This window comes from Vanessa tameamea, chromosome 5 (assembly GCF_037043105.1).
Source record: "Vanessa tameamea isolate UH-Manoa-2023 chromosome 5, ilVanTame1 primary haplotype, whole genome shotgun sequence".
In the NCBI taxonomy this organism is placed as follows: domain Eukaryota; kingdom Metazoa; phylum Arthropoda; class Insecta; order Lepidoptera; family Nymphalidae; genus Vanessa; species Vanessa tameamea.
The window spans coordinates 321,143-393,231 of record NC_087313.1 but is presented as its reverse complement, the minus strand read 5'-3'; the positions used below and the strand labels follow the sequence as shown (position 1 = coordinate 393,231).

General features: G+C 33.2%; 1 protein-coding gene across 1 annotated transcript; it reads right to left on the bottom strand.

Annotated features, from left to right (window-relative positions):
- Positions 1-12,282: 12,282 nt before the first annotated feature.
- Positions 12,283-71,593, bottom strand: LOC113392758 (uncharacterized). Its single transcript, XM_026629319.2, has 2 exons — positions 70,423-71,593; positions 12,283-14,175 (listed from the first exon to the last, which is right to left on the bottom strand). Exons 1-2 carry the CDS (start codon positions 71,162-71,164, stop codon positions 12,740-12,742), a joined length of 2,178 nt encoding a protein of 725 aa, XP_026485104.2. The 5' UTR covers positions 71,165-71,593; the 3' UTR covers positions 12,283-12,739.
- Between the last annotated feature and the right edge of the window lie 496 nt (positions 71,594-72,089).

The window sequence follows — 72,089 nt, the reverse complement described above, 5'->3', positions numbered from 1 at the left end:
ATATAAAGAATGTAAATGTGTTTATTTTGAATAAATGTCATTCATATGCTTCCTCGTATTCGTAGCGGAACAACGTGTAAGTTGAATGACCTTTTGGTTCAAAGGAAATCTGAAATTCAAATTCAAACCAATTTGACGATTCATTCCCAAGACGAACTAACTGATAGTTTTTTGTAATCAAACGTGTCAGTATATTTATTTTTTAAATCCATTACATTGATGATGATGCTGTCCTGACCCATTTCGGTCACGGCGGCTAATCTGAAGGAAGAACAGCCGACTACGCAGGACATATTATAGTGCAGAAGTGTCTGTGCAAACACAGGTGCACTCTCTATTCCCTCACTCACAATTCGACACAACCGGAAAGAGATCCGATACCACAGACTCCGGCCTGAGCAACTTTCATTAGAAAAAACCCAATATTTTTTTATCGGCCCGAAATGGGCTTTGAACCCATACCAACCACTCGAGATCTGCGGTTTTAGTCACTAGACCAACGAGGCAGTCAGTCCATTACACTATTATTATAGCTAAACTCTACAAAATGTCCTTAGTTCATATACTCGTATATAGAGTAAGCATTTATAATTATAAACTTACAGTAAATAGTGAAGAAAATTTATCTCAACTTCTTAATGGAAAAGTGCCCTTTTCATATGTTTTTATTAGCTTGATCTGTATGAATCGTTATAAAAGATTCATTAATTTTAAATTTTGATTTAACCATCTTCAAGAAAACTGACGAACTTTAAACGTAATAATGATCAAAGGCAATATTATAATTTAATAATTTATATATATATAATATAATTAAAAACAGGACAACAAGTATATAAAAAATACTGGTATTACAGGTACTTAAGTGTATTCTTTCGCGTGTTTTTTAAACCATCATAATATTTTTATTTTATTTTGATGAAACAAGTCTAAAAGGTTATTATTCATACTGGAAATCCCATTTAGCCACTTACCACAGAAAATCGAGGTAATAAAATTTAGTCCCCTCGGTACAGTTCTCAAGATGACAAGTCGTTTTAAAAATTAAACGTAATTATTATTTAGAGATGGGCTAGCATTGAGAGCACGTGCATTTTTAAAAAAACAACAGCTGCTAAGTTACATTAAATTTATATTATTATTTTACAAAATAGGCAGGCTGACATAAGTGGTCACTGCCGCATATAGAAATTGGCGACGGAAAATTTTAACCAACCAACTAACTAATCCTGGGAATTGATTTGATTTACTTCGCTTCACTTGGTGATAGGGCTTTTTACAAACCCGTCTGGGTAGGTACCACCCACTCATCAGATATTCTACCGTCAAGCAGCAAAACTTGGTATTGTTGTGTTCCGGATATAACATCTTAGTTCCCAAGGTTGGTTAAGTAAAGGATGGATAATATTTCTAACAGCGCCAATGGCTATGGGTAGTGATGGCCACTTAATATCAGGTGGCCCATTTGCCGGTCCATCTACATATTATATAAAACACTTACACATCACTTACTTGAAGTCGGAACACAAGTACTGTATTGTTGGTTGTAGAAAATGTGATGAGACCCACTCAGACGATCTTGCACGAAAACCTACCAACACAATTAGACTGTGATCTTTTCTTATGTTACAGTCTCGCACGGATGCTAATGTAAGCAATAACTTACTTTACTCAAAATTTCGATTCAACGGGGAAATGCAAACAAGATAAGGTAAAGTTACAGGACCAAGTTTCTGACTGCAATGTAAATTCATCCTTCATTCCAAAATACAATACTATACATAACTGACGGATTACTGTGACTCGTTTCGTATTAATATATCTGTCTTTTAATAAGCGATATCAGACCTTCATTTTCAATTTTATAACGATCATTTTAGTCGTTTACATATGACGAAGTAACAGACAGATAACAACATACATATAGTCTCATTGGAATTTTTATGAAACCAATGTAACAGTTTGATGAAAAACGTGGAGTTATTATTTATCGGTTTTCGTTTAGGATATAATATATGGTATGAATATATAATATGTCTTAGTTTAAAAATATTTAATAATAATAATTAAATGGGCAATTCGACCACATAGTAAATGGTCATAGTTTGGCGCTGCAAGAAATGTTTAGCCGTTCATTACAGGAGGTACCAATGCGGTATCAATCTTGGGTGCTAAGATGTTATGAATCTGAATCTGAAAATCTAGTGAAAAGTTATTTTCTTGTGACCGATATATTGTTGTCCTTTCATAGTATAATCTCAAGGGAGACCAGCCGACTCCGCAGGACATATTATCCAATGGGACGGAAAATCCGACACGACCGGAAAGAATTTAGGCGCAGGACCAAAAACCTTATGTGAATTGCGAGGCATAGCACTGTTACTGACAATCTTACTATAGAAAAACTCACCCAGGACACCAGGAATCTAGGACTTTGGGATCTGTTGACTTCCAGGCAGGAGACATAACATACATATATATTCGTATTTAACTAACATGACTGTATTTTTAGATGTTGAAAAAGAGTAAATACTGTGTTTCTTGCTGGTTCTTCTCGGTGTAATCTACATTCCGAACCGGTGGTAGCTTAACTTTAAATAGTTTGTTAAATGAAGATTCAAAATTCCTTGTAAAAGCCTATTTGAATAAAGTATAATTTGATTTTGATTTTGCGGCCTTATATCAGCCATTTTGAGGTGCACGACCAGCAGTCAGTCAGTTTTACTAGCCACTAGGCCAACGAGGCAGGCGTTTTCAGAATAAAAGCAAAACACACAAGTTCGATATAAAGATTCAACCTCATTTCAGAGTTAGCTCACACCGATATCGCAGATAACTTTTTATACGAACTTTTCTATGCTTTAAAATGAAACTTATTCGTTCGAATCCGAAGCTCGTCGAAGTTTCTCGTCGAAGTGCAAATAAATCCTTTCGAAATAAGTAATATGAGAACATTTCTATGGAATCGTTTAAGTTTTCCCTTCACGATTTACAATTTACATTTTATGTAGTGAATAGCTTGGTGTACCCAAGTTGAATGTATTGATGGCGATGTCAAAGTCAAAGTCAAAGTCAAAAATCTTTATTCAATATAGAAGTGTTTACACTTGCTTATTGATTGTCAAAAATCTACCACCGGTTCGGAATTTAGCACCTCGGACCTGAGAAGAACCGGCGAAAGAAACTCAGCGGGTTATTTTTTTTTTTTGAAGAACAACACCTCAGATATCGACCACTGCAGTAATTGTCAAAGTGGAATCGCAAAGTTCGCAAGAGACATTATTGTAAACAAATGCGTGGAAACTTAGCTGCAGTCTTCATTTTCTCTCATAATTAGACTGTACACTATGGTCACATTAAATCCAATTATTTTATCGGCAATTACATATTGAATTATACAAGGAAATCTTCGCATTAATCACAAAGCCGCCGTCTATCACCTAATTAATCAGTTTGGATTAAACTTTGTTCTGAACAGATCTGTGACACTTTTCTCTCCAAACAAAAGACACAGAGGGTGTGAGATTTGCACGAGGGACTTTTACTGGTGACGCTCAATCGAACAAGGTCAAGTATCTCTTAAGAGGGATATACGTCGCATCCTGGCGACAGAGGGGCTGCAACGCGATTTGCGCGTATGGACTATTTAAAAAAAAATCAATAAAGAATATTATAAAAGCCATTCGGCAAAAATAATCTGAAGATTCCCTTATTATTGAATTAAGAAATTCAGAGAGTACTTGCATATTTAATTGTTTTATTATTTTTTCTGAAGAAAATGAAGTTATGTTTATGATTAACATATATTTCAACAGACCGAGAACCGAAACAAACGAAATCAATGTAACTCAAATAAAGCCATTTCACATGTATCGCCTTACAGCGTTTACTGAATAACTAACACTACACTGAAACGTAGATATAATTAAAATATATTATTATATAAAACTTTAACGTCGGATATACTACAGTTACTTTCTTTAACGTTTTTTTATAAACAAAATTATAAATAGAATTGTATACAAAAAAAATAATGACATTAAAGAATCTCAAGATTTCGTCTCAAGTCGGTAGTAAGCTGTAATAAAAGTCATATCGCTGTTTAATTTATCATTCTGAGCTCATTACTCCGCAAGTATAGCTATTATTCCGTCAGGACCAAGGATGAAGGTAATTTAACGTCGATTTCTCAAAAATTGCATCGGAAATTGAATGCCAATTATGTTTTAACTGATATTTAATCGTTCGTTTAAATTATAATAACCTTACGGCCGTTGACCCCACGGACCTTTGTTAATTCTGACAAGGTTCAATTATGCATGTGGATAAGCTTCCCGCAGAGGAGTCCGAAATGTCATTTCATTATAAATAATTGAACTCCTTGCAAAGTTCACATCCGACGTAAAAATCTGTTCTCCTCACAAAAGGTGAGCGCTTCATTATTTATGAATATTCATTTTTTTGAAAATTAGCAGATTTTTTTTTACATAAAGTAATCTGAGTAACTCTTCGGTTTGTGATGATGTCGTATCAATGTCGGTAACATCATTCTCAACGGACACAAAACAACCGAGTGGGAGATATTGAGTATTGTGCTCAAGTGTGTGCAACAACACAGATGCATCCACTTTCATAGTCGGATGAGATGAAAATGACAATCGTGAGGACATTTCGATTTATGGAGGGTTTAAATTTAGACGGAACTTGAAATATTCTAGCTGTTCGATTCTCTCTAACTGATTAAGACAGGTGAAATAAATAAAAATTCTGCTTACTAGATAGTCCGAGAATACTGTCTAAGATTCGATTTTGACTTATTGGATGATATTGTCATATTGAGCTCCGTAATATTGTTTCGATTATATTATTTACGTAGAAAAAGCTAAAGAAATTATATTGGCACCGCACTGTGACGCTCGGTTCTTCTCTCTCACTGATGTAAGAAATTGTAACATTACAGATTGCTCACTGTATTGCTCAGTTCTTCTCACTTACCCACTTGCGTAATACTCGAACCTGAACTGTTTCAATACAGATACGCGCCCGGTGAGGGACCGCCCTAATAGCTTTAAACAGCTTCCAGTTGATAAGAAACACAACTCGCAACAAAAACACAACTATTAATACGTCGGCGGTTTTTCCGAACCAATACGACTTGGGAACCTTCAAGAAAAGAGCGTACTCCTTCCTGAAAGGCCGGCCACGCACCTGCAAGCCCCCCGGTGTTGCAGATGTCCATGGGCGGTGGTAGTCACTTTCCATCAGATGAGCCTCCTGCTCATTTGCCACCTATAACATAAAAAAATAAACGTAAATTCGAAAATATCTTTTGAAACTGGATGTTTCCAACTCGTATTCATCGAAATTGATTTTCGAGGACGGGTTTTTAAAATTGCAAACGAGTTTTATTTTGGTACTAAACTTAGTGTTTTGATTATCGACGCTTTATACTTCAGGTTTTTTATTTTATATTCGTATAACATTTTTATTTTTGTAGACAACTGTCTAGATAGTCTAACGGCTAGATTGTAAAGGATCATGACATCAAACGTTTAATTCCCTGGTCTGGCTCATAGAAGCGACTGAGTTTTTCTATCAAGACAATGTTGTAGCATCCCAAAGTTAATCCCATGTCGCAGGAAGTACGTAATGTCAGAGCTCTCTCTGATTTCGAAATTTAAGCTTCATCGGAGTATGAGAAGGAATTGAGGTGTGCATTTGTGATAAACAAAGATGAGGTCGTTTTTTGTACTTGGATGACTCTTTATTCTATTAAAGTAGGTTAGCAGGTGGTGTTTCTCATGTTTAAAAAACACATATTTTGCAGACTTCGTTACAAGTTGTTTTAAGTATTATAAAATTTAAAAGCGGTCACGCAGGCGCGCGTCTGCAGCACTCACCCGAAACAAGTGACAGATGTCATTTCGGTTATAAACATTAAAGCATATCATTGTCAGAATTAACCTGCTAGTTAATGTACTCGAAATTACTCGTGTACCAACGTGATAATAGGCAAGAGATATAACTTCTTAATTCTATATTAAATCTAAGATAAAAAAATCCATTAAAACATGGTAACATTTTAAACAACACCACACTCAGAACAGCATGGTGAAGGTGTCTTGCCCATTAAAAATTAAAAATTGTAAAATAAATGAATTTTATTTATGATAGAAAAGCTTACGTGTTCTAAGGTCTGATTTAGCAACGTTTCCATATGTAACGTCTGGGGAACGCGTTGGTTTTTTAATGTAAACATTTTCGCAATCACAGTATTCTTGTTAATATTCCTTACTGATCAAGTACATACGTTTAGGTGTAACGCTAATGTCCCTATCCCCTAGATTTTTTACCAGAAAACATAAATCTTAATCACATTAAAATAAAAAAAAAATCTAAAACACATATTGTTTTATAAGAAAATGTTAAAAGTATACAATAATTAAATACTCAAATGTATCGGATTGAATTATAGCTGTAATTATTTACAAACCCGTGCACCGTATCGAAGACTTCACGCAGATTTTGCACAGATTATTTCAGACAAAGTAAACTCAGCACGATACATTGTGTTTTTCAATAATTTATAATAAAAATGATTATGAATGAATTATAGAAACGATGCACTCAAATTCGATTTACTGGATCTAATTTAAGTATTCGTTAAACTACCACGATATTAACGGGTTTTTATTTTAAAAAAAAATGAAAAATTATGAATCCTAAAAATCATAAAATAGATTTTGGCTTATATTATTAAATTTTATTAACATTAATAGCCTGTAAATTTCTCACTACTGGGCTAAGGCCACCTCTCCGTTTTGAGGAGAAGGTTTGGAGCATATTTCATCACGCTGTTCCAATGCGGTTTGGTGGAATACACATGTGGCAGAATTTCGTTGAAATTAGACACATGCAGGTCTCCTGACGATGTTTTCCTTCACCGCCGAGCACGAGATGAATTATCAATACAAATAAAGCACATGAAAATTCAGTGGTCCTTGCCTGGGTTTGAACTCGCAATCATCGGTTAAGATGCACGCATTCTAACCAAAGGGCCATCTCGGCTCAACTTTACAATTGATTTTTAATCAATTTAATAGTGAGTTTTCACACTGAAGTCACCAGAATACGTGGCGTGCAGTGTTACCTGTGGTTATACATACATACATTATATTATTACAAATGCTACACGAATCGTTGGATCTAATCAAAGCAAATATTACTTAATTTTCACTGGCTTAATGTGTGTTTATATCAACTTAGGCTCAAAGGTGAAGGGTTTCCCTTCATCGTAAGAGATTCCTGTGTCAGTAAAGTATGAATAAATGCTGCTCATTAACCCACAGTGAAGCAACATCTGATGATACTGTACTAATATCATAAATGCGAAAGTACCTCTGTCTGTCTGTTTGTTGCTCTTTCGTCAAACCACTTGACCTGAATTTGATGAAATTTGGTATAAAGCAAGTTTGAACTCCAAGGAAGGACACAGACTTTTTATACCTAATACCAGACGACCAACCCTTAAAACGAGAGCAAATATGCGAGCGTCATCTAGTTAGTAATATTTATGCATACTTTTTTTACCTTTGCCTAGATGCGGGCATTTATAGGTTGCAAATACTGACGAATATCTAATAAACAAAAACACTCAAACACACTGAACGTTTTATAAATTTGCTTCTTGACTGCGACCACATCTCATCAGAAATCAATTTACATTTTAGAAAAAAAATATGTTCTAAACTGAACTAACCAATATAATAATTCTGTTTTCAGAATTATTATATTGGTTAGTATTTATTTATTATAATTCTGTTTTCAGAATTATTATATTGGTTAGTTCAGTTTAGAACATATTTTTTTTCTAAAATGTAAATTGATTTCTGATGAGATGTGGTCGCAGTCAAGAAGCAAATTTATAAAACGTTTAGTGTGTTTGAGTGTTTTTGTTTATTAGATATTCGTCAGTATTTGCAACCTATAAATGCCCGCATTTAGACAAAAGGAAAAAAAATATGCATAAATATTACTAACTAGATGACGCTCGCATATTCGCTCTCGTTTTAAGGGTTGGTCGTCTGGTATTAGGTATAAAAAGTCTGTGTCCTTCCTTGGAGTTCCAACTTGCTTTATACCAAATTTCATCAAATTCAGGTTAAGTGGTTTGGCGAAAGAGCAACAAACAGACAGACAGAGGTACTTTCGCATTTATGATATTAGTACAGTATCATCAGATGTTGCTTCACTGTGGGTTAATGAGCAGCATTTATTCATACTTTACTGACACAGGAATCTCTTACGATGAAGGGAAACCCTTCACCTTTGAGCCTAAGTTGATATAAACACACATTAAGCCAGTGAAAATTAAGTAATATTTGCTTTGATTAGATCCAACGATTCTTGTTTAAGATCAAGATTTTCTGTGCAGTGTGTGTGTTTTGAAAAGATAAAACTTCCTAGAATAAAAAATTTCAACAGCGCTTCAATCTGAAACCTATGATTGTCATTAACTTTTATTAATCTAATTAAGTTTAATTAAAACAGAGTTGTATAATGAATCAAATACTAATTAAATCCCTAATCTTTTGTTTGAATTCAGAATAGAGGCTACGGGTACCAATGAACTGCTGAAGACCGAAGAATATAATGTTACAAATTTCAACTTGACATCATTATATTAACACTTCGTAAACGGAAACCATTATCGATCAGAAAATGGAATTAATTGAAATTCTTTCGTTTTCCGCAATAAATGTACCATTATTATGGGAAAAAGAATGTTCCTGCATGACACATTGAGTACTTGAGAATATCATTTTTAATTACATTTAAGGCAAGCCCTGAATTGAAAATAAACCACGTTTTATAACTGTCTGAGCTATCGGGACATTAATGTATACTCCTATTATTGACTTAGTAATATTATTATAACATCCTCGCGGTCCGTCACAGCCTCTTTGTCAGAATCAACTGTTTGTCCTAAGCATAGTTGCAAACATTGCAGTTCTTGTATGTAGATGTTTATCATTTTATTTCGTTGTATTCGTGTTTTATGTTTTTTTTTTAGTACAGATTATGCAAAATCTAATTTTTGCATCTGCAAATACCTCTGCTGTAAATAATCATGTTCTTAATCTTACTGAATATTTACAATCCCTAATCATTTGCTTGACTGGCAGAGTTCATGTTCAAATAAATTAAATATTAGCTTGTTTTGGATGGGTTAAAATATTTATTATTCGTACATTCAATATGATCAGACTTTTTAAGATGTGGTATGGTCCCAGTTGACCAAACTGTGACACGTTTAAATAATCGGGCAGATGGGAAAATATGCCACCTGATGGTAGATCACCACTTCAAATAGACATTGGTGTTGTAAGAAATATTTACAATTGCGTTACGAATCTTGGGAATTAAAACTTATGTCCAATGTGCTAGTCGGTAAACTTTTCTAGCAGTGTTTCACCTGGAAAGATGGAAGTATTAAAATTGGTGCCCAAATACTGGAGACATAATATAATAATATAAAAAGAAGAAAAAAATCCGAATCGTGAAGTTCCTTTTAGAAGTGTCTATTAAAACAAGTGTTACAGGAGCCTGAACTAACGTCGTCCATAAGTCCATAGTATAGTGGACTCAAGTAATTGACAAGTTATATCATGTTTGGGTTTGCAGTTAGCGAGTCGTGTGTTCGTGTTATTTGCACAGCGTAGATGTATTTGATTATAGGATAGGTATCTTAAAGCAATCGTGATGTTTATGATTTGATTAATAGACTTTATATAACTGTATACATAATGAGATCCTGGACTTAACTCCGTGGTAGAACGATTAAATTTTATTGGGTTTTTCTGTCGAGATTTACTCAGAACTTGATATTGCTGACAATGTCCTTATAGAAAACATGTAAAGCCGTTGGTCATGCACCTAGATAAGTTGGATCTTCTTCTGGATTTGTACACTGTAACATATCTTGCAAAGTTTGCTCTGTCTCAGTTGAGAAACACCTTCGTGGTCGAAATCGGCCAGAAGGCAAGGTTTTATCATCATAGATAGTAGGTTAGTTTTAAAGGCCGGCAACGCATCTGCTAGCGCCCCGGTGTTGCAGATGTCCATGGGCAGTGGTAGTCACTTTCCATCAGGTGAGCCTCCTGCTCGTTTGCCACCTAGCACATAAAAAAAGATATTCGTAAATAATTGATTGATGTAGAATTCGTATAAAAGTGTAAGTAATCAGTTCCTCGTCGGTTATTTCGGTAGAATAATTGATACTTACGTATTAACGTCACCGCAGCAAAAATAAGGGGTTGAGTCTAGAAATCCGCCGCATGATCTTGGGGAAACAAAGTGTTATATTTGGAAGAGGTTTTGTCCCTGATTATAATAATATCTTTGTAGTGATTTTTTTGAGCATTTTCCTAGGATTAGATTTATACATTTAATTGCGCGAAATTGACACGAAATTGACTCTCTTAACTTTGGTCTTATCCCCGGACTGTTTTTTAATAAACCGAAGGCGCGAAGAGGGTGCTGCCGATCCCGCGGCGTCGAAGGCCAATTAGTTTTGAAATTGTTGATAAACAATTTAATATTAAGCTTAGAATTACAATATTTACTTTTGCCAATATTTCAGGAAGCAAACGGAAACAGCTTCAATATCAGTGGTGACCACTTCCCATCGGATGGTCTATTTAACAAAACAAACGCCACTCATAACAACATAACATAATCAGCCTGTAAATTTCCCACTGCTGGGCTAAGGCCTCCTCTCCCTTTTGAGGAGAAAGTTTGGAGCATATTCCACCACGCTGCTCCAATGCGGGTTGGTGGAATACACATGTGGCAGAATTTCCTTGAAATTAGATACATGCAGGTTTCCTCACGATGTTTTCCTTCACCGCCGAGCACGAGATGAATTATAAATACAAATTAAGCATATGAAAATTCAGTGGTGCCTGTCTGGGTTTGAACTCGAAATCATCGGTTAAGATGCACGCGTTCTAACCACTGGGCCATCTCGGCTCTCACGCCACTCATTTAACTAAAATTTTCATCAATAGTCGAGTGAGAAATATCAAACTTGTCCAAACTTCTGTCTTCCTATACACATACTATTCGAACGAAACCTGTTCCGTCTGAATATTAATGCGTCAAATGTATTAGGTATTCTGAATAGTGTCGGTTGTTGTCTGATAAGGCGTAGATATTGGACAAAACAGTCGTAACAAAAAAATTGAGTCGTACAGCCATTTACGATTGAATTATTAATATGTTTATTCAATATTTGTTTATTTAAAGCTGTCGTGTAATTCACTCATGATATTTATTTATGTAAATGCTTTATTTTAATTCTATAAAGCTAAAATTTTGTTGATGTAATTTATGACGTGGTAGGACTTTGTGCAAGCTCCTCTGGGTTGGTACCACCCACTCACCCATATTCTACCGCTAAACAGGAGTATTGTTGTGTTCCACTTTGAAGGGTGAGTGAGCCAGTGTAACTATAGGCACAAGGGACATAATACCTCAGTTCCCAAGGTTGGTGGCGCATTGGTGATTATATGAATGCATTCAATTATTCATCATACTTATATTTTCTTATGATCTATGCTGTTTAAGTCATTGTAATTTTCATTAGCAATGACAAGGTACCATTGAAATTCAGTGACACACCTGACTCATATTGAGTGGTTCAACATTTGGGTCAAGCCATTGTTGCAGACGGTAAATTGAATGTGTTAACGCTTTTTTCGCTAAATAAATTTTTGATGCGCATAATTTATTAATACGAAAATCAGTTGTATAGTGTCTGCACTTTAATTAAATGCTATTAATAAATAAATATTCATTAATTTTTTATTTCATACTCTATGTATCTGGCTGTTGAGGATTAATAAATAATCTTTCCATAGTGACGTGCTTCGTCTTCGCAGGAGTGCAATTTATCGATTAAGAAAATTATATGATATAAGTATTATCTAGCTCATTTAGGAATAATGAGGTTTTTATCAGAGAAACATACATATTATATCTCTTTATAATATTGATACAGCTACATGTCAAATATATATTATAGTTATAAAAATCGTATCTACTTGGAGCTGTTACAACAGGTTCACATGATCTTTACAACTGCACATTAATTGAAAACTAAATCCTACATCTTATATTCAGATTTACCAAAATAAGCGATTTAGTGATCGTTAAATTATGATAGGAAATACCTGACAATATAACTTGTATAACCTGATGCTTATAAGGAAAATTAAACAATTTTTTTTTTTTTATATTTATTATGTTTTAATATTTTCTGCACTACAGACGAATGAATGACCCGAGTAATAAATGGGAAGTGTATAACAATGGAATGTGTAAGTACCTAATGATCTTTTAAATATACAAAACAACTACGTACATTGTAAATTTTATCTTAATTTAACGACATGCTACAAATGCGTATTTGAAGAAAAAGATATAATGGTCATCCAAGATAAATATAAAGACATATTAATACATAAAACTCCGATATTTTAATATCCTTAAAATAAAGTTTTATATTCTATATTACAATATATACAAATATCTAAATCAATAACATATCAACTAGATAAAGTACATTCAGTACCCTGTTATTTACAAATACAAAGTAGTGTATGCTAGATCTTAGTATAAAATTAGTATAACCGTGCATTAATGTTGCTATAAGTGCTGAAACGTTCATCCGCGATGCTTAGACCATGATCGTGTTACCGATAATACTCTCTTTGCCATCAAGAAGCTCAGAATAGCCAGATTCATCGCTGCAGGCGCTGTCGTTGTCGCCGGTGTTTTTAAAAACCTCTGTCTCCGTGCTCGAGTTCAAACTATCAACATCAGTCAAATTGTCGATGAGAGTATCAAATTTGCCTTCGAAGCTATCGAGTATACCGGAGTCAGCTCTCAGGGGCGGATACGTAGATCGTCGACGGAAAGCGTTCTTCTCACCGATCGGCACATGACTTACTTCATCTGAAGTAACCGTGCTCGTTGAATCACTACCCTCGTTAATAGCATGAATGGAGTTCGTGTAGCTCATGTGGTTTCTCATCGATGCACTTTCGAAATTGCGTATTCTCTCAAACACCGGTACTCTTTCTTCGTCACTATCAGTTTCCTTGTGCTCTTCCTGTGAGAAATGTGAAGGAAGCGATGACGGCTCTGCGTCAGATGAGGTGACCGTGCTCGCCGTCTCGCACCCTGAAGAAACCGAACCATCGTCGCTATCAGTGACGAGGTAGTTACTTTGAGCTACAATTAATTTCTTCCTCCCCTGAAACATAGCAGCATCGTTTAATTCGATCGTCTCTTCGATCGACTCCAGTGTTATTAATCTCGATTCCTCTTTTTCGTTATTTTCTTGACTAGTTTCACTATGAGATTCCGACTCCTTATTTAATTTACTTTCATGAACAAGTAAGTCAATCAATTTATCGGTCGATTCCTCCTTGCTTTCTTCCGAGTCTAATCGCATTCTATCCATTACGCCTTCGGGGCATGACAGCTTACGTGGAGATTTGATCTCTTGTCGTCGTCTATCTAAAGATTGTGACGTGGTAAGACCCATTGTGAATTGACATTCCTTCTTTGAATTCATTTCTGCTTCTTCTTCATCTTCCTCAGAACAGAGTTCTTCGATGGCACCAAGCTTAGGAGCAGACTTTGATCTTTCAAGAGGGGGTCTGTAGTTCATGGCGCCTACACTGAGTAGTATCTTCCTACGTGGCATACTGGGATTATCGTAGACACTGTTAGCGAGGCTCAGCCTTGCATTCTGTTTTGAGATTCTATCCTTTTTAAACTCGACTAAGGCCTGTTTGAGTTTTATTTGAAGTTCCTCGGTTATTTTCTTTGATACGGTTTCTTTGGTGCAAAGAACAGCGTGACAACGGAGTTCATGTTTTAGTTTCTTCCCCTCGTGGCGGTACACCCAGCAGAATAATTTAGGGTAGTGTGGCGGACTGGCGCAGTATGTGATACGGTGGGACCAGTATTCGGTGAGCCCGTGTTCTTTGGTGAAACCTTTGAGGCCGGAGTTTGTGACGGATAGTTTCATCACGACGTCGGGCTTCGTGGACTGTTGGTAATTTCGCCATAATGTAGCAAGTGGCTTCTCAATGCAACTCTCACCTGCAAGCAAGAAAAGGAAAAATTTGAATACAAAACATATTACATTTGCCACTCGTCCTAACATTAGTATTGCAATTAAGTATTAATGTTTAAATTTGTTTATGAAATATTTAGGCCAAGTATCCGCGTGGGTGATGCCAACGCCTACATGATATATATCATCAGTCACTATCAAACTGATCTTAAATCAATCTACACAATTGTGTTTGTGTTATGTTCGAGGCTCGAGGCAAACATCTCGTGACATTAACCGATTGGTATCATGTTGTGGGGCGGCTGGTTGGCCGACACCCTTTGATTTCAAAACGTGCACAAATATTTGACTATATTATCATACATTATAGAGCACGTATGTCTATTTTTTCAACTATCTATGTACGTGTAAGTGTAAAGCTGTGTGGGATCAGTGAAAAGCAAAAGCAAGAAAGCCTTAACCGTGGATTTCATTAACTAAAATGTTTGTAAATATTGTCAGGAAAATCTGGTTACAATTTTTGTTTTATGACCTTAGCTGCTACATAAGTGCAACCCGGTAATGTCTTTTTTGGGCATGAGTTAGCCTATAAGTATAAAAAGTATTTTAATGTCGCATTGCTACAGTAACGCCTTCTCTCAATTTGAGGAAAAGGTTTGGACTTTATTCAACCACGCTGCTACAAGAGACCCTATCCTTCACGAGAGAGAGAGAGAGAGAGAGAGAGAGAGATTAATAACAAACAAACCTATAACAACGATTTATAATTTTAAGCTTTTGATGTACTTCAGTATTAGTAGCAATGAATGTTTGCTGTTAGCAAACATTCATAATAAATTAACTTTGTATATTTTTTCCTAACGTGAGAAGTAGACCTTGCTCATACATCGATCATTAAGGAGCGAGTAGCGTACTTACTATGATTAAGATAACAAAGGAAACCTAAGAACAACACGGCTGACAAACAAAATACATGACGTACTACGCATTCATTTATATAGTCTTCCATTTTGTTAAATGTTCATTAACAGTCTATTATTAATTCAGTAAACGTGCCGTGTTTATATAAAAGCTTTATAAACAAAAACAAAGTTATTTTTCGGATCTCGATCTCTGTTTTTTTACAACCAAATCGTTTATTTAAATGCCTTTGATTATGGAACTAATATGTTTTCGTGGAATGACCTTAAATCAAGCTGTCGTTTTGAGGTCGTTGCTACGAAACTCATTCCTGACTAACGTACCGTGGCGGAGGGTGCGATTTAAATCCGTATAATAAATCGTTAGGTACCTCATCTCACGTACACTTTTTTTTAAATATAAGATTTAGCATTTAAAAAATATGCTAAATATTTTGAAGACCTTACTAAATTAATATACAACAATTTATACCAGAAGACGCAGCGCGTTTTGAAGAAGAGTTTTATATAGTAATACAATGTTGTTATATATGAAGCTGCACTTCGTAGAAAAAAAAATTAAAACGATTACTAGAAAAAACAATAAGACTGTAAACAAAAGAAGCAAAAAAATTGTCCTTCCGAAAGACGTGGTCACTAATAACCTGGTACATGCACATGGCTTTGCTGAATCACATGTACTCACATGTAAAGTGCGCTATCTAGCATGAGAAAAATATGGGTATGTCTCTCCTACATAGTCTTACGTTGTTTGTATAATATCTATAGCCTATTTCGATCACAGAAGAAAAAGACAAACATACAACTTTGACATTGAATTGACGTAATATCATTGACGAGATCTTATATTATCTGTACACTTAATTATGGATTTGTGAAAAAATGGCGTTTTTAATTAGAGCGAAGTTGTTATCGGAAGTTAAATTAAAGGAGATGTTAGTCGTTATGTGTAATAGTGTTGTATTATAAATAAAGATGTATTATTCAAAGCATAATATGGCAAAGTTTTAGCATATAGCATTGAATGCTTTATCTTTTATACAACTTTCATTGGCTTGGCTATAGGCTATAGTATGTTAGTGGTGACTGGTCATACAAATATAATTAGTTTAAGACTGCCAGTGATTTGGTTAATCAATTCGTTCACGATAAATACCCGGAAAAAAAACAGGCATTTCCGTCACACACATGGCCTTATTATGTATTGCATAAAGAAATTACAGGCATACACATGTATGCTAGGGTGACCATACCATAGCAATTATTGTAATATTTTATTATACTTTACTTTAAATACGAAAATCGTTAAGAATTATCCTTTTCCAGAATTAAATTTTAGAATTATTTTTTTATAAAAAAAGAATTCAACTCAATAGTTATCGATTTATAATATGCAAAATGCAATATAAATCACATAATTTTATCAATATATATTCTGTTTTTCAATTTAGATTAGGTAGTTACCGTGTTAGAAATTTTTAATTTGTAATTATTTTTATATGTGGCACATTCATTAATTTTGGATACATACAATACAATGCTAAAAACACCGCCTGCAACTAAAATATGTGACAAATAAGATACTTTTTTTAACTTTACTCAGACGTCACAAATAGATCGTTGCACTCAAATGTAACCTTGAAGTTTCCTCCCACTGCAACCAGAGGTTACACTGTAAAACTTATTTTGTTCACCCGTGACGTGTACGTTACGAACGATAAACTACAAGTACAATACATACGTAATACATACAATACATACACAAGAAAAGATTTCGGTATTCTTACTAACTAAGTCTAATTTAGTGTAAGTAAGTATGGTCACCCTTTTGAAGTTTATGAAGTACGTTACATCACGTGATGACGCTTGTGTAGTCGTTTTCTCTCAATTTATATCTTACATACCTGAAAAGAACTTGTATAATAGTTATAGATATTTATCACAGTTAATGTTTCACCCTTTTTTGCGATCGGAGCATTGAAACTAGACGGAAGAATTTAGCAGATTTATATACCAGGCGGCCTACCTGATGCCATCTTTGGGAACGGTAAATAAATAAATCTGATACGTCAAAATATTACCAATTGTAAGAGGGATGTGTTAAAGTCAGATCGTTAGGAATATCGGAATTTGAAATCTTTCGACTTATACTTGAACTTTTACGCTTTTACGGTGTAAGAATTTTTTATCTGTGACGGAAATTGACAATGAAAATAATTTATTATAAACTATATTCATATTATAAATGCGAAGGTTAATCTGTCTGGTATCTTCACGCTTCAACTGCTTAACCGATTTAGATGAAATTTAGTACGGAGATAATTTGAGTTGGCTGCAAGGACATAGGCTACTTTTTTTAATTCACCCCCGATGGGGTACAATGGAGGACTTGTAGGATAGAGGTGAAGTTTTATAAACGGGCGGGTAAAGCCGTAAGTTCAGCTATTAATTAATATACATCATGACTTTATATACGGGTAATGTCATTGTATACATTATAAGTTGTACCTTTTTTTGCGAAGAGGTTAGATATTATTTATTTACATAAGGTACCTATGGCTGACAAAAGTGTTACATGTTTACATTAACGTAGAGATAGAGAAGGCTTGGAGCGTATACCACGCTGGTCCAATGCGGGTTGGTGGAATACACATGTGGCAGAATTTCGTTGAAATTAGACATATTCGGGTTTCCTCACGATGTTTTCCTTCACCGCCGAGCACTAGATGAATTATAAACACAAATTAAGCACATGTAAATTCAGTGGTGCTTGCCTGGGTTTGAACCCGAAATCATCGGTTAAGATGCACGCGTTCTAATCACTGGGCCATCTCGGCTCTTAAAACGTGACAAAAGTGTGGAAAAACGTAATTACGGTCATAGAATATAAGAAATTAAGTTCGTGAATACGGAACTAAAACAAAGGTCACCTTGACATATTTGATTAACATTGCATCGCATTAATTAAAATGACACTTAAATGATGTCGCTAAGACTATGTTCTCTAAATGTATCTTATATTTAGAAGCGAATGGTATGGAGTATGCACCTGGTATATGATCCACTTTAACCATAGAGTACGTAGATTTCGAGTATGTCGCTCATACACCATTGACAAGGTTCTAATGTGTGCTGGTAGAATAACTGATGAGTACGTAGTACTCGCCCGGGAGCATAAGACATTACCTCTAGTCAAAACAAATGTTCCATTTGAAGTTAGTGCGGCCGTTAGTTATAATTTTTTGACTAAGAGACAAGACATAATGGAATAAATTACGGAATATACGTACATAGGGTTTCCATCGCGTTTCATCCTCAAATCTATTCCATTCAGTGGTTTTCACGTCACGTTTCCATAAATATGAATTATTCTACTTTTTTTTGACCCAATTTCAAATATATTTTCCACGTTCGGCGCTAATCCGCTATAAAGCCGTGATAAAAATACAAATTTATATAATACGTTATAAACTTTGAAGACTATATAAGTGTCCGGGATTGTATAGAAATCATAAAACAGTTGTTCAAGCGATATATATTTTAGATATTAACTTGGGCGGCAACTTCTCCGAATACGTACAAAACCGGTTTGACATTAACCTTGCCTTTCCAGTTTTTGGGAACAGATACGAGGAAAGTGTTCCCTTATTCGTATAACTTTATACAACATTTCTAAATCACGCTTACGAAGTTTCGATTCTTTTCAAGTATAACGACCGCAGTACGAAGGAGTCGGCTATATATTAGGTAATTACGAGAACAACAATGGTCAGACGTTTGCGCTTTCACTTTCATTGCTAAGTGTATTTTGACGCAGTTCAACGACCTCTTGACCGCGACTCTCAGATTTCAAAGTTTACTAATAAAACTTGTTCTCGATTTGTTTTTTAGTTTATAATATCCATGTTTGGAAAAAATAATCTTCACAACATTTTGCGACTTCAGTCTTTAGATTTTACTTGGTGGTGGCTTTGGGCAAGCTCGTCTGGGTACCGCCTACTGATCAGATATTGTACCGAGAAACATCAAAACTTAGCGTTGTTATGTTCCGGTTTGAAGATTGAGTGAGCCAGTGTAACTACAAGCCCAAGAGACATTCAATCTTAGATCAAAAGTTGTCGGCGCTTTGGCGATATATGCCTATGGACGATCGTGATCACTTTTTATTGCTTACATTTTAATTTGGATATTAACAAATAAAAAAATATATACGAATTTGTATTAGTCTTGGAGGTTTTATTACAGAATACATTAGTTTTTTGCAAGTTATAAGAAAATATGTGTTTATCATAAGCAATATTGATCACAGAAACATATAATCCATTATTATATAAAAATCATTTTAATTTGATTTAATAAATGCTTATATCCAGAATCAAATATTCTTATCTGTGTCAGTGACTCGAGTCCGGTGTATGAATAAGCTTGTTAGATAGATAGGTAGGTAGGTAATAACAAAAAAGGCCCAGGAAGTAGTTCGCTGAACTACTTTAAAATCAATAAGGCTTATGGTAATTTCTGGTGTCCAACAAGTTGATAATTGGGTCGGGCTTAGAGCTCTTAGTCCCTGCAAAATATAGCCCAACATAGCTCGACATATTGAGATTAGTGGAAAATGATTAAAAATAATAATGTTAAAAATAGATAAATATTTACTATCGTGCACGAAAAAAAAACTTAAAATATTAAAAAATATAAAGCTTTCTTATAAATAAAATATAATTGAATAGAGTATATGATACATTTGTAATGTTATGTTTTTGTTGCGATTATGTAGTTTTATAATGAGTGAGAATAATGTTAAGAAGTAACAGAGACAATTTGTACTTTTTATTTCTAGATATATTTAACCACGAAGGCGCGCCCCTCCGCGTTCAATTAGTTGTTTTTTAATAAAGAAAACTAAAAAACTACTGCAAAACTTACTAACGGGATTTTTCAGCCGTCATTACACATTTATTAATATATATTATGAAGTATCTAATTTAATATTAAAATTTATCTTGTCGATTGAAAGCTTTTAAAAGTCTTGAATGGAGTATTTAGTTTCAGATTTTTTGATTTCTATGGATTAATAACCTAATTAAATTAATATTGATTCAAACTGATCAGTCTCGTAATTCTCCATATCGCGCTATGTCATGCGATATATTTATGAACGATCAGCTTAAAGCAAAGGGCTGCTGGACCGGCTCGTACGCACGAGTGTAAGTGGGTGAAGCGCTTTCACCGTACCGATCTGTAGATACACACATTCACGCAAAAAATAATTCATAATCGACTATAGTAAAAATATTATTGTTAAATTTACTTCAATTAGTATTTTCTTTTATTGTATTTTTTTTTATTAGGAGTTATAAAAATCTATATAAGATTCTGTGACGCCATAACACGTCAATTTTTATATAATATATTGTGTTTTTTTTTTCTTTTCTAATATCAAAGCCTACCTAAACAACTACAACAAATTACAGACAGTGCTATAAATATATATTTGTGTAAGTTTTGTATGAGTGCACCACTTGACATTATCAGAAATCAGCTTGAATTCTCGTTACTTAAAAGGAGGAGTTTTATAACAAGTTATTTAATCAGGTCAAGAACATCAGCAGTTGTATGTACTTATAGATATGAAAAATTGTTACAACAAAAGAGGCGTGCGGTATGGATACAGAATAATAATACTAAGGTTCACAACGCTCATTGTTCTTTGAAAACGTACTTAATTTTCTTAAACAGAAACAGTTAGTAGGAGAAAAAATGTAAATGTAAACTTAATATGGAGCAGACTTCATTTTGTTTGTTTATATTCAATTGTTTTCATTGCTTGGTCCTGGTGGACTTTGTACGTTTTTACGTATCCTTATTTAATTATCCTTTCGAAATAGGAATCCTTATATTTCCTAACATAAGAAGTATTATATAAATTAACTCGTGATATTTTTAATTCAATTCAGAATGCAAAGCTATCCCAGACACTCATTTATTGTTTATATTGGATCAAAATATATATTTATTTTATAGCTAGAGATGCTGGCAATTGGACTACCTGATGGTAAGTACCAGCGCCTACAGATAAGTACGTACTGTAAGAAATATTAACCTTCCCTTATGTGGCCATTAGCTACCAACCTTAGTTTTTTTTAATGTTATAGGTGGCAAACGAGCAGGTAGCTCACCTGATGGAAAGTGTTTGCCATCGCCCATATACATCTGCAAAACCAGGGCGCTTGCAGGTGCGTTGCCGGCCTTTAAGAAATGAGTACGCTCTTTTATTAAAAGTTCCCAAGTCCTATCGGTTCGGAAAAACCACCGGCGAAAGCTGGTTTCACAGAGTTGTTGTGCGAGACAAAAAATGACTTCAAAATCGCGCTGTTGGGATGGCCATCATGGTAAATACTACTAGGCTAGGTAGGTACCTTCGAAACGAAACATAACAAGACTAAGTATTACTGTTTAACTATATAATATGTTTTGAGTGGGATCATTAGTTCCGGAGGACCCTTACATAAAAACAAACAAATTTGACTTCTTCATAATATTAATATAGATGTTCAGTAGGATATGACCTCACTGTGGTTAGCGAATATTATTTATAATCACATAGCAGATATTTGTCAATAGCTTATGTAACAGTATGCATATAATGTAAGTACATAAGTATATTTACATATTCGTTACAAATTAAATAAAATTTATACTTGCATAATAATGTTTAATAATAATAACATGTTATTCAAATTTACATATTCAGGTATATTCAGTAAATAGCACGCTTTACTACGTCATATTTAATTTATATACTAAAATTAGAGAGATGGTGTTAATTATATAACAAACATATTAAATATAATATGTAAATGGTAACACATACTTTAATTCAGAATTATGACAAAACATTTCAACCTAAAATCTTACAAGTTATGCTAATAAACAATTTATCTCATCTGAACGTTTCTACAAATTAGTTTGATAGTTCACAACAATGTTCGTAAACATTGTTGTGAACAACAACAACAACAACAAAAAAAAATATATTTTCTTTTTTTTAATAGATTTTTTAAATATGCATGCGTATCTCCATATTAATTACTATACATTTATTTATTCTAAAGATATTAAATTTATTTATATATTATGTTTATCTATGCTAAGAGGTCTTCTTATTTTACTTCTGTCACTTTCGTCTCCCTAACAGTTGCCTGGAGAAGATCCCTGTTTTAGCGACAAGCCCCTTCTTCCATGTGACTTATGCATGTGTTTATTGATGTACAATAAAGAGTAATTTGATTTGATTTCGTGTTACATGTTATACGAATTATTTATGTTAATAAACTGGCACACAAAACCACTAAACATTTCAATTGGAACATAACAATAAAGTGGTGTTTGACGATACAATAACTAAGGAGCTATAACACCAATAGGGTTCCGTATATTCGTATTTATTTTTGGTAAATATTAGCAAGTTATACACGAACGACTATAATATAGAACGTTCGATCATTTTTATTGCAAGATAGAGTGTTGCACTACAAAAGAACTAAAACAAACGAGCCGACTTTATTGCGTTGGTGTGCGTGACATTACGCTTCCAGTGAGTACACTAGTGTCCGTGTCTTCAGAGGCCAACAGTTGGCCGCTAATTTTTCAACGCGTTCTCAGTTTTGAATATCTATCTAGGCTTATAAATAATCAAAGTATAATATTTATTCAGACATATATTATTTTTTTTTAATGAGATTGTAAAAATAATTTTAAACTGTTTTTTATTATTTCATTTATATGTATGTATGTATGTATGTATGTATTACATAACGGTCATCTCGTTTTGCTGTTGTTGTTGTTGTTTTTATATATCGACTTCCAATTTCGATCGATAAAATATTTAAGTAAATATATTTAAAAACACATTTATAAATGATTATGAACAATATACATTTTTACAATATACATCAAAATTTATATAAATTTTTAACGTGTTTTAATAAAGTGTGAGTAAACGTCAAATTTTAAACGACTCCAAACCACGACAATATTTTTTTTTCGGAGTTTTGTTCGATTATGTAGAAACTTTTTCGTCGCCTACCACGTATATTATGTTAATAAACTCGTATACATTACTTAATTTATACGAGCATATAATTAAATATATATAATAAATACCAAACCTGGATATGCCTATGATTTTTTAAAATTGTACTAAATAACTCTATGACATTTCACTATCGTTTTCTGTAGTAAGTTTGCAGTTAGGTCTTATACAATATCCGTAGAGCTGACATGTTTCAGCAGAAAGATACATTGAATGATTGAACGTTGAGAAATCTTGACAATTTACTGAATTTGTAATTCCAGCAACGTCTGAGGTAAATGATTTTTATTATGACATGTTTGGAGTGAACTGTATATGTATAAAACAGCGTATCAGAATAAGTTAGTTGACACGCTTGACAACGCTAATTGCGATGCGAATTGGTAGATAACAGAAGTGGACACGAGATGAATTATAAACCCAAATTAAACACATGAAAATACAATGGTGTTTGCCCGGGTTTGCGTTCCAGGTACTCTAACCTCTGGGCCATTGCGGCTCACTTTCATATGTTTGTATATTTTAAATTCTAAATTAAAAAAATATACTACTTCTGAACAACGTGATAGCTTATTGATAAACTGTAAGTCGCGAGATTAAATCTGACGTAAGCAAGTTAAGTTTGTTGAATTGTGTTCATACTTAAGTGTAAAGTCAAATCCAGTCGTGAAAACCTGCGTGTATTAAGCTTTATCCCAGCCGAGGGTTCATGAAATCTGAGAAAAAGATGAACTTTATGAATAAATATGAATATTTTGTAATAATTTCACAATAATTTATTTAGCTTCATATGTTTATACGTATTTGTTAACTCTTGCAACGGAATCGAGATACAGTATCATCCATCCAGTTCAGCTAAAAATGTACATATATATTTTATTAAGTGAACTGTTTTACTATTTAAACAATAACAAATAGCCCCGGAATTAGCAGAAGTCATAGAGCAGTCACAAACTATCCAACAAATCAAAGCAAAAACAGTTTGTTATCCGTTTGATGTATGCACAAAATTCCTAAAAACATTTAGGTCCTATATATTTTTATTTAAAAACACTGAGCAATAGACTTGGGGTGTTCCGTTACGTTGGGCATTGTTAAAGTCGCTGTCATGTGCAAAACATGATCGTTATATTAATGCACAACGTACTACATTACGCGTTCACGGTTAGTCGAGCCAATATTATAATTTGACATTGTTCAGTAAAACCTATTGAATATTATATATATATAAATTCCCAATGTCTTTTGTCATTATATTTATTTAGATAATTGAATGGCTAATTAAGGCTAGTTGCCTGTGACATACATATCGAATTCGAAAACGAATTGTAAAACAATTACAATGATAATTGCTGTATCAAGTTGTTACTTTTTAATTTAATATTAACTACAAAAAAAATCTAATTATTACAAATAACAATACAGCCTCATTCCGATGGTGAGTGGCGCGTTGATCTAGGTATATGTGCGGTGGTGACCGTTTTCTTTGTCACGCATGAAATTAACTTAGGTGTGTTCCCCTATTATAAGTTAATAAGCGTGTGCTAATTTAAAGTTGCATTTGAACTTGAATCTAAAGTGCACTTTGTGTTTAAATACATGTCATATGACAAGGAAAATTAGTGTTTCCTTGTATTTTATTACACAAATATACGTAATATATACATATATTGGATGAATAAAACGCTTCCTTATGATATGAACTTTCAAAATAAAATACCTAATTAAACAAATATTTATAATTATTTCCTTCTTGTCTTTACTCGATAAAAGACCTTCAAAATATAATTCCCAGCATACTTTTTGATAATATCCTTTAAAGCCAACAGATCATGTATAAAAAAATGTGCAGAAAGGGTTGACACATTTGTTATATAATTCATTAAATAACAATGTACTTTCAACAATTATGAGCTGACTTAGTTCTGCATATTTATATTATTTAAACGAGTATATATTTACTCGTCATATTATATTCAGTATCGTTGTGATTGAGTTTGAAGGATGATTAGGTCAGTGTTAATAAAGGCTCTAAGGATATTACATCTTAAAGTTGTGGCGCTTGTGTATATGTAAGGAATGCTTAATATTTCTTAAAATACCGATGTCTATGGGCGGTGGTAAGCCCTTACTATCAGTTGACTCATTTGCCCGACCACTTATATTGTAAAAAATATACATATGTATATATATCTCTTTATTAATAACAAACATCCTTATGACCATTAATTAAGCATTATATACAATAAATATGTCAACAATTACTTCTGTTATGGACACAATTACATACAGTTTAATGGAAAAAGTGCAAATATTTTTTCATAAATAAGTAGTCAGTTAAATAAAAAAGATATTAAACAGATACGCACGTGCAATTACGAATGTTTGTGTGCGTGGATGTACGCATACATGGATGTGGATAACAAGTGATATTTTATAGTCGATTGCTATTTATTTTAATCTAACACACTCTTTACGTATGTGTAGTAAAGAATTTCAAAGCATGCCGTATCCTGCGGATTATGACATGGAATTGTCATGCCCATTGAATTGGCATACATCAACTGGCTCACTGACCATTCTAATGGGAACATAGTGGTCGTACAAGATGGTATATGTACTTTTTATGTCATTGGTAGGCGGTATATTGTTCACCTGATGTTAAGTGGTCACCAATGACCGTAGACAATGGTACTGTAAGAAAAAATAATCTTTTATCAGAACATCAATGCGCACCTCCACATAATATGTTACGCTTTCTCTGGATTGCTTGGCGGTAGATATATGATGAGTGGAACCTACGAAGAGGGCCTTGAACAGAGCCCTACTACCAAGTAAAAAATCTTTATTCAAAGAGGCGGTAATTAATGCTAAGAGAGCGATCTCTGTCAGTGGACTTTATGCGGAAGCGGAAAGAAAAAAAGCATACATTATTATTTGGCGGTATAATTAGTAGATGCTTACTTCACAGTTTCATATGAACTTGTTCGTGAGCGGTCGACGATACTTATGCGACAAAACACCCACACAAATATCATTCCGTCTCGCTCACTCGCTCGGTTGATAAATTATTTTTAAAAAAATCAGGTAAAAGTTTGTTAACGTCAACTGTTTGCTTACGCAAGCGACCGCGTCTTACACAATCGTGTAAAGCATATTATTCGGGTATCGTGCATTGTTCTTTTTTGCGGAATTTCTTCGCATTGTTTTCATTTTCATAAATGTAAGTTACTATTTAATTAAATACTGGGACAAAGTTTTTACACCGCAGTTTAAAATTATAATCCTAGGGGATTACTTGTACCCCTTGCATATTCTACCGCCAAATAGTCATACTTCACATATTGTGTTCTGATTTGAAAGCTGAGTAACCTGTGTTACTCATTAACAGGGGCATAACGTCTTTATTCCCACGTTTACTTTAGCATTAGCAAAGTCAGATGGTTTCTATGATATTTCTTAGTGGTAAGGTTGTAGAGAGCCTACCAATTTGCTTAAAAAAAAACCACGTATAACATTTTAGTCGAAATGCTATCAACGAATAATTGCCAACTAAAACATTTTCAATCCTAAATGAAATCACTAATTATTGTAAAGTCTAAAAATAGATCAACAGTCTGCACTTCTTATAATGTTTTTAGGTCAGATAGAGAGCTATTGTTCTAATAAAGCTGCTCTTTTCATAGTTGCAGATAATAATGATAGGAAACGGGGCTTGAGTGTATTTCAGTCTTCACAAACATGACCTACTTTAATAAAAACTAGAATTCAAATCAATCCCATGAACGTTATATCGATTTGAAAAGTAACGTTCAAAAATATGTTAAGGAAAGTGTGTTTACTATATTTATTTTCATTTAAAATGATATTTTTTAATGAAAGCACGCCTTTGGATGCAGCGATTACCAGTTCGTTTCATTTATTAGATTTATCATTTCATTATTGGTAACAAAAACTTAATTTTCATCATCAATCATCTGAGGGTTTTCGTTCCAAACTATTGCAAATTTTTGACAATCAACATGCAACTATAGAGCTTCTATATTGAATATAGATCCATCATAATCCATTAAATAAAAGAAATTGATGATGAGAATGAAAATAACCCGATGGGAAGTCCGTTAAAGTAAATGTACATAACAAATAAACTCTATACTTTTATGTCGTACTCATTGACAATATTTATTTTATTGAATTACATTTGGAATTATAATATTAAAATATATATATTGGTTTGTGAATAAAAACAGCTAACCAACACCAAAAAAATTACACCTACTGCTTGATATTTACATGATAAGTGTCTATAAACTAAAAACTACCCACGGCCTTTAATGTAAACGAAAAAATAACTGAAACAAAATATATCTTTTATTCGTATTTAAGTTATTATAAGGAACTCACACGTGGGAAAGTATACGGTTCCAACAGACGTATCTTTGATCTTTAGTTTTGTAAATATTTTTACAATATCGAGATAAAGATGTGTATGTATTTTAAGAAATAGTTATCCAGAACTCTCATAACAATATGTGATAAATATGATACGTGATACGTTGTGTTTTTCATTTTTCTGTCTCCTTTTCGAAGAGTACGTAAAGCAGCACTTTCTGAAACTCATCGTTCGTGCTGGATTCTTTCATTATATAAATGACTAGATAGATAGAAAAAAATTGGGAAGTCAAAACGGAGAATGCTTCGAAAAAAATAGTGTCCAGCTGTTGGCCAATAAGTACTCGTAGTTAGTAAAGTTGGCCTGTTTGTTTTAGTTCTTTTGTATTGGAGTATCGATATCTAAAGATGGATTATCATCTTATATGAGAGTGCACCTTCCAATTAAGGCCTCTGTTAAAAATGATAACCTTAGCTGAATTAGGACAATATAATCATTTTCTATCATCACCATCAGTTTAACAGTTTTAATTTGATGTTAATATTGTACTAAGTTCCTTTTCTCTGTGTTATATAGCTATTAATATTTATTTTTTTTGTTTCCCTAGAGTGTTGTGTAGTTTTAATTTGAAAACTGATTTGTAAGTAATACTGATGTTTAATACGTACGCTTTATCATTGTGGTATGTTATATGTAACTATTATTATTAAGTTATTAAGTTTTAATTAAAATAAAATATCATATAATTATATGGTCTTAAATTATAGTTTATATATAAATATTTACACTTATACGAAGATTTGCTTTCAGGGTAAATGTTGCGATAGTGTCAACACACGTCAATACATTAAAGGGAACGATGATGGATTTTTGTATATAGAGTTAAATCCGTTCATACGATATCCATTAAAGCCAGGCAGAAGGCGAGGCTATGTAACGTTTGTTGCCTTTATTTAGTTTTAGTAAACTTCTTTAGGCCTAATGAGAGTCAAATTCAAATTTCACAAATGATTGCACAATTCTATACGGAACGTTTCTACCCTTTTGCTCCTTATTGTAATGTCAACCATTTTATTAAAATACGCCAACGTAAAAAAGACTAAAGTATATATAGAAACTTGAGGAGTTTTTTGACAGAGCATTTTGTAGACATATATATATCAATATTTGATACTTCAACGGCTATACGGACCTATTAAAATTGACAACAAAGTCGCATTTGCAACGGAACACGAGTAGTACATAGATAAAGTACTTGAATAGTTATAGATAAAAAGACGAACTAGATTTAGTACAAGATGAGAGACGCTAGCCAAAAGCAGATGTTACTTTTATAGCTAAACATTTGTTTAAGTTTACAATCTGTTTGTGAACAAACCTAGCACCTAATTCACAAAAACATTATAGAACTCGGAAATTTCATACGGTAACGGGTACGATGACCTCTGTCATCTACATGTCGCGTTAGAACAAATTTGTGTTCTAAACTTGATAAAAGTGACACTCGAAGCGTTTTCAATCCTATACTAATACGATTAAGTGTCATTTTAATTCTAATGTGTAAGTTTTTATAGTATAGGTCGCGTTCAAGTGTTAAGCGTGACTGGACTTCGATATAAAACAATATTATGCAAACGATTTTATTGTGTATAAGATTTAACACTGTCGTTTAGTAAAAAATGTAATCGCCCCAATATTAAAAGATAATAAAAAGATTTTATAATTTCTAAAATGACTTGATTCTTTCGATGACTTTCCAACTCTGACTGGCAATGAGAAGTTCTTAGCATAAATAAATATTAATTACTCAACGCGGGATTTGAACCTAGGACCTCGGAACCGACCAGTTAAAGTAAATTATGTAAATAAATTACATAAGCCTAATCCTTAGTATATTTACGGACTGCCGAATGCAAAAAGGGATAACGAAACGTTAATCTACTTATAATTGACATAAGAAATTATAATCATCATATTTCCATATTCAGTTTCCTACTGGGTATTAATATAAATTGTAGCAATATTTGCCGCAAAACCACAACCGTGACTCACTTGATTTATAGAAAATCTAATTTTCCTGTTGGAGACTTGGTCCGGGCTTGCGTAGGTACGATTCGTATCTATTCTATTTTCAAACTATAATACTTCGTTTTGGCTTAAAAATTGAGTTAGTCAGTGTAAATACAGGCATAAGGAATATTTCAAGGATGTAAGCTACTTTTACTTAACGGTAGGGCTTTGTGCATGCCCGTATGTATAAGTACCACACACTCACATTCTCCCAATCAGCAATATTTAGTATCGTTGTGTTTTGAAGTTTGAAGGGTGACTGAGCCAATGTAACTTCAGGGACATGGGACACAACATCTTAGTTCCCGTGGTTGGTGGTGTATTGGTGATGTTAGGAATAGTTAACATTTCAATGGAAGGAAATGTGTATAGGCGGTGGTGATCATTACCACCAGGTGGCTCATCTGTCCGTCCGCCTGCGATAACATAAAAAATTACATTGTTAATGTAAGGAATGTTGTAAAGAAAAGATAAATTCGTTAATCTTCTTCTATATTGTTATAATCACGAGGTTATCATGGTATCCACACACGTAACTCTTTAATAGAGAATTCAAATAAAAATCAAAGCTTAATTTAACGACAATCAATGTCGCTATAAAATCTCTGTAATTGAACGTCTTGCGCGGGCGTCTCGTGTCAACGACACGCCTCGTGAATTGATCTCGTCAGAGTCTAACAACTTTATTACTGCCCTTTGTTCCCGCAACGATTCTTTATTTGATTAAATGAAACTCAGTTAGAAAGTATTATTTTTATATGCATGGTTAAATTGTGAATTGTCACCAAAGTTTGCAGGTCCATATGAAGGGTAGTTAAACTTGGATTTCACGTTTTCATCGTGGGTTGTTTATAAAATATACATCATCAATGTCCCACCAACCTTAGGAACTAAGATGTTATGTCCCTTGTAGTTTTACTGGCTTTTGTCTACATTAAAGCCGGAACAGCAATACTAAGTACTGCTGTTTTGCGATACAAAATTTGAAGGATGGGTGATACCTACCCAGGTGAGTTTACTTATCACCAAGGTTTACAATTAATCGATTGCGTGCTCGGCGGTGAAAAAAATTCTGAGTAAACCTGCGTATATCGACTAAAATTATGTCACGCTATCTGTACCAACTCTATAGACTTTTGTTTAGGATTCTATTTGTTTAGTATACTTATCTTTAGTAAAGAACTTACATAAACATACAGTTTGAATGAAGATAGTTCGCATACTCATTAAGATAAATAATATATTAAACACCTGTGGTCATAATAAAACCACACAACATCGTCCATAAAACAGAGCCATTTGATACAAACTACAAACTACAAAAGTAGTTATAATTAAATAAATCATATAATAACAACACTCACCGAATAGCGATACATTGGAACGCCGTTTAAACTAGAATACCGCAGTTGGAATTTATACACGTGAATGGACAATGGTGCTTATGGACAATAGGCACTGCTCCATACCGACTCGACAGGTGAACCTAATATGGCATACAAGCTTGCAGATCCTAAGTTTTAAGATTCAATTATATATCTTATGGGAATAATAATTGAGTTTAATTTGATTTGCGAATATTATTTATTTCATTCGTAGTGCTAATATTTTTTTTGCAATGCTATGGTCACACCTGCGCTGCATGAAGTGCTGTAATATACGCTCTCGCTTTATAACACCAGTGTTACCGACCGTTTATTTCAGTAAAGTGAATTAGCTATGCTATTTATCTCTTACACGTACATACGTAGATATGAAATGATTTTATAACACATATGAAGCTGGCAGAGTCATATATGAATATGTGTCTGTGTCTGTGTTTGTGTGCTACACCTGGAAGTATGATTGTATTTTTCATTTTATTTTCGTAAAATTAAATTAATTCTTAATATTTATATATCCTCTAAAAACTTATTACATGAGCGAGTCGTGTACGCATGATATATATATGGGTTTTCTGTTGTACAGTTTGGGTTGTCGGCAAGAGATGGCTGATTAGCCATAAGCCCGCCCATTGTAGAACACTTAAAATATTTTTTTACATTTCTGTTTTGAGCATTATTTTTATTTATTTATTTTTTTGTGTTTAATCCTAATATTTCTAAATTTTTGCTTGTGGTGTACAATAAAGTATATTAACAAATATGCAAATAGAATAATATTACGTTGAATGTTGTTTTCGCAATATTGTCCTAATATTCAATATATTGTGCTCATTGGAAGGGTACTTTATACAACAAGACAGGACAACGGCTAACGAATACTTACAAAGTAGTTGCTTGCTCGAGTAACCCAAGGACAACAATATTTACCTGAAAACAAAATAGAAATAAATTAGAAATTGCATCGAAGTGGAATTATGCACATGAACGTTTGAAGCGGACGAGCGAATTATGCAACGATATACGTCGCAATTAAATTATAAAGTTGCGAAATAATTTATACGATAATCGAACAATGTGAATTGGCTTGAACTTGAATTATTATTTTGATTTACTTATGTATGTTTACGTTTGTTATTTAACGTGTGTTCGGGCATGTAAGTTTATTGTTTGGGAATCGAGACACGTCTCGAAATCATTCGGTTTGCTCATTGTTAAGTTTTGATTTGAAACGTATGTTCAGGAAAGTCCTATGATCAAAGAATAACTTATTTCAATGTCTTTGTTTTGTAGCTTACTAGATTTCTTATATTAATAATAAGTAATTAATTACAGAAATACCTCCACTTCTTCGAATTCTATAATATTTAATGGTCATGAGAAGTATGTCGAATTATTAATGAGTGGGTAGTACCAACGCAGACGACAGCCCTACCACGTGAATTTTAAGTGTTATTAAATTCTATTTAGCAATATATTCAAACGGTATTCTTAAATATCATATGTTGGAGCTAAATTAGAAAAATTGGGGAAATGTAATGTACAACATAAGATCGCACAATTAGTTCGCTTCTTTTTAACCTTATGAATTTTTTAACTAAAAAAAAATACAATAAGTCTGGGACATTAAAATTTTACATAAGTCGTTAGAAATACAAGATCGCTCAGTGGATATATGTAGATCTTAACCAAAAGTCAAAAGTTCAAAACCGGGTAAGCACTATTGATTTTTTTAATCTGTGGAACACCTCGAGAAAACCTCCATGTGTTGGATAAAAACGGAATACAGCAAACACGAAAAAGTAAGTCAAACCTTCATAAGACAGGCTTTTGCACAGCAGATTTATTTACAAGTTAACTTTACACTTTAAGTAGAAAATATTTTATGGCAAAGCTATTGTAATAAAATGTAAAAATACCGTATACTCTAAACAAATAAACATAACAAGCAGATGTAAGATATTACGATCCTCTACCATCTTGAACGATACGATTGCTTTAACATTCGAATAGCAGATACTGCCTACATTCATAAAATAGCTGTATATTTTATAAGCTCGCTTCTCACGAACGTTCTTGCGTGTAACTTCTTACCGTACAGGTCCGATGGGGATGATTTGAGTGCGTTGGCTTTGGGCGTAATTTCGGTTGTGATCGAACCCGTGGCGGGCAATCGACCGAATCAAAGATGTTTGAACAGAGCAAGGAACTTTTGTAAACTGGTTTTTCACACATAAATCGCGTACAAATTGTTAGTTTTTGATTCGTCTTCCATATTTGGTGAATACATTTGGCCAATAATTGTTGTGCCAGTGCTTTTGTTTGATCAAATGTTCGTTATCGATAAAAACGTTTAATTTGTATCTCGTGTATAAACCGTATGAGTAGAACTGGCGAGTGGCGTATGTTTTATCGTGACACTAAAACATTTACAGCCCAGTAACAGTTCCAACGCCTGGATTGATTTTATGAAGATTCTCTTAACGAGTTATAAACGTCGCGCGACTAAGTAAACATATTTAAGTTAGGGATTTTATTGGCAATGGCGTAAGTAGACTTATACGAGCCCGTACGAGTACAGGGCGAATGTAATTGTCATAAACACAAATAGATAAAGTGGGATTTTATTTATAAGTTTTATTTAGGTTGCATGTAAGATTGTTATCGCTTTATATATAGCTGTTTTTTCACACCCCAACTACTAAACTGAATTTGATGTAATTTGATAAGACGCGAGCTTGAGCCGCAAGAAACGACATCGGCTCTTTTATGCCCAACATCAAACGAACTAACTAAAATGCGTGCTAAGTCACGGGCGATACCTAGTTTTAGATGTTTCTTCTCCATTCAGGCTAGTGTTAGAAGTAAGGACTAATACAGTCAAATTGACTAGAATCGATCTAGACAGCCTATATAAAATAGAGCTAGTGACGTGAGAAGGTAAAATTTTCACAAGTAATATACCATAACATAAATATAGAATATAAATATATATTCATTTGAATGTTGAGAATCCGAAAAAGTTCGAAAAAGACGATAAACAATACTTACAAAGTAATATCCAAAATCATTTTCAATCTCTTCCACATTACAAAACGAAGTTACAGGTATCTATTGTTTTCAGATATTTAGATATCCAGTAGGTGCAGATATTTATTTATAATTTATTTTTCAACGCAGTGATGATTGGTTTCTATTTTTAATCTGTAATTATTCAAATTATATAAATCATAATTTTATCGTCGAACAAGTCATCATTTAACATATCCTTGAAATAATTTCACTAAACTAAAATCCATTTTAATTATACTTTTAATCATATGTTTTTTATAGAATATTTTATTTAAAAACTAATATTATAATTTATATTTTATGAATATTCATAAAAATATCGAATCGAATATAGTTTCAATTTAAATAATAAGTATAAAATAAAATACAACACACGCAAAAGTGAACTGATTCTTAGCACACTTTTGCCGGACTACCAGGTCAATAACCCGACACCGTGCCTTTCAAAATCTTCGTGACATCTCATATTTGGCAACTCGATGTAATGTCGATCGATAGTAAGCCGAGACTCATATAAATTAACTGTCCCACACTTCATACAATATTAAAATCTTTCTACTCATTATCTGCGACTTAATTAATTCGATTCGAGCTTAGGAGTAGTTAATTTATTGACACGTATAGACGATTTATACATATATGTCAAGATTAGGCGGTCAGACAAATGGGCCACCTGATGGTAGTCACCACTGCCCTTAGACATTACCACTGAAAGAAATATGGACCATTCCTTAAGTTATCAATGCGCCACCAACCTTGGGAGCTAAGGAGTTTTATTAGTATTTTCATTGTGCTTGTAGTTGCACCGGTTTACTCACCGTCCAAAGCATAGCACAACAATACTAAGTATTGCCGTTTCGGGTGATAATATGTGAATAGTGGGGGATACCTACCAAGACTGGCACAAAGCCAGTACAAAGCCAGGAATTTGATACAAATAAATATTGTGGCTTTTATATGATTTATATTTCACTCGTTATCCCTCAATTACTTAAAATCTACTCCCTAAAAATGCGAAAGTACGCACTTGTTTTTTGGTTTCGAAATACATATAAATTATTTAGTGGCTGTTTACGAGTGGTAGGGCTATGTGCCAGGTGTGCTACGACCATATTATTCTAGAACCAAACAGCAATACGTTTTATTGTTGTGTTCCGGTTTAAAAGAGGAGCGAGCGCAATTACAGTCACTAGGGACATTAACTCATACCTAATGATTGGCGGCGCATTGTCGGTGTAATAAAAGGTTAACAGTTTTTAAAGTGGCCCAGCTCACTTACCATAGTGGTTCAAGATCTTCTCTATTTTCTAAAAAATATTGTACCGCAGAAAAAAGCACTCGATCAATATAGAACCAAGAATTGTTATAGGCCGTCATCTTAACGACTCTATTATCCACCCAATAGATGGATTCGTAACATTAACTACAATTCTACTTTATTCGATCCAACGCAAAAAACAGTCCAAAATCGTAATTATAATTTTGTTAACCGGTTAAACTGGTTTATTAAATAAAAAACAATTATGTCAAAAGATATTGTAGTAATAAATAAAAAAAAAGATTAGTCGTAATGATCCCATTAAGTTCTTAAAATAATCAAATCGAATGAGAGACTTGATTTTGAGCGATCTGGTTTATTTCCGGCTAAGGTTCGCGTATTATGTTTACTCCTATATTATTTAAGATAAATTAATTATTTAAGAGAAATACTTAATTAAAAAATCATCCATACGAAACATTTTTTGCTGGTTACACATATTTGGCTAGTCAATAAAGCCCGTGAAGGTCAAATAATTAGTATCATTATGATTTTTTGATATATGGTTTGGGACGTTAAAATAATAACAAATTAAAATTTTCAACCCTCTGGGGTGAACGCTAGGGGGTTGAGAGGGTGAAAAGCGTTTTTGTTTATAACTTTGTGAAAAAAATTGTTAGATGGTTGAACATTAGACAGAAGGTATAAATAATTATAACTTACATTGTATTAAAATTTCAACCTTTTTTGTTTAGTGCAAAATTAGTTATTAACAAAAAATAATGTTTGTCAAAGACAAAGTAATGTAATCTAACCACTACGCTGTATCGACTTTTAATAATCCCTAAAAAATATCATATTTCTCGCGAGGAATTTAATTCTAAATTTTAACCAATCATCAGGCCCTCACGACAGTCAAATACTCAGTAAGATTATATTTCCGAAAAGTTTATTGGTCATATCAGTAACAATGCAAAACATACGTCACGTTTGTAAACGGCCCCATTACAGTTTTGTTTCCACATGTAACAACAAAGAATATAATAGACACTCGTATAGAGAACAAACATTTACCCGAATTCCAATTACTCATAAGGTTACAGTCATTGGACAGCGTACGTTGAATTGTCTAATTAAATTGTGTACTATTTAGTAGTTCGAGAAGACCGTTTCAACTGTAAAATATACTTTAAATTAAAAGTTGTCGATCTATCAGTAACCGTTGCATAAATCTATGAATTTTGTTGATAAGTAACTGTTGCATACCTCTATCATATTACTAATAATGAAACCGCAAGAACTCGCGCTAATATATATTAATTAGAACCCATTTGCACGATTTGTTTTTTCAAAACATCTTTTGGAAGAATGAAGATGTATCGAGTAACTTAAACTAAACATCTCCGTAACGGCCAGTTCGACTTATTGAGAAAGTGAACCGGGTCAGTGGCGACGCTGCCTTATTGGGCGTTTTGCTCATTACCTAATAGTTATGTAACTCGGATTGAATAACAATTTATAGACGAATGTAAAAATGAAAAAACTTGTTTTATAAAATGACTTACGAGGTTTTTATTAAGGTATTAGAACATCCATATTAGTTATATTGTAATCATTAGGAAATATTTTAGAATTAAACACTGTTTAAATTTTGAAATATGGATCCGTTATCCCCTCAAGGCGCGAAAATGGATGTTCACATCAAAAATCTTACGAATGTTTGAGCGAAGATATAATGTCTTTGAAAGTTAAATATTAATTCAGATTAGGTACATACGGTATGATATGTGACTAGAATTTAATTTCATTGAAGACATCTGTATCACTTTCAATGCAAAATATTGCAACTATCAATTCCAATACTCTCCAGCCAGCTTTGTTAAAGTTGTTACTTATATATCAAAGTATTTTGCTTCAATAAAAGCTAACAAAAAGAACGAGACATTCCCTCGTCCAAAGGTCCATTCGAGATAACCTACGGATGCATCAATTGGACCTCATCATACAATATATCCTTCGTGTCTCGAAAGACATGAATCATAATCATTTATGCACTTGCGTTAATTACACTAAATTGTCCAACCAAGGTTGAGTTCAGGGGACAATGAGAATTAACATTGCAAAAGATTTTTAGAGCGTTTCGGTACTGTGACTACGGCCGCGTTTGATGAGCAGATTGTAATGCTGAGTGATTGCTAAATGGGAATTAAGGCTAAGGGATTATAAAATTAGATTCGTATGTAATTGTGGTTTAATGACAAAAACCTTAGCATCAGAATAAAAAAATGACATCAATAAACAGCGATTGTATAAATAATTGTAGATAGAGCTGTCTTTTATACATGACATTGTCTGCGTTTGTTCGTCTCGTTTTCTATACATTATATTAATCTGATTCAATTTAAACTTGGTATAGTTTCTGATGACAGTTGTGTCAAGGTTTTGGGTATGATAAACGTACAAGTACAGTACAAAAGGTATCTGATAATGAGGTATTCTAAATTTCATTCACGCCCGTTGAGCCGTTTTGTGTCTTTGAGCAACAGACATACAAACATTGACTTTTGTAATATTAGCAGAATGATGTGGTGGAATTCAAAATATTTAAGTAATTTCTAAACTTCGCCACAGTCCGATATAATGTTTTAGTATGGTTCTCATGTACAAAATTAGTTTCACAGTCGACCTTCGGATCTCAATTCCGGTAGCGATCATTCGCACTCGAGTCACGAGCGCGGAATCTCCGTATCTGCAAGCCAAATTCGTACTTTCCTCGCCAACTGCACGAAAATAACAATGATATGGTCGAAAGTTTCGAGGAGAAATGAGAAACGGGAGTCTCCGTCAGTGATTACTTATATTACCTTTAAAATCTTCCAATGTTTATTCAACGTCACTTTTAATAGAGGATAATGATGATAAAATCAAATTCAAGGACAAATCCTATATGCAAACTTTCCGATGTTGTCAAAACATGCAATGGTATTATTGGAAGTATTCGTATATCATATTATATCGTTACTTTGATTTTGATGCGTGTAATTTGTAGATGTCATAATAAATAATTATAGCCAAAGTCGCATATCACTTCTTGTCATTTCACGTTTTTTAGCGATGAATTTCGAATTTATTCTTACAGAATAACTCTGCTGGAATTAAAGTTATATAAGTCTTTTGAATGTTAGGTACAATAAATACATTTTACGAGATCAAATCATATAAAAAGGTGAAACATTTAGGGCCGATGAACCGGTACTCGGTTTTTAATCTTAGAGCTAATGAGAATAATCTAGAAGATACATCAAAAGCTGCCATTATTTCACATACGCGGGTGTGCGTGAGCAATACCTTACTCATTATTTTAAATTCATGTGCTGAAAAGATCACAGTTTGTGACAGAGTTGTTGTTAACCAATAAACAAATTCACGACAAGACTTTTATTTACTTACAAAAGGCACGGAAGGTGAGGCGCCATTGACTTCCGGACCGGCGCGTGATTGTCAACCACGATTTACTAGCGACGATGACGGACAATAACACGTTATAGTTATATAGTTAGAATAGTTAATACGTTAGAAGTACAATGTAGATAGGAACCATTCCAATTGCCTTTGAGCGCAGAGCGCACGTGACACGTATGATGCCATTGTTGAGACTTCAAATTCTGTGTTTACTCCAGCGTTTTGTAATTGCGAGTTATAGAATATGCTGTTAAGTTATCATTTATTACTTCTGTGGTGTCGAATATATCATACGTATGTAATATTTTTTGAATTCTGTAGCTGTAGTATCTGCTGTGTCTTATTGTTCGAAATTCAAAGCTTATTCTGGACGAATTTGAAGGCTTTATATTGCATAATTATAGTAACTTGATTTATGACTTATATGTATTTTTTAATAGCTTAATGATTAGAATAATAAATACGTTTCTTCAAATGTATGATACTCATCAGCGAACGGTGTAAAGTTTAAACAATATATATAACACAAGTATATCTACATATTTGATCTACTCGAATAGTCGGAACTTGGCATTTGACATTATTTGTTAGCCCAGTGTGTGGAGCTAACGCAAATTCTCGTGAATTTTATACTCAAAGCAAATACTTACGCGGTATAGTTTTTTCATTAAAATAAACATTTATTCTTTCTACAACGTACAGCTTTATGAAGTACAAACTCCTGATATTTTAATTATAGATTTTATACTCAGAAATATATATCAAACAATTTCCTAACTAAGTGTCCACATCCTCTTACAAAACGTGCTCCGCGCTTGAATTATTACAGACTTCAATATTAAATGACTACAAGTGAAACTCGTGTGTTGATATCAATATATCAACACACGAGTGTATTATATATTAATATTATTATTTTATCATATCTTGTTTTCCTCATAAAATTATATGTACATTTGTTCAAATATTCACTTCAACACGAAACATTTGCATACGCTTATAAATTTACATTTTTAAATGACTTCACAATTGGCAATATGCATTTATTTTCGTTGCTTTTTTGTAAGTGTTGCCGTTTTGTGATGTTCGCCGTTAGACATTTGCACTGCAAGACGTATCAGCCACTCAATACACTGCAAGTGTGCTTTGTGTACTCGAAAAGGTACAAGCTACATCCCCAATCCCTTTGTCTTTAAATATGTAAATACATTCTACGATCTATTTCATAGGAAGTTGAAAAATTTGTAAACTAATTTATTATTTCGAGTACCAGTGGTACTATCTTTGCACAGGCTAGCTGCTTTCTTTCGGTTCGAAGGCTTAGTGGGCCAGTTTTACTAACAAGCGCAAGAGTTATTATATTTTAGAGCGACGCATTAATAGCTTAACAGTCGTTTTATAGACTTTACTTCGTTTGTCTTCGAAAAACAAATCGGAGACAACAATTAACATATATAATAAATCAGGAAATCTTTATTCTAACGTAACGCGATACGTCGCGTGATTTTTATAGCATTCACATAGCAACGTTACAGTTATTTTTAAGATTTCGTCTAGAACTAGTTATTGAGAAACTGTCGGTCTTTCAAACGAAGCGTCGATGATCTCATTGCCACGTTATTTTGAAAGACAACAATTCAAATTAGTAGTTAACCGTTTATCGTGTACATGTGTGTGTGTTTTTATATTCAATAATATGGTGTCATATGTCAATACCATTGTTGAGTGTCTGATATTTACTCACCTGCCAATTAATCTACTGGCAATAAGCGATGCGCTAATGTAAGTTAAAAATGTCTTATGTCGTATATTAAATAAGTCCCATAATAGACATCTAACATTTGTGCGTAGGGTTTTTTGCAAGCTTGTCTGGGAAAGTAGCTCCCACTCGTCATATATTCTCCTGCCAAATGGCGATACTTATACTTATTAGAATTAGAAATATTATATATAATATATAATATTACTTATTAGAAACATTGTTACCGATGGGAAGAGTGAGCGAGCCAGTATAGTTATAAAGACAAGGGTCGCTTTAGTTACCAAGATAGATGATGCATTGGCGATATAAGTAACCGTTAATGTTTCTTACGGCGTCAATGTCAATGGCAGCCCATTGATGACCAAATTATTGTTATTGGCAAAACTCTCGTAAATAAACAAGTGAACGAATCAAATGTGTATTCCTGTAATCAAATACATAAATTAATGACGACGAGGATAAAATGGCGAGCGTGTTAAGTATTTAATTGAACTAATTCCATAATAAATATGGATCGCCAAAATGTGGTTTCTTAGTTTTTATATTACCTACTTCCAATTGAAACGCTTGCACTTTTTTCATATTAATAGACGACGTTTTCGTTTCAAATACGATTATGTTAGTAGTTTCCATGTAAAAATGAATTAATTAAATTAAAATCATGCTTATGTAATTTGATACATGCTGTCCCGCTTGATGACAAATCGCAATTGAGGTAATTAATTATTCACGTTTACTAACGCTCGTGCCAGTTCAGACGAAGTAATATTTTGATTCGACGCGCCTCGCAGAAATAGCGCTGAGAACATTCAAACCAAACGTGTTTATATTACAGGAATATCTTCAAGTGCATTATATTTGAAGTCGGTTACCAATTAATATCGATGTTATTAAGTGCAAATTTCAGAACGAAATACTCGATATTTTATATTTAAAGCGAGTCACACGTCATCCTAAATGTTTGCCTATGCTTTACGAAGTCACAGACAAACGAACAAATAAATAAATGAGATAATAATTGTTTTAGTATCCATAATAAAGTTAATTAAATAAATATATCCAATAACTTAAATACAAAACTTGTGTGTGCGATAAAAAAGAAATACCGCTCCATTATACATGCTAACATAAATGGGTGTTGTACAAAGATTCATAAAATTAACAAACATAAGTAGATGAACTGCCAGAAATACTTCTGAAAGGTTAATCAAAGCAGTTTTAAGGGTCTACGTTTCCTGTTGAATTTGACGCAGTAATTCAAAAATACTAGTTCTCCTATGGTCTAATTTGACGCATGTTTACAAATCAACTATAGGAAATTTTGCAATAGAAATTAATTTGTCAATATTTTGTCTTCGTTAGTTATGTAAATTTTAAATCTTACGTACGAAGTTATGTCACGAAATTATTTTAGACGCACATTTGACATCATCGTTATTGCAAAAACTCCTAAATTCAAACAAAAACCAAAGACTGTGTAGACACAATTTGTGGACACGTTCCTAAATAGTGGAACGTTATTTGAATTCGTCGACGATACGTAAACCGTTCACATTGTTTAATCTTAATAATACTACGAATACGAATGTTTAGATGGACGGATGTTTGTGACTCAATCATGCCAGAACCGCTGAACAGATATGAATGAAATTTGGCACTGGATTAGCTCATAGACCCTTCCCCCCCCCTGGTACGCCTCGGTAGACCCGCTTGCGGTAACTTATTTGAATGAAATGAATTAGAACCCTTTTATTTTTCTGTTTAAAAATACTTTTTTAGAAATCCTCTCTTTAGTGTATCATTACCTAATCCGGATTAGCTTGACGTAGTTACGAACGAATGTTCTTCGAGTTTCGAGAAAATTGTGGCTAACGTCGTCATGAGATCATATTGCCCGCGGCGGGTGATCAATAAACACAAAACAGAAACAGAGGTTATAGCGCACACAATTGTGTGTATCTGTATTTCTACCGTACAGTTCGAGAATAACCTCCATGCCCGAGTTTCTTAGGATGATATTTTTTAATAAAATATATTTTTGCAGTATGTTATATCTGTGCGAAAAATTGTATTTATCATATCTAATGTAAACATTTATATGGCATCTTGCAATATATCGTAATGTTTGTTTTCAATTAATTCACTTGTTTACCTCACGTTATTAACGAATAGAGAACTCTGAAAGGATTTAAACAAACGCCAGCTGTACTGTTCTTGGCAGCCCACCAACTGGATTTTATAGAGCATTAGCACATTGATAGAGTTTTATGTGTCGACTATATACTGCGAATCGCAGCTATATTTACACTGGTAGACCTACAAACAATGCTTCACGAAGTACCCTCGTTTAAAATGTCTAAATAATCACAGTAGGTGCTATAACATAACATCGGTGCGTGTAAGTACCATTTCTCAGACCACATAAAATGAGTTTTACCTTATGTATTAAATATGCAATAATACACAACAACATACGTATTTGTAACAATATGTGATTTTACATCATTAAATAAATATGAAAAAATTAAAGCCACAGTGTTAATAGTATCCATTACTTTGTTATGCGGGAGTCACATTCGCGTCGTGAACACCCATTTAACAAGGCGGGTGTGAATTTGATAGTTTTCGCGCCTGTTCATGCATATTCCTACCTTGTCCACCGCTCCGGGTCGGTTGAGTCGCGTAAAAGGCTGTGCAGGACGAACACATGTCATCTGAATCCCAAATTGCAGTGTAACATAGTAGCTATGTTTTTTTGTTACTTTTTGTTTTTTTTAAGACACATTAAGTAAACCAAGGCTCAGTTTAAACTATTCTACATAGAGACTAATTACTTGAAAGAGGTTTCCTTCTTTAAGTAATAAAGAGGTTTACTAGGAAATAATTTAGATTATCATGTACATTGAGCCCTCTTTAATCGATAAGTCCATCTTATCGATCAGTTCAAAATGTTATAAAATATAGTCACATATTTAAGATGTTGTTAAATCACACAAATATGTACATTTTTTTTTAACGGAAAATCCGCAAAACTTATAGTTTTTTTATACTAGCAAAGTTCATTTTAGATACGATTTAGATAAATTATACAAAACATTTTAGAACAAAAAAAACGCGAAACTGTAATGTGCTGGTATTAATGTAACACTGGTTTTGTAGCAGAACTCGTTACCAGTTGTATGACTGCAAGAGTAACAGAGGACGAGCCGCGGTCACGGCCGACACGTACCACAAGTGGTCGAGCCATTAACGACTTGTCTCTTAATAAATAACGATTAGCTATAAGGAATAGTCTCTGATATTTACATAAATCATAATATCGAATATTCGGGAATTACGAGATTGTTGATCGCGTTCGATTTTGTCCTATGATTCTGTATAATTATTCATTTTTGATAACGAATATAAATGTTAAATTTAATTGACTGAGTTTTATAAAACTGTTGATGAACTGATATTCGGCCGATTCCAAATCGTCGACTTAACTAATTATAATATTGTTCATTTACATACAAAACAAGTTACTCCTAATTCCCAATATATTATATCCATAGTCCTTAACTCATAGACTTCCTCGGCTCACGCGTAGATATAAGCGTTTATTCTTAGTTATGTGACGGAGACTTTATAATTGAACGCAGCAAGGTGTTCCGGTGAAATGTGCACAGAGCTGCCAGCGGGGGACATCTGACGGTCACGGTCAACTTCTATCTTTCCAACCAATGAGAACGATTTATTAGCGAAATAAAAAAGCACTATTTCGATTACGTAGATTTTAACACTGGAAATAGTTTTTTTTTAATTTCCTAAAAACCAGTTTCAATGATAAAATCTATCATAAAGCCTACGATTGTAAATATTAAAATAGTTACGTTACAAGTTAAGTTACAATGAACATATGGATTTATATAATTGGTGTCATATTTGCGTGATTATGGATAAACACATTTATGAATTTTACATACTTTCAAAATGTATTCGAGTGTTTTCCAACGTCGTGCACAAAATACAGTGATAAGACAATTATAGCAGTATTAAAACAACACGTCCGCTCTATAACGATAATAATCACTGCACCGATAGATATTTGAAAAGATTTTCAAAAAACTGACTGGTTTTGACTCCATATAATGTTACTACGCAGCGCGGATATCACGGCTATCAAATGTAACAAAACGATACGGTAGGTAAGTTTTTCTTAATTAGGTGTTTTATAGATTTATTTCGTTGAAATTAATTAATGTTTCACCGATATTAATATATTAACGATCACAGTAAACCACGATTATAGTTTGCCCCCTTTTTTCATAGATCTATCATTATTTGTGCATTGTAGTATTGTATAAACCCTTTTTTAATTTAAAATAACTAGGCAGCCTGATGTTAGAATACCTGATGGTATGGGAGCACCATCGGCCATAGACATTGGCTCTCTAACTAATATTATCCATCCACCAACATAAATCTTACTCATAACACACTCATCCTTCAAAACGGAAACCAATAATATTGAGTATCGGTGTTTGGTACCTGCCCAGACCGGCTTACAAAAACTAAAGTATATATTTATTCGGTCACGTAGTTAATATTCTTACGGGGCAATTTCGTATGAATTACGTATTATGTAACTCGGATGTTTGATTAATTCATTTTGATCAATTCGCAATAAATTTAACGGCAAGTGCGGGTTACATTCCACGCGGGTTGCAATTTCATGCAGTTGTGATTAGGACATTTATTGTTTTGAAAACAATCGCATAAATTTAGATGTTACCATAATTTAAAAAAATAAAATCATACGACTGTTACTTGATAATACGAATAAATATACTGTGGTATATACGTTTAACTATTTAACATAATATTCAGGTTATATAACGATGAATACAAAATAAAATATATTATTTAAAATAGCTTAATTAAATTTTTTAATAATATACCTACTAATAAACCTTATATTTTGAACGATGACGTCATTTAAATATAACGACGATAATATATGTAATTTATATATATGTATACTAAATATACATAATTTTTGGCATTTATTTAAGGCAGGTTTATATAATGATTGAATTGAATCTCTTACATGGGGACATTCAGAAGACATATGTTCGAATACAATATGGTCGAATTTAACTGCAACGTTCATATATGTAACGTTTAAGAGAAACGTTTCTTAAACGACACGTTAAGAAACTCAGTAGTTACAAAATACCATATGCAATTTGTTATTCTGCATCTACGAATACTAAAACTACGCTTTTTATCATAAACCCTATAATTTGAATATAACAATTTAAAAAGCAATTTATTTATTAAAAGAAACGGTAACAGATTAAAATATTTCCATTTTCATTAGTGTCTAATCCTAAGAGAATCTCTCCATTGAAGTCAAACACTATTTATGACAATTTATTTGCAAGTGCTATAAAGTAATTGCTTCTCTTTGAAAATTCTCAAGTTCAATTAAGGATTTCAAATAGTCGTTTCTCTGTTCAGATTGTAGATATATATATAGTTAAAAAAGACTCTTATTATGAGTGTCGGCGTAGTGTGGAAACTGCATGGGAAGGAGATTTATTGTAATGCTGGTGAATTGATCTCAACCATTGGAAATCACCAGTGGAAATATCAACGTATTTGATTCTACCGTATATCTTAATTCGTACTCTATATAAATACCGTTATAGTAATATTAAACTAGTATTGCTAAGAAGAAGGTTCAAAGCTTATTCAATAAGCAATAATTTTCGAAAATGAGGCTTAAGGTGAAGTTGGTAAATCTCAATTCGCAAAATTGATATTTTGGCGCTTTCGATTTTCTTCCTTTCCACTAATGATACGTATCTGCTGGAAATTCATACGACGTAGGCCGATTTTCTCCTGCGTTCGCATTAATCACGCGATCTTTGCTTCGCACATTCCATCTAATAAACTGACTCTTGGAATTTAAATATGCCATATTTTAATCACTACGACGACTATTCGATATACTTTATATACTCGTGTCACATAGCCATCTATACTCCGGGGATTCGGATCAAAGGATTTTATCGATAAAATAGTATGAATAACTCGCCACGATTTGATCTATAACCCTTTTAGACATATATATTTTATGTCATACTAGCTATCCACTCGCGTACGTAAACATTTTTTAGATTGAAGAACAAATATAAAAACATAAATTCTCGTTTTAGCTCGCTAAGAAAGTTGAAATTCTCGGCTTTTCTCTCCCATAATATGTTCGTGTATTATACATATAAAACTTCCCTTTATTAACATAAGAATTGATAACATTAAGTGCTTAAATATATATACAAATATGAATTAAAAATAGTTACTGTATAAATCTTGACCGCGTGGAATGGTGGCAAGACCATGTAAACCGTAAGAATCCACCTCCTTTCCACAGGTGCATCAGTGCTCAGAGCACAGCGGTGTTCCCAGTCGAATCTTTATGTGTGATGAAAACCGCATTAAAATCCGTCACACAGCTTTAATGATTTGTTTCATACATTATAAAAATTATCGGGTTGGTCGTGTGATCCTATCGTATTTTAAGAGCGAGGGAATAGAGGGTTCATCACGTGTGACTTAACGCACACACTTGTGCAATAATCTGTGTAGTTGGCTAGTTGTCTGCTGGTTGGAAATCAGTCAGGACGATATTAGAAGATTATAAACAAGCTATAAATCAAAACTCTAAGATAAAGAACTCAAGAGAATTTAATACTATCGCAGAGTCATTTTCTAAGCGACCTCATTGGCAATTGCTATATTAGAACTTATCGTACAAGAATGTTTTCTCGACATGTTTTTCTCCCTGTGTACAGCGGACTCATGAGATGAATTGCAAACACGAAGTATATTAAAGTCCTGCGTCTGTTTCACTATCCACTACCGCGCGGTTTACTTACATAGAAAATAATCTTTGATCTGCGCCGTACTTTTAAAAAATACTGTATGATTCTATACGATACTGTGAGTTTTCGTATTTGGATGTTTTTAGTTAGCCATTTCTTGGATGTCAAGCTAAATTTAATCGTAAACAAAAATTTATTTCTTGTTATGATAATTTTATAGGTAGAGAGGCGCCATAGAACGTAGTTCGACATTTTTATTTGCGGAACATTTTAACAAATACCTAACGTATGTATACTTAAAATATTTTTAAAAGCTTTTTAGCAATAAGTAGGTAGTTTGTGTGTTTATTGTGTTTTTAGCAATTTGTAGTTATATTGTAAAATAACGTGTAATATTTTATTGACTTATAAAATTAGACAATTCCCCAACTCTTGGGTTCGTAAATGTCCTACACTGATGTTTGCGTGCATTTTATCCGCATTAGCACCTAAAATCAATTGTTGTGACAATAATAAACCAAATAAATATATTTAAAATGTATTAAGATTTATTTGTCGCATACATAATACATGAAATCAAGTCTCAATCCCTGTTGTAATTAGTTTCTACACGGTCTCCTGAGAGTACATATTTTATGTATGTCTCTTGCTACTCAAGTACCACAAACTCCCTGAACACTTTTACAATTTTCCACATAAAATATTAATTACCAGAAACTAACCAGAAAAAATTACAAACGTTTTTTTTAAAACACATCAAAGAAACTAAGCTAAAGGCTTTTTGCCTTAAATAGCCCATTTACGAACTAACGCGGGGTACTGGGGGAATCTGAATTTGAAACATTGGAAGATCTTCTGGTAAATACGCCCCATTGTATCGTACTGATGAGAATCCACTGCGAAGTGGTCTTAACACGTTTCTTTTAAACCTGTTTACCGTCATTCACAATGTCCACCGACCTTCACGTACGACTCTTTGTCCCTTTTTTAATCTTTTATCAAACTTCGCTATTATTACAAGTGTATTTAGTTCAAACTTTACATTTTATAAGGTATTCATTTTCAGATTATTTTCAAAAGTAAATTGTTTGTTTTTAAAGATTGTCTTTATAGAATTTAATTATATCGCTAATTACTAGATACATTTTGATAGAGAGTCGGCAACAAATATCATTCATCATATTAGAATACATTTTTGCTAATTAATTCGAATTCGATAATGCGAATGAATATGGAATAACCATATAACCAAGACATAAACGACTTTTTATAGACCTAATTATAATTCCTCAGAAACTAATCGTTGAATTAATGACGGACTCGTTTTACTAGTTACTGTAAATAAATTAAAAGGACCCGTGAAATAGTTTCTTGTGCATAAAAATATTGAGTTTTCAAAATTGTGTTCAATAAATAAAAGTATCGCGCACATTTTTTTTTTGTGCTTTTAAAAATATTTCAAGCCCGCGAAGTTACCAGCATAACATTATTTGTAATGAATCACTTGCAACTTGTCAGCAACTGTTACATATAAATATCGTTATTATTCACAGATAATACTGACATTACAATATCTCTCGTAAGCACGTAATACGAATAGGAAATAATAATTCTCTCCGAGTTCAATGACTTACATGGAATCCTAGATCGAGGTTAGAGTTTAAGTATTTGCGCATAAATGTAAATGCGGGCATTCTATGTAAAGTTAATCTTTGTATTAACCCAATGCGTTCTACAAACCTTGCCCTAAGAACAGGGAAGGCTGGAAATGGTTTCGTTGGAATACAAACAACAAACTGGAGACTACTGCTATTCAAAGGACTGTGATAACAGATAAATTATAATTTAAATTTCATATGTATCATAAAAATTAAAACAACCGTCTTCAGTTTCAGTGTCATGCCCTCACTCAGTCACAAACATATACTTGCCCAAACGACGTGAGGAAATGAAAAACATGGAGGATAATTAAAGAGGTTTAGGTCGAGCTCCATGGGATATTTGATACCTTTTCTAATCGCGACCCTGTTCTGGGCCCTCCGATTAAGTGGTTAATGCTATGTTCCGCTCCCGTTAGGGTAACGGGAACAAATTCCTGCAAGCTATAGTGGCGTACACACTCCGACGTTCGCTGGAATATTTGCAATTTCTATACCCCGGACAATTTGAATGGATACATTTACATAAGTATGCGTTCAGCTAAGATTGTTTGAAAACACATACATTGTTATGGTTATACTTACATACACCGGAATAATTCAAGTTATAAATAATTACGCAATTTTTAAAAGTAATTTAAATTTAAAAGTAAATTTATTATGAAACGAAAAAAATAAATGGTTTAAAATTTTAGTATTTCTGTCGTAAACAAACGGAATGTAAGGTCTGAACGGAAAGTAAAATAAATAGCGTTGCTGGCACTAAACCGGCGAAGGACCATTTCGTACACGATGTATTTATTAATACAGCAACTTTCCAACTTAAAAATTGTAAGCAATTTTGTAAAGCACAGTCGCCAATAATTTGATAATTAATTATAGAAAACAGCTTAGCTTATTATGTTATTTTTAAATTACTATCAACATTATGACGTAGTGCATTATTTATGAATTAACTTACAAAATAGTGAATATTTGATTACGTAAACGCTTGTTTATGTGCGCGCGTACACGAGTGCGCCTGCTTGTGTATTTGTGCGTTTTCGTGTGCATGTGCGGATGTGTGTGATAGAAATAATAATACTATCATGTCGTAACCAAACGCGTTTATTAATATCTACTAATTGTCAAAGAGGTCAAAGGACTTCATTTGCACGTCATGACTTGTTTGTATCAAGAAATTGTCGGACGAAGAATTGACTAGAAAATTATATGAATGTACGTACAAATAGTACAAGTGTACAAATAGAGGTCCAGAATCTTCTCGGTAGTCGCCGTCAAGTTGTTCTTATAAATGGAAATTGCTTTGAATTATTTGCGAGTGAAAATTTTACCCTTTAGACCCAAAAGGAACAAACAAGTTAGCGTTCTCTAGTGGGGACTTTCACTTGAACTTTGACAAGTAATGCTAACTCACTGTTAGTACTGTTCTGTACTTTCACTTATCTCATACTTTGACATTCATCATTGAGACAAATTAATTATAAAATATTACGGATGATGATGCGATGGATTTTATAAAAGAAATAAAATATTATTGTAAGCTTTCATTACAAAGACAGGAGAGAGCAAGACAAGAAGAGATCATTGGCAGAAGGTGTAGTTAGCATAACAGACACAGCAACAAACTCGTGATCTTCCATCAAAGAACACGAGATTGGTTATAAATGTAGATTAATCTACCAAGTCCCTATAAATTTTAAATTTCGTGTGCTGTGAAATGTTGATTTAGAACCAGTCTTAGTTCAGCAAAAAGTGTCCATACGTCCTTGTTCTTCTGTGAAATAAATTGTTCTCGTCAGTTAGACCTTGTCCTTTGGACTCTTGTGGGACTCGTACCTTCACGCTTCATTAGAAATATAATATGACGCCGAAAATGCTTTAAGAATCCGATGAACTTGCCTCAAACTTCAATAGGCTATTGTAAATTCTTTGGAATACAGTTAAGAATGAATTCTTTATGGAAATCGCCTGAACTAAAATTACGAGATACAAATATATATGCATTCAGAATTTGAAAGCGTTAACTGATGACTGATTTATATAATTCGAGTAACTTACGTCGTTCACAAAAAGATTATACTAAAAATGCAGAAATAAGTCTAGAATTTCGTAGCTGATAATAAAACTACCGAAATGTAGTTGCAACTTTAATATACGTAAGAGTCCTACCGTTGGGCTCTTGTTATAGACAAAGTTTGATTCGCATTCTTTCAAGCTACTCCATTTAGAACTAATGTATATTTCAGTGGATTTAAATAGGTGTAAAAACACCTATTAATATCCACGTGTTCTTTTGGCCTTATGGTACATAAAATATTTACTTTGTAAATATATTTGGGTTCATGTAAGTAGGTTTCTTACTCACATTAACCTCTTTGACATTGTTCATTTTAAGTCAGTCAAACGGAGTCACGAATAAATCTCGTTTACTTATGACTTTATTTATAGTGAAAGTGTCATTTCAATATTTTGACCATTTAAGAAGTGGGACAAGCTTAATACACATCAATATTTATGATAACATAACAGCATTTTAATAAGGACGATTCTCATTATCTTAATTAAACGTGTGCCTTACCGCAACTTCGCTTGTGATATTGAAATTTATTCTATTCCTTTTTACTTTCTAGATATAAAAAGTAAACAATTACGTATACGAGACTAAGCTGATATTTTTAATTACAGCGTTAAATAGTCATATGTACATTTAAGATTTTTTTTCTATAGTTATCATAATTTAACATTTAACGACCTCCGTAGTCGAGTAGTGTGTACACCGGTTTTCATGGGTGCACCAGTTCGAGGTACCGGGCTCGATTCCCGGCCGAGTCGATGTAGAAAAAGTTCATTAGTTTTCCATGTTGTCTTTTGTCTGGATGTTTGTGGTACCGTCGTTACTTCTGATTTTCCATAACACAAGTACTTTAGCTGCTTACATTGGGATCAGAGTAATGTATGTGATGTTGTCCAATATTTATTTATTTATTATTTGCATATAAATTTAATGAAAATCCTATCGAATATGTAGTTCGTGTTTATGAATATCGAAACTCGCCGCAATAGTCGATCGTAAAATTACCAAATATGATATGCAATATTGACTATAATAATTGTAACACGCAAATGATACAAAAATCACGTTTGACCATAAATTGTATTTAAACATATCGTGAATAAGATATGAAGTGAGCGTTACACAGGTGGACCGCCGTTTTTTATCTGTATTCAAGTGGTCGGCGTTACCGCGTCATTTCGAGATGCGAGTGAAAGTACGGCTGTGCAGGACGCTGCATTCCGATGGACTAGTTGAGACTGTTTGAAAACATTTTACACTTTATCGCTGTAATAAATTCAAAATATATATCATAATGCCTAAGCGTAATCACTTCAGACAAATATATTAAGAATTATTAAATCAAACGACACATGTTCAAATAAGCAATATAAAATCAAGATGTTTGTAGATTCTAATAAGAATTGTAATTATAATATGTTTATATCATAGAGCACAAATGTGTACACAGACACAGGTGCACTGTCTGCTCCCTCACACTCGTGACCCGATGGGACGGGAAATCCGCCACGACCGGAAAGAGTTCAGCCTTTGCGTGTTGTCGGAGGCACGAGGGTGTACTTCCAACTTCCAGACTCCCGAGTGTTACGAAAGAATCTCCAATAACTTTAATCAGCCTGGGTTCAATCAACTATGGGGGCTCGGGGTCTGCATTATATCTATCCCCTAGACAAACGAACTTGAATAACAAAGACGATGTAAACTACTTTTTTTTTATGGTATCGGTAGGTCGGCGAGCAAATGGGCCACCTGATGGTAAGTGGTCACCACCACCCATAGACCATTCCTTACATCACCAATGCGCCACCTACCTTGGGAACTAAGATGTTACGTCCCTCGTGCCTGTAGTTAGTAACAAACGAGATACCATTAATGGTAAATAATAACGATTTGAAAGAACAAATACTAAACTTACTACTTCTATTGTTGTACCGATATTCTAGTATTCCTACAAAAGCACTATGTAACACGAGTTTTTATAACGTAGAAGAAGATACATTTTGTTTAAGCGATGCGTACGAATTTAGTGACCTCGTTTATCTCATTGCGGAGCATAAAGGCGCGTATGTTGTAAGGCTCCTTTCATACGGCGCGGTTGTGTATAATACCTATTTCAAAACTAAATCTTTTCATTATAATGTAGGTTTGAGTTATTTACGTAATGCGGGGAAGCTTTACATACGTTTTCGTTTTACATAATTTGACCGACTTTAAAATGCAAAGAACCCCGATGTCTCAGAAGATAAAAGTTTTCAAAATTAACCGCAGCTAAATCCAGGCAAAAAAAAATACTTTAGTAATTGATATCGTCTTTATTAGTGAAAGACAAAATAGTCTTAAAAACTTCATGATTTGTATGATATTTTATCATATTGTGTTACTTCAGCAGCGTGCTAAACAACAACCCATGCAAAGGCATTCCCCAAAATAATCCCAAAAATACTTTGCCGTCTAATGACTAGTCAACTTGTCTTGTAACTGATTTAAATGACTTTCGTGTTTATAGCAAACTATATAAAAATATAATGTTAATTAAATATTGTTCATTTGCGAAATATACTCTGCTGTGTTTCATTTTTATGAAGGTTAATTAAATTAAGCAATAACTGTAATTACGTATCAAATTTTGCAAACCGTAAATTTAAAAAATATATCAATAAGCTTTTAGACATATACAATTAAAGTACATGTAGGATATTATAACTGGAAAATGTTAGCGAGCCACGTTAACAAAACGAAAATATTAATTGCCTCTTAACATATACATACATCATCATAATTTTGACCTGTAATGTTTATTTTAGCCATTCATCTTTCCACTGCGTATAATGTGTAGCGGACTCCAGAGCCAACACTTGCACAGTGAATTACGATTAATTTTTGTTTTTACAATAAACAAGTACATAAAAATAACGTTACTCGCGTCAATAGACCAAATTTAAGGCGCATATAAACTGCGAAGTGCTCAACGAAGTCTGCGAACTGCGAAGTATATACTAATAAAATCTTCTCCGAGACGCGCTGAATCTACTGGTATGATTTTTATATATATTTATTCTATTGGTTTTATCAATTGGCATTACAAAATAACGTTTTTTCACTTGTTATATATGTATGTATGTAAGTAATAATGTATATATGTATGCTACACATAAGTCCATATATATTTTTTACTTAGTTATGATCAATATTGATATTGATTTTTCATTTCATAACATACTATTTTAGATATTTGACGGATAGTGTGTGTAGTGACGTCAAAGATTTCAAATGGTATTTATGATGACCATCTTCTGCTTTTTCTGCCTGGTATTTATTAAGCCCGGCTATTGCCTGCCTACCGACTGAGCCACTCCACGCAATGCACGGTCTTTGGTGTCATCCTGTGTCAGTCCATCGCCTCTCATGTCCTGCTTCACGACATCCAGCCATCACTTTATTGATGATATTCATTTAAATGTAAACAACGATTTAGAAATAAATGACTCAGACTGCTTATTTATTTTGACGCATCCCCGTAGGTATTTTTCTCATACGTGTGATATAATTATGACAATCAATAAACAATTGTACGTAATATTCTGCATTGAATAAAGATGAAGAATTATCACTCGATAGCTTTTGATATTATCTCTTGAAACAAGTAGCTACTCATAATCAAGGGCCTCACCGATGTGTATGAAAATAATATTTATCTTTATTTATTTATAGACAGAGTTAATTCCGAATAACTTGATATTTTCTTAAACAAATATCTTGAGAAAAAAATATATTTGTGATGTATTTCAAATAATCATATACATGTAGAAATGACCGTTCTTAAAACTTTTTAAGTAACGCATGAAAATATTAATATTAAAAATTTACACAATAATGAAATTGCAAAAATGTACTAACCTTTGCATATAAATGAAGGATAGAAAACCGCTATGTTTAACGCAATCGTACCCAATGAACTGCAACGTTAGTGCGTTCGACGCCCAGTGTGACGATAGCCCTAATCAGTGAAGCGTGGACGGTATGTGTGTCGATGCCCGTAGCAAGGACGCGCATCCAAACAAACTTCGATAAGGCGGTAGAACTCACACGCACATATTTAGACAGGTATCGACGAATTAGTTACAATGTGGTTCACTTCTGTTTACCTAACATTAGTAACAGAGAAACTGAAGTACCTCTGCATAATAATAAAGAGTAATATAACTTTCATTAGCTAGAAATAAATCACAAAATTTGTGGATAAAATACTAGTATAAGTGGCCTGTTCAAACATTTGCATCAGCTCTCAGTATTCCGATGGGACGTCGAGAGTTCGAATCAAACGAATTTCAAAAGTTAACGAGGTCCTTAAATATCGTAAGCCGAGTTCCCTGACGGCTGAACGTGCTTGTTTTAATTTGTTTCTCTGTAATTTAAATTACTCTTAATCATATTTTAGATACTACTTATGTCATTTTATCTGTTCCTTAAAAATTCCATATGCGTGTTAAAAAAATAATGTCGATTAGGAGTAACAGTTTTAGAATATTCTTAAAAGTTAACTTTTTTTATGATATGGATGGGCGAATGAGCCAATGGGCCACCTAATGGTAAGTGATCACCATCGCCCATAGACAATGGTTCTGCAAGAAATATTAACCATTCCCTACATCACCAATGCGCCACCAACCTTGGGAACATGTTATGTCCCTTGTGCCTGTAGCTACTCTGGCTCACTCACCCTTCAAACCGGAACACAAAAGTACTAAGTACTGCTGTTAGGCGGTATAATATCTGATGAGTGGGTGGTACCTACCCAGAAGGGCTTGCACAAAGCCCTACCACCAACTAAAAACTTAGTTTTGTTTTACTTATCCCTTAGTTTTTTCATGAATTAAAGACCATTTGTCTAATAATCTATGCAGTGAGCGGATTGTGCAAGGATTACTAAATCGAAATAACAATTCGAAATATATTATTATTCCATATCAATCTCATAAGATTCGATACCACGCCCACGAGGTCGTGAGACCTTAACGAGAATACCTCTCTATCTGCAGGATAAAATGATCTTTTGGCATTCGTCGGAACGCATTTATATTCAGGTCAAGATCTATATATTTATATGCTTATTTTATTTATATATAAACCGCTTTAAGAGGATCTTTATACCCAACGGTAATTTTTCAACCAAGACAAAATTGTCTTGAACATTCAATGAGTTGATATAAAAACAATGTTTATAAAAAACTAAATGTAATTTAATCCCTGTACGCGAATTAAATTGAATGTAGGTACTAATTTTTATTGACAACACCTAAACTGTGGACATCGTTTAAATCTCCATGGTTTTTATAATTTGATTGTAAGATTTAATTATTATATATATTATTTGTATAATATACTGAAACGGAGTTAAATAAAAGTGCGTGAAGATGACGGGACGCTGTTACTAATATAGATATTATCAATATTAAATATCTTTTCAAAGTTTCATCGTTAAAACCACAATTTAATTATACAAAATTTAAATTTAATTGATTTCAGTATTCATTGTTACGTTAAATATAAATTAATTATAAACTTTGACGAATTACAGGTCATATTGTTATTATTACAAGTCGATTCGTCCGTTTGTACGAATGCATCTGTCGGTAATGTTAGCTAATAATCTCATATTATTACGTATTATTGCATGTTTATCTTTAGATGTTGCGGTCGTAGCTTCCTGTAATTTATGTAATTCGTTTTCACGTCGTATGTCTGTGTGCGTTGTTAATATATTAAAAATATTTATAAAACCTCATTAAGTACTCAAGTCAATTTAATATTATCGGTTGCCGATATTAAGTGACGGGTAATATCCTGTAACGTTTAGAAGGCTTCGATAAATGCTTGAAACCGTATAAGCTCCCTGTTCTTTTGATGTTTACATTGCTTTTTAAATAAAACCCCAAAAGAACAAATAACCGCAAGAATAGCTTCTGTTTCAATTTAATATTGAAAATCTGATCTCTTTCGGTCACTCAGCTTATACAGTATATATAAGACTAGTGTAGTATTAATACTACGTTCTATATCTACGTGCGTAGCCTCTCTCTCTCTCTCTCTCGTTTTGTGCGTGTGTGTTTGCGTGTTTGCGAGTGCGTTTGCGTGTGTGGCTGTTCATTTGTCGGAAGCAAAATTCTGCCACATGTTTATCTAATGTGAATACTAGAGCATCGTGGTAAAATAAGCTCCTTCTGTTGACTTTAAGTCGGTAAGAGATCTTCACGTACTAGTGGGATATTAAAACTCAATTTCTTTGGGTAAATAAATATCACCGTGACCGAACTAGTGACATGCAGTAAATACAAGATTACGTTTATTAACGATTCACAGGTCATGAACACGGGTCTCGTTATCGAGATTTCCGTGTCATTTTGTATAATTACAGAAGATTTTTTTTTATTTTATATTGTGAGAAATAAAACTAAATACACAAAAATGAGCCTCCATTGAAACAAAACAAGACGATTATGCTTAAATTAAGATAAAAGAGCACATATTATTGTTGTTACACGAACAATAATACGAATATTATATATATCTTTTACCCAAAAAATCTAACAATGGCGACGTTTGGCGTAAATGGTTTTGATTCAAATCTTACATCATAATGGTTGAATTTCATACATCATAAAGTTTTAAGTTTTTGTGTTGTGAACCAAAATTACTAAAAAATGCTTGACAATATAATTTCCAAAAATAATAATAATATTTTACACTAACCAATGAAAAGGTTTAAAGGCTTATAGGTTTTTTGAGGAAACAGAACAGCTTAAAGTTAGTATTCATTGAGTTTTATCGATTTTAAACTCAATATAAAGAGACGACACGCCTGACTTGACGAATAGTTTGGACGCCTAGTTAAATTCTATAATACTTACAAAAAATCTACAGCTAAAGCGGTTACGTTGACGTGTATCTTATGTTTGTTGAATAGATAACATCGCAACTTAAGGGAACTCACACCTAAATGTGTTAGAAAAAAAAAATGTAAAATGTGTGACTTCGTTGATCCACTCACATTGTGTCTTCCTTGTGATATGTTATATGTTGTCAACCGCATACGTTGATATGCTAATTTGATGCATAAATCCTTATAACGTAATATTATTGAAATCAAAGTCGCATATCTTGTCTGACACTGACGATTATCAGATGAGTTCATTCTTACAGAATAGCTTTATTGAACACAAATCAAATTAAACTCTACGTTAAGCTATGCTTATTTAAGTTAACTGAAGTATCGATATAAAATAAAATGTAATACATTGATTAAGGCTCATTTTATATTCCATTAATTAAAACGCTCTCTAATGCTGCCATCGTTACGTAGATAACGGTACTGATGATAAGAGTGCTGAAGGAACTAATTACTCGCTTCTCAGTTGCAGCTTTTCATTTAGTTCGGGTTATATTTATGTACCGTGTAATCAGTGGCGATAAGCTACCTATCAATTTTACTATTAAAAGCGAACTCATTAAACGTTGGAGTAATAAGGGACTTAGAGATAAAAACTCTTAGTTTAATCACAATCGTTTGACGGAGAGCTATCCTTCTGGATTGAAGTTAAACAAATTGACTTCGCTCAGCCGGTGAATATGTGAATATCATGTATCAATACGATGACCAATTTACATTCATATAATTTCAGTCACAATCAGATAACGGTGCAATAATAATAAAATATATATTTAAAATTAAATAATTTCATTAACTATAATTATAAAAATATACACTGTTTAAAAAAAACACAAATATCTTTTCGACTCAATCGACATTTGTCTTAATAATTTTCACGAGATCCCCAATCTTAGAGCCGAGTTTGTTTCAGCCTTGATCTTAAAAAAATATCACAATCAAATAACGTTTAAACTTTTTATAATTTTTTAGTATTTAAAATCCTATTGAAAATGAATTATCAACATCCGGAATCTAATCTGACAAAAAAATCATTCAAAGTTCACGGACAGATATACGCACACGAGGAACACACATTCTATCATGAGTGCGCTTATAATCATTGAAAATTCACTTGTTATTCAACGGGGTAACAATACAACAGTCTATCTATTTCCGTACCTATGATTAAAGCATATCATTAATGGAAAACGGCACTTGTGTCGAATGCAACAAAACACAAAACACGTACAGTTAAACTACAAACAGCAGCGTACGTACCTAAAATATATTTCAATCTATATCCTCTCTTATTTCCCAGTCAATAAAAGTGATAATGCTGTAAATTTATGAGAACATTGCAAAGATATGTCGCCGCTTGTAACACTCCTGATGAGAGAAGGATAAAATGTATGTGTATTTTTAAAACCTTCATTGACAAGGACCTTGAATTACTCGTATTTACCTTTTATATACTTCAATATTATCTGTACGTACAATGAAATACAACTGTGGCTGTTAACGTTTATTTATTTTTTTATTACATCACTTAATCCACTTGATGAATTGAGACGAGCGATTTTTTTTATATTAGAAGGTCAGGCAAATTGGGCAACACCACCTCATGGCAAATGGTCCCTCAATCATCAACCATAGACATTGGCGCTGTAAGAAATATTATCCATTCCTTACATCGCCAATGCGACATCAACCTTGGGATAAGATGTTATATAGATAGGATATTGGCCCGTCCTCTTACCTATATCACAAATAAAATTACTCTACAACCCATGGGGGTGAAGCAGTCACGATTCAAGCGGGTGCAACAGCGCGTATCAGCTAGTTATCATTTTTACTAGTACGAATATTACCACGCTATTTAGATAAAAGTCATAAATTCGTTTAAACAGTGAAAATGAATTAGTATTAAAATATTATTTAAATAAACATGTATAGATGTGGCGTTACCGTTACGTTCAAAATTCAACTGAAGAACAAATTATCACTTTTTTATTCGGTTCATCCATTTTTAAAGAAACACGATGTATATACTTCGTGTATTCAGGGTGTTTTAACTTTCATATATTTTATTTATTTTAGAAAAGCAAGTTATTGGTTTACTTGATATGTTGTAGTTACTTTCTCCCACGGGCGCTGGCATTGCAACCAGTTCGTTTACACTGGCTCAATCACGCTTCAAGCAAACTCAGCTAGAAAAATAGATATTTTTGGGTAGAATAATTGACAGACAGTAGACATGCACCCACGGGGTAACATAGCCCTATTTAATACCTATAACATGTTTCTGGGGTGTGGCTCCTACGATACCAAAAAAGAGCCAATTCAGTCGAAGTGAGTGTCGGATGCTCACTAGTCATCCGACTTATGAATTACAACGATTTCAATCATCAAAACTGCTCATTATATATCGAATTACAGTAACAGGTAATGTGAAGTATTATTACGTATTATTTCATACAAGATATTATTCCTGTTTCGACTTCGACTTCTTAAGCAAGATATTAATTACAATCATCACATAATTCAACTGACTTAGAAAATCAATTATGACATTTATGTGTCCATATTGATGTTAGGTTTATAACAGTTTCACGTAACACATATCTTTTGATGATTGTAATTGAAACTATGTGTAGGTGAACTTTTACATAATAATAACTATCAGTTCTCATGTGTAAAACAAGTTAGGACAAATGAATGCTCTCCTAGACGATATTTTAAGAATAGCCATTTTCTTTGCAATCAGAATAATTAAGAAATTACCTGTATTGCGCCCGTTAAGTGTAAAACTTTAGCTGAGGTATGACAATACTCCAAGTGTCCAAAAAATCAGAATCAAACCTGCGAATTCATCCGCTAGACGTCTTGTTTTATGTTTGAAGTTAATACAGAAATCGGTATGATGTTCATAAGTATAAGGCAGTGATAATTATTATCAGTCTAAAATAATGTTTTTTGGATGATTGTTATATTGTAAGCTAGGTATAGTAAATTCACCACTTATTTTTTTGATAAGTCGCCTTAAGGAAGTTGGTGTTATCTGTAGTTAAACTTTTTATTCTCATTTATTTACGGCGAACCAATTTACTGGTAGACAAGAATATAAGAGGGTATAGTCTGACAAAGTTACTTCAAAACTCTAACACTTGGGAAACGTCTGATGGTTCCTGATAATATATTGGCAATTGGAAATCCGCCGAGCACGCGGCTAGTTACTATATAAGAATAATTGTACTGTAAATTAATGCTTCCAGGCAGGATATATAACATACATGTATAATTGTATTTAACTAATATGACTGTATTTTTAGATGTTGAAAAAGAGTAACTACTCAGTTTATTGCCGGTTCTTCTCGGTACAATCTACATTCCGAACCGGTGGTAGCTTTACTTAAAATAGTTTGTTAAATGACGATTCAAAAGTGCTTGTAAGAGCCTACTTGAATAAAGTATATGTTGATTTTGTATAATGCTACTAACAGTAAAAGTATTTTGTTATTTATATAATGCATTCAATTACACGTCTTCGATAATCTTATACATTACTGCGTTATAAAGACAGAAATCGTATTGTATTTAAATGTCTCCAGGTCTGAGTGTTCATTGAATACATTAAAATACGACATTACCACATTATAATAATTTACGTAACACCATTGTTTTGTAGGTAATAAAATAAATAAAGTGACCACAGAGCTGTAAATAACAAGTCGTCAGATTCCCTTTACCGGACAGAGTTGTCTCTGATTAAGATCAATTCGGAAGCAAATATTCCGTTCTTTAAGATACGTATACAAAGTTCTTTTCAAGTCATGAAATATACCGTATCATCTGTGCTTAAATCCAAGATCTCGTAAAAAATAAATTAATTAAAATGACTAGAGATTAAGTTAAATTTAAAGCTACAAAAAATGTAGACTCTACCGATAAAAACAAACAAAAACTCAGAAATGAGGGTAATATCTTATTTAAAAAAAGGATAACCATTTTCAACCATACATTTTTATATCATGTATGGGGATATATAACTTATAATGCATCCAATACTCATAAACAGCCACACACAGTGCCAAAAAGGGAATACTTATTGCAGTTAGTCTAGTTCACTAATTCAGTTACGAGTAAATATACCTATAAGTAAATACGTTACTCTATTAGCTTTGTAGTTGTTGGAAAAACTCTAAAAATGTAAATTAACGTATACGGGAAAGGAAAATTATTTACAGTAACAAACAGTAATTACTGACATCAATTTTCACATAGCTGTGTTATCGTATTTGGGCTCATTAAAATTGTCTCAATGAATATGTTTTAGGTATACTTTTTAGTGATTTTTTTAGTCGTAAGTCTTTTAAATTTTTTATTTAAATTTTCTCGTGACAACTTAATGTCGCGTGTGGCGAGCAACAAAGTTACAGTCGGATTAGTAATACGCAAATATTAGCGAACCAGTTTGAAAAGTTGTCGTAACGTCAATATATTTCCTTCATTAATCTAATTAATACAGAAACATCCTTTCGAGTTTTTATAGTAGAGTCGCCAGGCGTCCGTCTTTAACCGAACATATTTCTATCCGGCTAAGTTTTTACGTGTCTGATTTTGGTGACAGTTGAGTGCAACGGTCATTCCTACAACGCATTCTCCCGCATTAATAGATGTAAAATGTTATTTTCACAATTGGTAAACTCAAGCGATTTGTTTTTTTTTTAAATAGCATTGACCAGTTAGTTTATTGATATTGTTTATCATTTTGTTTACTTAAAAGTAGTTGTAAATAAGGAAAAAGTACTTACATATCTTAATATTATTTATTTATCTTTATATATAATTTGCTAATTTTAAAAACGTTTAATAGTTCTGTTCGGTTAATTAAACTAAAAATAAAATAACTGACCTTTTCTCCTATATTAAGTATGATGTTAAAATTCACATCGATAATTTATCAAATTGATAACACGATGAGAATTATTGTTTTTTATTACATGAAACTTCTATAAAATATATTAATTTACATATTATTTTCCATTACAAATAATTAAGATCTAGACATAAACTGGCTAAAGATTATGGACATTGAATTAATTTATTTTTAATAATTAATTAATTTAAACTACTTTTGAGGAGAAAACTTGGAGCTTATTCGACAAAGCCACTCCAACGAGGGCTGGTGTATACACGAGTGTGCATATGTAGATATTCTCACGATATTTGAATTGACCACCCAACATAAGACGAATTTTAAACACAAATTGAACACGTTAACATTCAGAATGAACCCACATCTTCGGTAAAGAATGTGTTCTAACCGCTGCGCTCTCTCGGTCACATAAAAGTACGTAACTATGATTGCAGCGATGGCAACATTACAAGGAGAGTGAAACCGAACTACTATCGACTAAAAACCTCGTCCGTTGACCTTATATGTGTAACAGCAGTATTACAACAACAGTCACTCAGATCGTACCGAACAAAATGAATTTATTTATCTGTCAAACTCTGACAAGACACTGGTTGGATACTTTCTTCTTATTACGGTCTGTGTGTGACTTCATTTGTCAATAAATATTAAAATTACAAAAGAAATACCCTTAATAATTTATATTTAAAATATTTTCGTTATCGTTAATGCAGAAAAAAGGTTATATATATATTTGTATCCGGCATAAAAAGGAAGAGGTTTTCTATTCGTCCATATATGTATATTTGTTGCGCTCAAAAGAATAAACGCATAAGCGATAAAACAGCTTACAACGCGTTGCGAACACCAAAACATTCAAGTCCCTGATTTAAGTGACAAGTATCACGTAATCAGACCTTTTCTGAATGTAAATTCTAGGAACAGTTTAACATATTGAAAAAAATGTCAAATTTAATTACTATATTAAATTAATTTTACGATTAAATGCAATTGAACGTAGTTTCCTGATAGGTTACCGGTTACATAATAATCGTTAACGAATGACAATATAGTGATTTCCATATACATAAACACATGCATAAAAACATATTTTGTTACAAATATTTCCGTATACGATTCATTTTAATTCGTTTATTTATTCGAATTTAGTTAAATTTAAACATTACAAAATTATCAACAATACAAAATATTTATATTTCATTAAAAAAAAAATCTTGACTTCATGTTTGTTTAAATTTCTTGCAAGCCTGTAGATTTTACAAAGATAAGGCAGCGATTTAAACAGAAATGTTTCAGTAATGAGGTGTAACGTTGTCAAAAGCCTCGAAACCAGCCGAGTAGTAACAAGATTCGTTTTATGTGTGAAATAATCAAAAATGTACTCTACTATTATTGATATACAGTTGATTCTACCTGCATTTAAAATTGGTCGCGAACACGCCGCGGAGCGTGTCTGTGGGAGCACGCGAACAATGATAGTCGGAATGTGATACGAAAAAAAACGTGGGAGCGAGACCCATGGAACGGAAGGAGACGCAAGATTCAGTTGAGCGAGTACACTTCCGCTGTACGAGGGGGACTCAGGTGTTATTAAGAACTCCCAACAGGTTACTAAATTTACATTTGATATCTACCAAACTCTACATTCCTAAATAATTTTCCATATCCAAGATGCAGCAAGTAATGTATACATATTTCTTTATTAAATAAATATAAAAAGTATACAAATTTTGTATACTTCTGTACTGACTAAAAAAAAATCCTGTAAAAATACTGACTGATCTCGTACAATTTGATTTAATATTTCCATTACTACTAATACTAAATATTAGAACAGCTTTAAAACAAACAAAACGTCTAAAATCTATACTAATGTTTTAAATGCGAAAGTAACTCAGACTTCAGACTGTCTGTCTGTTACGCTTTCACGTCCTAACCACTGAACCGAATTTGATGAAACATGGTATAAAGCATAAATTCCAACGAAAGACAACCTAACGACCAACCCCTAAAACGCGAGCGAAACAGCGGGCGAAAACTAGTTATAAATAAATAAACAAATAAGGTAACAATATACATAGGATAATAAAAATATTCTCAAGTAAATATCTTTTAAAACTTACATATTAAAAAAAAGAATAAATATAATTAATTATATTTATATCAATATCCTGAAATGTTGTTTTCATGATGACTGCTGAAGGATATGTATTACGTCATTAAGATATAAATATGGATATAAATATGGCATTTATATGCAAAATATCCGCATCTCATTAACACTAATCCTCAAAATGATCGCCTGTAAAATTGACAACATCAAATATTCGATGATATTTCTATGGATCGAGTCCATTTACACCGTGAGAATATCAGAGGCAAATATATTCAATAGACAAGTACGGGTGACCTCATTAATATCACTGGCTGGCTAATACGATCGGCATCGTGATTTATTCAGTTCCGGCTCAAGTTGACGACCAATCACCGATTACTAACCTAACTTTTGTAAAATGTAACGAGGCAGTTAACATTTAAATTTAGGTTGCGCGCTGATTTTCGGCCGTAAGAACAAGAACAGGTCTGATTATATCAGATCAAATCGCATACATACTGAGAGATTAATACATATTCATTGTATAACAGGTTGACAACTTTATCTTACTGGTATAATAATAAGGAAAGTTTATATGTGAGCCGAGATGGCCCAGTGGTTAGAACGCGTGCATCTTAACCGATGATTTCGGGTTCAAACCCAGGCAGGCACCACTGAATTTTCATGTGCTTAATTTGTGTTTATAATTCATCTCGTGCTCGGCGGTGAAGGAAAACATCGTGAGGAAACCTGCATGTGTCTAATTTCAACGAAATTCTGCCACATTTGTATTCCACCAACCCGCATTGGAGCAGCGTGGTGGAATATGCTCCATACCTTCTCCTCAAACGGGAGAGGAGGCCTTAGCCCAGCAGTGGGAAATTTACAGGCTGATTATGTTTATGTTATGTTTTATATGTTTGTTAAACAATCTCGCTAAATGGCTGGACGGATTTGGATGAAATTTGAAACAGAAATAGTTGACTACCTTCTCCTACCACGCACGCAGCATACGCTGGCGAAGCCACAAGAACAAACTTTACCAGCATTATTTATCATTCATTAATTTTATTATTTCTGGATATTAAATATTTAATTAATTTTGGCTTTTTTAAAGGATGTACTTAATTATCATGTTCTTGGAACGAATGCTAACTTGCTGATGTGATAGTGATGATCACTGTTTGTGTCGATAAATAATCGTTTTGTCAAATCAAAATGTATTTGTAATCTGTATATTTCAATAAAATATATTTTGATTTTGTTAAGATCATCATTTCAGATAAAATAAATTTATTATTTCGAAATCAAGAATCTGCCGAGAAAAACCGGAAAGATACTCAAAAATAACGCACCGTAATTTAATAAAATTAACAGGAGATGACAAATCTGTTTGTTATAAAGGTTAGAAGGATTATCGCAAAGATTCGCTAATCAAGTGAAGTGCATGATCAAATATTTTTATCAAACAATGTTATCTCGCAAATTAAGTACTTACGAACTTAAGACGCAGTGACGTGTTTATGTCGCCTTGATCTTCAGAATTATTATATCTTCTTCTTATATTAGATAACAATAATTACTCATATACGTTATGTATTAATCGAAATGGTTCCGTAAAAAGATGGATCTTTACCAAAAACAGTGGGTTCTTTCGTAACATAATCTCGAAACAGGATAAGAATATTGTATAAAATTCCTAGAATAAACTCTAAAAAATATTCTTAAATTGGTGAAAAAAGTTCAGACCAGGGACGTTAGCGGACTGTGTTCAAACTGAGATGGCCCAGTGCATCTTAACCGATGATTGCGGGTTCAAGCCCAGACAAGCACCACTAAAGTTTCATGTGCTTCATTTGTGTCTATAATTCATCTATTGCTCGGCGGCGAAGGAAAACATCGCGAGGAAACCTATATGTGTCTAATTTCAACGAAATTCTGCTACATGTGTATCCACTAACCGGCATTGGAGCAGCGTGGTGCAATATGCTCCAAACCTCCTCCTCAAATGGAGAGCAGGCCTTAGCCCAGCAGTGGAAAATTTACAGGCTGTTACTGTTGATCAAACTTATTGCATGAAATAAGCAAAAAGCAGAACGAATACGATATAGAGGACGAATGTAAAACCTCAAAGTACACGCACGCGTAATGTCAATTTGTCAATGGCAACATGTACTTCCACTTATTATTTACATGTGTTTACATATTCTCTGAGCGTTTTGAAGGAAACTTTCAAGATCTTCCGTGATTTTTAGCATTGTAACCATTAAGTAAATACCAAGGAACTGCTCGGCTTCGCACATGAGTATTGAAGACATCGTGATTAATAATAAGGTGCACCCATATTCCATGACAACCATAATCGTACTAATCACCACGAGAAAAAACCTGTCAACATGATGACATGCACAAAAACAATAGATTATGAAATATTTTCGAGAAAGTCTTATTAGAAATATTGTATTAAACAAAAACTCGACCCAATAATGTTGCGGATTCGTATATTTAAATTATTCGTTCATTTAAAAAAATATATTGTGTTGGTCTATCTAAAATTTAATTAAAATTTTAAACGGTTGAATGGAATGTAATAAAGATAAAGGGATATAATAATCAACTCGAAATCATAATTAAGCAATAAAGTTCCTTAATTTCTAAATTTTCAGCATCAATAAAACATGTATATATAATTATTACGTGTGTTTGATTAATGGAAGCGTTTTCAGAACTCTTATCGCGTTATAATCAGCTCTGTGGGATATTTTATGACAAAAACAATACATTTTGGTAAATCTATCACGATGATCATATGTTAACATGAGCGAAAAACGTGCTCTGCCATCTTAATAACAGAACTCTTCCAACTGTGACTTTTACTATCAACTGCGATTCAGAGTACCCCGTCTTATCCGATGACCGGAAGGACCTTAAGCGAGTATCGAAGCTAATGATGCCGTTAAAATAGTACAATTTGATTCGTCGATATTTGTGATATTACTAATGTTTTGACAAATAAGAAGAGTAATACAGAGTATACCGCGTGTGTTTATACATTCGGATAAGATTATGATATTCTTGTTAAAATTGATACGAGTGTGGAGGTTACAGACAATCTCCTCACCAGCAAGAACGAGATCAGATATGAACACACAATAATCCAATAGCGTTTGTTTTAGTTAAAATTATTTTTCAATGTTATTTTATTTTGTCAATTTTGAAAGAAGTTTTCATTGTCGAATTTATTTTTCAAATTCAATCAATCGATTAAAATCGTTTTTTATTCAATTCTACGTAAATATTTCTAAACAATGTTTAATAAATAATAATAATACAGTACATATATTTACACTTTATCGTTGTTGGTATATGTAATAAAATTTAAATAATTTAATATTTAATTGAATATTTAAATATATTACTGTAATCGAGATAATATTTTATTACCACTGTCGTCATCGTTAAAGAAATACATGTCTTAAGTATATTTATCCTGGAATTATAAAGAAAATTATATTTAATAGAGTATTTAGTTTGGCTACTGAAATCTATCTAACACCATGAAAGATCTAGCTGTGTATAGCGATGAAATAATATCGCAAGATACAACTAGCTTCATTATAATATGTTCAAAGATAATAAATAACATCAGATGACCTAATATTGATGACTTAAAACAGATGTGCTGGTTCAATAACGTTGATACTGCTATCAGCAACGTTTTCTACATAAACAAACTGTTCTAGAAAATGGAGGTAATCTATTTACTAAGAAATATTCCATTGCGAATTAAACGATTATTGCAAAGCTTTGTGAATATTAATAAAACGAGAGTTCAAAATTTATTTAATTAAAATACGTAATGAAACTACTATTGTAGATCCGTGATAAGAATGCAAGATGGACAATCTAAAGGCAAGCTAAGAATAGTTAACTGAAACTTATTTAAATAAAATGTATTTACAACACAAGATAACACGCAATATTAATCACAACGATTTGTACAATAATCATAATATAAGGTAAAAATAGAAACTAAGTAACAAGCTACTTACAGATAGCGAGAGTAAACAAAAAATATATCAGATATTATTATTCTATAGCAATGTGGGTCGGGCATCTTATCGTTAATAATAAATCTGTAAATGATAATTCAGTTTCACTCAAAGTTGTTTCAGATAATGATCGTGGCGTGATGGACGAAACGAAAGTCCGCGGAATGTGAGCTGGTCGCTTTTCGTTCCATATCATTTATTAACAACATTCTGTTGCCAGTTTATTAAAATTATTTATTTGACAAATTAAGAAGATAAGTTATTTTACGTGATTCATATTTTAGAAGACCAAACGGTACGAAACAAAATTGTTTAGTAAAATCAACATTCATTGTATTCTGATCGGTCCAATAAAGCCTACCACAAAATCGTAAACCTATTCAAAAATTAATTAGGATCATGAAACAAAACTGCTCTGGTCCAACAAATACGCCTTGAACTACTTACACAGAGTCGGCCTCTACTTCGTAAACCCTCTACTTGCATGAAGGTTTCACGAAATAACGATATTAACTCGTTTAAATGTTCAGATAAACGTGCTCAGTCTCTTTGAAAGTCAATTATTTACCAAGAGAGTTTAAAAACTAAATTTTAAATTTTATTCATCTCGTCTTCAGTTCATTTCAGTTCAATACCAATGTATTGAACTTTGACCACCAAAAATTAAATAAATAACATAATGCAAACAAACATTATAAGACGCAGCGAAAAGATTTTTGTTAAAATTAAATAACTGGATTTCAATTACAATTTGCGTTAAGTGTTTGGTTAAGTTATCATATTTACTGCACGAGTCTTCATCAAATAGGAATGTAGTAACGCTTTCGTATTTAATGATAGCAGTTAACATTGAATCATTAATTAAACAGACTCTGTTAATAAAATTCAATTGAAGATTATTATATCCATTTTAATGCATATTAAAATATTTGTTACCTATAATTGGCTTACTACGTAATTATATATAACATAACAAATACGAATTTTGTAATAAGTAGATGATTTACAGCAACATAACTTATGTTATTCATGTTAAAACATCATCAAAGACAATATTACCTATCTATAACCATATTAAATCAACACTGTACTTTTTCTCGCTAGTCAATAATGTAATTGATTTATACTTGCGATCAATTTCAGTTGAATTTATGTTATTGTTACTATCGCAGTTTGATAGCCCGGTCAAAGGTCGTGTGGTTATTACAAGGTAACTTTTATTTAACTTATTTATATTGACTCACCTCTAGCCCAGCCGGTGAGCACGTTCCCGAGGTATGCCACTTTGTATACCGGGTCTGGTTCACTAATGCGTACGCTGTTTGTACGTCGCAGCAACCGGCCCAAACCACGAGACAGTCTTCCTATAGCTCTCGCCGTAAAGTCTTTTCCAGAAGCGCCATCCGCCAAACAGACCTCATTTGGCAAAATTGATCTTCCTTGGACATTCTCTCTGTGAGCTATCAACTTTGGAATCGTCAAGGGAATCGACTTTTTGCGCTCTGGAGTCAGGGTTTTTGCCTGATTCACACTATACACGTTGCAATTTTTCTTATAAATTTGGCTCTCTTTGGTTTGGTCCGCTCCGTAATCAGTCTTGTCGGAACTCTCAGTGTTTCCCGATTTTCCGTTGAGGTTCTCGCTTTGAGAATTGTTATTTAGAGTATCTGTTTGGCCGTCGCTGTATCGACGCTCCAAAGTCAGTCGCCTCTTAAGGAGAGATGGATTTCGTAGCAATATGCTAGTTTCACTGGAACTTCTGTTTTTTAGTATATGAATTTTTTTCACCCGAGAGACTGCGCAGTCGACCGAATCAGCGCTAACCGTCCTTTCCGTTTTCCCCTCCTCGTCCAGGAAGCGAACTCTCAAACCGTTAGATTTGCAATCATTAATTGTTTTTTCCGCATCTTGCAATCGCTCCGGTTGATTTTTTGCGCCTCCTTCTAAACAATAGCGTTCATTTTCACTTAGAGTTCCGCGAGCCATTTTCGCGAAAAAGACTTAATTTTTTTTTGAAAATTTTACATTCTGAGTATTCCTGCCTCGTAGAGCAGTTGCGGTCGTAACTCGCTTAAATATAAATTGTTATCTAGTTCACGATACAAAGCATTAAACCAGTCACTTCTTAGCTAACTTACAACACACACAGTAGTAACACACTTCGTCCATTAAAGAACGACACCGGTTTGGAATGTAGCTTGCACTTACTTAATACACTTGACGGTTTGTTGGAGAAATGTTTACAAAAACCCGTGCAAATAAGAATTCCTTCGGAATCACTCGGTTACGATAGTATTGCGAATGGCAGGTGATTATGATTACAACACCAGTGGATATTCCGCCACGACTGCGGCGGCGTGCGGCGCGGGCGTGCGACTCGCGCGGCTCGCGGAGGAGGTATGGCGCCGACGCGGGCGCGCGGGCGCACCACGACCGGTCACTCGATCCCGACTTTGATTTTAATGTTCCGACTTATGTTGCGGAGCTAATCCATCGTCAGCAACCTGTAGGCAAACATAAACTTTGTATTAATAAAAAATCAATTATTTTAAATTAGCTTCATCGTTAAATCAAGTAAATGGATCTGTTGAAATAATCTGCATAAAATAAAAACGAAATTGACGTTTTCATGCTTCTCGAACACGAAAACAAGCTTAAATAATTAGTCGGTACAAAAACATATAATAGAGATATATAATAGAGAAAATAATAGAGAAGGAACCGCTGCTCTTACAAAAACTGTCTAGAGTTCTTGAAAAAAACAAACATACATATTTAATGATATTATATAGAGCGGCATTTTAAATTAACATAATGACTATAAAAACGTCTAATCGTTCGCCTGCAATTTAATCGGAAACTATATCTAAGTGGAAAATCTAAACTAGACAATTACTTATCGACAGAGAAT

Coding starts and splice junctions, on each gene's coding strand:
- LOC113392758 (XM_026629319.2), bottom strand. CDS start 71,164: ATGGCTCGCGGAACTCTAAGTGAAAATGAACGCTATTGTTTAGAAGGA. Junction 14,176..70,422: donor GCTCACCGGCTGGGCTAGAG/GTGAGTCAATAT, acceptor TCTTGCTTGCAG/GTGAGAGTTGCATTGAGAAG.